This window comes from Rhea pennata, chromosome 5 (genome assembly GCF_028389875.1).
Source record: "Rhea pennata isolate bPtePen1 chromosome 5, bPtePen1.pri, whole genome shotgun sequence".
Lineage (NCBI taxonomy): Eukaryota > Metazoa > Chordata > Aves > Rheiformes > Rheidae > Rhea > Rhea pennata.
Window position 1 is genome coordinate 6,851,062 of NC_084667.1, and position 72,089 is coordinate 6,923,150.

Below are 72,089 nucleotides of genomic sequence, written 5' to 3' on the forward strand. Positions count from 1 at the left end.
GGCGTTTTTACTGAAATCAAAGTAATGAAATACTGACTAGTGACTATCCCTACTTATTACACTACCTTGTAATTGGAGTAGTAAATATACCCGTTTTTAGGCATTCTATAAATATAAAAATTAGTAATTCTACACTGCTAATGTGTGCATGTGCAGCTTATTCAAATCTAGCTGTTCTGCCACTGTTATTGGCAAAATTGTAGTTGATGTCACTTCAGATGTTTCACCCTTGCTCCATCGTACTTTTTCATTTGAGTTAGGAGTCTCAAATTTAGGAAAATAAATTTCCCTTAGAAAGGAAAACACAATCAATATGAATATTTACTTAGTAGCAGAAATTTTTAAAAATATCTTTCCTTAAAAAAGATCCTTGGAGGGGAAAGGATCTTTAAAATGTGTTAATCAACCTTCTTTTCATTTTTTTCTTAAATCTAGCTGTCCTCAGACATTTTTAACTGCTTCACATATGTCCATTTTGACTCTGTATTTAGCTTCCACATATGATCAGAGCAGAACAGAGACATCTTCTATAAAATGCCTTTAGAAGTTATCATCCTATACACAAATGCTAAATCAAAGCACTCATAACCTAGTAAAAATGACCACACTTACCATCTGTTACAATCATTTCAGATGCCAGCACCAACTGGCACTGACACTGTGCAAATGGCCTCATGCTTAACACAGAAATCTGAAAGTCAAGAGACCTGAGATTTTCCAGGCATCTTAGGCTTTCTTATGCATCAGAATGAAAAAATAATTCTTACACTCTTCAGAGGTACATTCTAAAGTGTTGCTCAGCTGATTAGGTTCTTAAAATTGTGTTCCGATCTCTGGATGAAATATTTGTCAAGTTAAAAATAGTACTATTTTTAAATAAATAAAAAGTACTTATTTTCATCTTTGAAACTAGCTTATTAGCCTCAGCTAGCTCTGTCTCTGTCTCTATCTCTGTGATATTTTTTGAGTGAGTTAGTTCTATTAGTTGGTATGCAGCTCTCTTCTATCTGATTCTCCGTGACTAAAGTCCTGATAGTGCATACTTTGACTTGTCTTTACATGTTCTTATCTTATTTTCAAATCCATATCTTAAGCCGAGAAGTGAAACTTACATTTTCACTAAAACCTCATCTGATATTATTTATTTTTAAAGTATTTTATCCAGGATGAATAATATCCTCTCCATATCTGGAAACTCTTACGTGGCCTGCATGAACTTCTGTGCAGGTTGTACATAATTTACAGTGAAAAGATCGGATCTTAGTTGTGTTAAATTGTAAACCGGAACCATACAAGAATATAGCGTGGAGAGAGTGTCTACACTGCAGTCAGTCTGCTGCAGAGATACCTAAGCCAGCTTTAAACTAGTTAGATCAGCTGCCAGCCATAATCTAGCTGGAGCAACAGATAGCACCTTATACTCTTCCTCTCTGTGACTGTTACCACCGCATAGACCTGTCCAGACATCTCAATGCCAATTTAGTGCAATACTGAAGATGCGTCTTGCATGCCCTTTCTTCTATGTTGGTGAAACAACTTTTGATCTTTAATTGGCTGCAGTAGCTCCTTAGTAGTTTACTAATTTGAATTTGTTTGAATAAATGGTCACTTTTCCTTGAGAATACTCTCTTGCAGGAAATAGCGGTACTGTTTCAGTCTTATTGCACGGGAGGCTTCATGCCAGCTTAAGTGCAAGAAAAGTTGGATACAACTAATGTATTACTCTAGAATAATTCAGAGCATCTTCTCTAGCTTTCTAATGATAGCTAATCTGAAACATATATGATAAAATTAATTATTTTCTATAAATTGTTATTTCAAAATGACAAGCTCAAATCTTCAGGTTATTTATTACTAAATATGATTTGAAAGAGCATCTATTTGACTGTTATCTTTTCATATTTTAAGACATCATATTATATCCCTTTTTATTCAATGACATACGATCCTTCTTTTGTCATCCTTGCAAATACGAGGAATTTCCATATCTTTTATTCTCCCTCTACTCCCTCTTTCCAATGCCTTTCTTTGTATTCTTGACCCTCGTTCTTTTATATCTTGTTAGACATGGTGGTAGTCAAATCTCTTCAGTATTCTTCCTGAGGTACACTCAGAATTTTCCTAGTAAGACTGAAATATTATTAGTGTTATTTTTAATTCCTCTACATAGTGCTTTAATATGTTTGCTTGTTTGTTTTCACCTGGCTCTATATGCATGGTTGAAATTTTACTCACGCTGTTCACAACACCTAAGCCTTGCTTTAGAGAGCCCATCCACATCTTTCTACATCCAAATAGGATGTAGATATGTGTAGGCAGGACGTGACTCCAACTGCAAAAAGCAAAAATCTTTATAGTTTAGTTATTAATTAGTGTAGATCTTGCGCTCCTCTTGTCAAAGTAATTTCCAGTGATTCAATGCTGTTTGTCTCAGTTTGACGCTTGGGCAAAAGAAAATCTTTGGTTGGATATTGGAAACAACAGTATGCTGTTGTAATTCTACTTCCACATCAAAAACTAGATTCTTATATGATGCAAACCAGTGTTAATTCCTTTAACAATAGTAGGAAAGATGGATTTGCATTACAGAAATATTTGAAATACAGTATTCACTGATGCAGCAGTAACTTAGATTCAGTTCTTTCACCTCAATTCGTTACTGATGACATCATTTAGCTGATCCTAAATGTAATACTAATCTAAATACTATTATTCCTCACATATTATTTGGCCTTGCTGATCATGACTATCCTGGAAAACAGCCTGATATAATCTGGTATCTATTTTAGGAATACAAAATCTTGTATTACAGTCTCTGTACATCTGCCAGCAGCTGTTTGGGAATGCATGCTGAGAAGAATATTGGTACAGGAAAAGTATGAAGGGAAGCAGTATCTGTTAACAAACCACCATTACGTACAGGGAGGATTCCTGGTTAGAAAACAAAAAAAAAAAAAAAAAAAGAGAAAAAGAAAAAAGGCTTACAACCTCCTGAAAGGAGTCAGCCTAAGTAAGAGACAATGTAAGAACATCAAGCTTTCTTGCTTAGAGAAAAAATATTAATCGCATCAATCTATGCTAGAGGTGATTGTTTTGGGGATTTGTCTACTACTTTGGTACCTCACTGCTGGCTTAGTAAAAGGTTATGAGTTGACTTGATATTGCAGTGTAGACAGAGGGTTCATTTTGTATTTATGGCATACTAATAATATTATGCAGATTGCATTGTGTTATTGTAGGATATAGATTCAAGTTTGTACTCTGCACATTAGGTTTAGAAGCACTTAATTTTGATTCTAGCCTGCAGGAGAATATGCAAGTCCTATTCCAACCTCCAAAGAAACTGATTTTAGATCACAACATAACATAAACCTGCAGCTGGGTGGTCTAACTAATGTTAAACGTAGTCTATACGTTTTTCTAATTTCTAAATCCTTGCACGTATCTTTTGTGCAGACTCAGGCTAAGGATAGGTCCTCTGGCCCTGTGCTCTTCCCTGCACATCTTCCCATCTGTAATATCCATTCTTTGTGATAGATAACTAGGATCTCACAGAACCACATTTAATCTGGTAGTATCTTTTTTTTTTTCTTTTCTATATGGCTCTTTACAGTAAGAAATTATATATATTTATATGATTGATTTTGGTTTTAAGTGGCATACCATTCAAACACATTCTGGAGTAGAAAGAGAGTACCTCTCTTCTTACATTTGATTTTAAATTAACTAGGTTCAATCAGTTACTGCAGCATAAAGTGTTCACCATTTCTTACATTATAATTGTATTTAGTAATGGCAATCAATTGGAAATAAAGTGTATTTATTCGTGATTTAAAAGGGTTATATGTGTTAAATTACTAACATTTATAGCAGTTGTGATGTACTCAGGTTAAACATTACACCCCTTTTATTAAGGAGTAAATAAAAGATAAGTTTTTTTTGTGTCGACCAGTTTTGAAAAAGTAGTTGGATATTCCTGACTAAGCTATTTTGCTAACTTTTTTGTGGGTCAATTTATGCTCTGCAATATTCTTTTCGAGGGAAGATAATCTAAAGAAGGAACAATTCCTCTCACCAGTTTTGTCTATAAATTAAAGATCGATCTTTAATAAAACACCATGTAATTGAAACGTATCCAGGATGGAGCAAATTACGAAGAAGGGAGAAAGGTCTCTGTGTCATTCTGAAAGGCTCCTAGCACAAACAGACTCTACCACTGCAAAATACTGAAGTTGAAGGCTTGTGTTTTAGGGAAAGATTACATTACAAATGTAGAACATGTTGTGTAATCTGCTAGCAAATATGGACATTCTCAGTCGTATATTATGCACAGTTACACTGATCCTTGTGAACAGGAAGATGGCTTTAAGGCTACGCGTAAGATGTAGGATCAGGAAAAGGAGTTGCAGAATTTGCTGTCCGAGGCTTGATTTAGCTTATTCTTAGTAAAACATTCATTTCTAAAAGATTGCCTCTTTAGATCAGCATGAGTTGAATGATAATACGGATGAAAACTGCTTGCCCTCCCATAAATCTATCTAAAGACTTAAGACATCTTTATCACAACAACATGACAAGGGACACCTTGGCCTCTACTTTGAGATTTTCTTTCGTTCTGAAAGCCTGTGGGGATTTACTGGTTTGTCTGTTGTAATGTGGTGTTACTTAAGAGCTATATATCAATGTTTCTTAGATGGCTTCTCCAGCCTATTGATATTTCAGGAGAGACTTAGTCATCCTTTCCTGATAATCAGATATTTAATCAGGAATATTTCAGGCTTAGATCCAGGAGCTGTATTTCACTTATTCCTGTACAAACTCTGTCATCTTAAAATGGGATTTTTCAAGGATGGTTTTCCAAGGAGAACATCAGTGTTCTCCCTGCGATTGCCTATCCCTTACAGTCATCTTGCATCTCTATAGGAGGCACCACAGGACCGTTCTATATAATGACTGTTGTTGGCAAATGGAGGTAATGGAACAGATGCCAACTCTTCCATAGCCAATGCCTGTCAAGGCCTGCTCCCTGGCTGGCAGAGAGCACCCCGCTCAAATGCTAAGAGGTTTGTTGGCTTCTTTGTCTGCTATAACTCACCCTGTTATGGAAGAAAACAGCTGTCCTGCGATCATGACCTGGAAACATGCCATCATAACACACTGAGTTAAAATCCCAACTGGATTGCTAGTACTCCGATTCAGTCTCTTGACTATTGGTGAATGAATTGCAGAGTAGTCTTAAGGGGATAGGGTATAATTGATTAATTTTTAATGCTATGTCTGGAAAATGGCCTGCACTTGAAAATCTTTATTACATGCACAATTAACAGAGCTCTGACATTTTATGTGTTCAGAAGGCAGAGAAATCGAACAAGAAGTTCTAAGTGCAGCCGAACCTCATATCCCACCCATGTATATACTAGATGCCATAAGCGCTGGTAGGATTTGATATTCTGTTGTCAAATAAAAATACAGACGATGATATAGCCATGAAACTCTGAAAGACATCGATATATAGCTCTGAAATAAACTCACTTTTCTTCCTACAACGTAGCTTTCTGCTTTCTTATCCAATCTTCACATTAATTCACTACTACAAGATTGTGTTGGAACTCTGCTAAAGAATTTTACACGGGTGTTGGATAGCCAAATGGATTCACATTTTAAATATACATATTTTAGTTAAGGAATATACAATATAAGATGAGATTTGGGTCTCCCAATGTCTGATATCCTTTATTTACTTCAATTAACAATAAAATTTCATTTAAAGAAAAAAAATCTAGCCTATGTGTGCCATAGAAAGTGACTTAGGAACAACACCTGTTGCTGCAGTCTTTGTAAGTCTGAGGATAGTCTGCAGCTTTTGGAATTCCCTGTAAGGTATTCTTAAACTTGTTCCAAAGCACACTTTCACTGATTTAGTGTGCTGAATAGCTGATACAGTTTTCATAGTCAAATAAACCTGGCAAAAAAGAAAACAGAAGAATATATAAAAGAAAGATGACTGACAAAACTATGGCATGTCAGAAAAAGACTGTCAGTTTATATAGTAGTTCACTATATAGTAGGGGAATCTAAGTATACCTGCATTCATGAAGATATTCATTTGTCTATTTTGACAAATTATTTAAATATAGCAATTCTGAAATTAAAAAAAGAGTGTGCTTTTACAAGTATCTTTCAGTTTTGTGGGCATCTACTTCATCTCTGATAGTAAATACAAGCGATTTGGTGACTTTTTCATTTTTTTAAAACAAATGTATATCTGGAGTGAAAATGAAATGAAATTGAGTGTTGTTGTTGCTGTCTGCTACCTATTAACTGCTGTATTCAGTGGAATCTATGGTAAGTTCTAACTTAGACTCCGAACTCTTCAGACAAGAAATCTCATTTAAATCATTTATAATAAACCAATCACTCATAGCACCATAGAAGAAAAAATGATGATGATGATAATATCACCTACATATAAATATTTACAACCTGATAAAGCCCCCACCTGGAAGTCACTTGCAGAAATGCATGGGAGGCTTGGAAAGCCAGTTTCTAGGGCTGTACTTGCTTAACTCTACTCATTCAGATGAACAGCTGGGGATTCCCCCCAACACAGGGAAAAAAAAAGCAAAGCTGGAGCAAAACCAAAATAGCCCGGTGTTATTGTCATGCCTGAGGGTGTAGGACACAGTGTTTATTTATGTTTTAATGTTTGTCTCTATTGTGCAAGGAGAATTAAGTGCCAATAACAGAAATCAGATTTATTATAGAAGCATCCTAAATATCCACATGGTTTACTTAAGATCTAAACATGTTTTTGTCTCTCTTTCTTCTCAGTATCATTCTCTGTAGCCTCTTGGCATAAAAAACCCATGAACTGATTTTTATTTTCTCAAAAGGTATGGAAAATTTGAACTAAGCAAGAAGCAAAAACAAGAGTTATTCTGATTTTGTCAGTAAAAGCCATGGAAACAACTCATATAGTACTGTACCATTAACCATGATTAAAAATAATGGAATTAGATCTCTAGCACAAATATTTTAATTTCTTACTCCTCATATTGTATTTATGTATTTACTCAAAAGACACATTTGTATGATGCCATAAAGGATTATATGGAACCAGAAACTTTGATCTAAAATTCTATGCTACTCCTCAGAAGAATATGCAGACCACTAGACTCTCCCATTCTACTGGCATGAAAGCAAACAAGGCACTTGGCTCATAATTTGTGATTAGAAACCTCTCTTGTCAGGTAGTGACTCTACCACGATATCCAGCAGCCTGACATCTGAGAACGCAGGGCAAATGGTCACCATATGTGACAGAAAAATTCTACTATCGTGCATAGATATGTAGGACACGCTGTGCCTATGATGTCCATCTGTTTATGCAGAGTCGAAAGGGTTTGGAACATGTTGGATGCACAGCACATCAATATGAACCTGACAGGAGTCACAAGCAGAAGGCATTGAGCTGCTTGCCTTTGAAGCTTCCAACAGTGTTCAGGTTAAGTATTTGTTCTGGCAACTTACCACAGTAAATATTCTTTTGAGTACTTGAGAAAACACAAAAACCTAGCTATTAGAATGAGTTTTGAGTATGATAGCTTAATTGCTAACATATACATTTATTATTAATGAGCAAAAACAGCACTGATAGTTCTCACCAAATAGATAGCTAAAGAATGTTAAAAATGAATAAAGCTGATTTTTTATAATATCTTTTATATTCTCACAAAGTACTTTACAAAGGCATTGGTTAGGACTGGGTAATGCACAGTGTGTGAACAAACAAGGCACTACTAAGCTCAGCTGTAGTTCAAGCACTGCTCAAGGACCAGATGCAGCAGATGAGATAAGAATCTCTTCTGAAATACTGAGCTCCTTCAGCCGTCCACTGCAGTGCTGAGAGGCAGGAAGGGTTGGTACCCATGGGCATTAGAGCCTGCTTTATTGAACTAAGGGAATTGGGTCGATTACAGTGAAATCGGGTTCCGTGAGGGGCTGATGTATGTTACCAGCAGGTGATTTTACCGACCAAAAAACTTAACACAGCTCCATGAAAAATAACCGCATCAGCAAAATTTTGCTGGAATTCCCATTAATGTTTAATACTCTTCCTTAAAAAACTATGACAAAACTATGAAATAAACCCCTTGAAAATTTTGAATAATAAGATAACTGTATTAAAAATAGTCATATAAAATAAATAAAGAAATTTCAAATTATAAGTTGTCTTCATAGAAGAAGGAAGCGTAATATTTACCGGGACATTTTCTATTAGGTATTTAAGTGCATTTCCAGAGTGAAAGCATACAGTTTCCTTTTATCAATAAGAATCATTCATGTTCGCATGTCAAAGTGATCACGCACACTTTTTCTGAACAATTGCATCTTTTAAACAATATGATGCATAAAATATGATGAATCAGCTTCTGAAGACTAGACATTTCCAAGTAAATAGTGAATAGATGGAGAAAAGACAGCATTTACTTACCAAATTAAGATCTGGAAATGTAAACTCTGATCATCCCTTTAATTCCCCACTAAATAGGAGTTTCTACTGCCATTTATGAAGCAAGCAAAGCACATATCTGCCATAGAAGAGTTAATATCAAGGAAGAGTCACAAATGATTTATTTTGCAATTTCCTCCCAGCAGTGCTGGCAGGTATCAAATCACTAGATCAATTGACAAAAAGCTTGAACTTTTTGCCTCGTACATTCCTAAATTTGAAGAGAAAATTATAGTCATTGAAAAGTCTTATCAGTCTATTAATAACAAATGTGCAAATTTAATTATGGCCATAGATAACCTAAAACATCTAACTTTGCTTCTAAGTAATATCACTTTACATAATATATGAGAACTAGCTCAGAAATAGATACCAAGCCTACTGAGTATGAAGTAGGAAATCCTCATGAATGAAAGATTGAACTTTATTTGAAAACTGGAAAGTTATGCTTCTTTCCTGTGCTCAAAAATCTCAGATAAGACTTGTAGACCTTTCTCTACCAATGCTCTCAACACATATCTTGTGGCTGAGAGAGGGAGATAGTTATGTGTTCCAGAGACTACAGGGTGTCTCTACTCGGTCTCTACTATATAAATACCTTCTGATAATCCTCTGATACTGAAGCCCATATTTCAGGCCATCCTCTCCCCTTCTTCTGCATGGAAACAACTTTGTCGTGACCACAACAGTAAATTTTGCCACTCCAAGGATGTCCTTAAAATTTGTTTCCACTGTTGAGAAGCTTGAGCGGGCTTGGAGTCCTTGGAGCTTTTGTTCCATGTCTGTTACTTGCCCGGCACAGGCCACCCTCACTAGGGAGACCTGCACAGCCACAAAACTCAGAGCTGTCTGCAGGAGCTAACGTTACCTGTAGAGCAACTTTGGAGACTTCAACTGTGCATGTAAGTCTGAACTGGACAGCATAGTCACACCAGTAGGTGATATTGCGTTATCGTGAAACATTTCAGTACATGAAGTGCTTTCTTCACTGTGAATATGAGATTCATAACCCTGTGCGAAAGCTCATTCAGGCTGTTGTACAGTAAAGTACAAATTCTGTGCATCTCCACTGGTACGGTGCCTTGTCTTCTATTTCTTTTATCAATTTTTCCCCATTCCATTTTTTTTTTCAGTGTGAGAAAGAAGGCATATTTAATTTCCAATTTCAAAAGATCTGCATTTCAATGGAATTTCAACTGCAACTTCAACTGCAATTTTATTTGTGCAATTCCAGGCAGATCTCATGTGTTTATTTTGGAATACTTACAGCATATTAATAAAAATTCCTTTCCCTCATCCCTATTTGCTTTTAATTTATCTTAGAGTATGGTTTTCCTAGTGCTAAATGCAATCTCTCTGACAGGGATTTACGTTTTAGCTTTGCTTTAAAAATAGTGACCACAAGTAATGTTAAGTTGGAAAGCAGAAGTCGTATTTCAAATAATGACATCAGCTTGGCTTTTAACCTGTGTTCAAGAATATCTTCTGCATGTTCTGAATCTATGGAAGTATGTATTAAACCTCCTCCTATTTCCATGCCCGCTTGTTTCACATACTTGGATGTACTCAGTGTTCACTCGGAAGCAGTGATCACACAGCTTTTCCTCCGGATTCTTCCTCTGTTAATTTAATCTTGATTGAAAAGTTTTATCTGAGTGATGCAAAATAATGCTTTCTTCTTCACTTTTTTTTTTAACCTCCTGCTATGACCTTCTCTTTTAAAAATATTAACACTATGCTTTTTATTTATTTAGGTTCTTTGGGTTATTTACTAGTATTCTTTTTAATACTTCTTGAGCTGTTTTTAACATGAAATAAGAGCATTAAATATTCTTGGACAGATCTTTCATTGATAACCTGTGGCTTTGTTGGTTTCATACCTCAGCAGAAGTTTTAGAGCACAGTATTTTATTGTAAGGGCATGCTCAAGAAATAATAAGCACTTCATCAAAAGACCTCAAAGCATTTTAGAAACAGTAACTGAACAGACTTTATTTTGCCTGTACGGTAGACAAGTACTATTAGGTTTCTTGAGATTTTATTTGTATGCATTTAAAGCTGTTATACTTATAAAATGTTTCAAGGGTAGGATCTATTTTTTAGAGAAAAATAATATTAAATTAATATTAAAATATTGTGTCTTAAAATAGCACTTTTTGAAACAACGTTGAAATTAACAGGAAAAGTCACTCCAGTTCAACTTGTCCCAACCTGCACACGTCTACCAGAGCACCTGCCAAATTGCAAAGGTGAGATGAAAATGTTTTGATGAAGGAGACTTGGATAGACAATATAAAAATTCATAGTCTATAGCTCTCTCCATCCTCAGCCGGACTTGCCCTGGCTAGGAGGAGTGAAGATATGAGTCACTGACTCATTGAATGAGGAGTCTTGATTTCGTTTTACAAAGCTTTCAAAGTTTTTATAAAAATATTTCAAAAGAATGATGTAGAAGACACTTATTTTTAAAATGAATTAAATAATCCAGGGAAGCCTCTGATCCTTATGGCCCTTTCATAAACAAGGAGGGACGACAAAGAGACTTGTCTTGTGTCTAGAAATATGCTACCTTCACTGTTACCACAAGCCATCATCAGAGTAAGTCCTATCTCCAAGGGTGCAAGGCCACTTTTATCATCAGTTGTGCTTTTTAATCTACCTTTGTAGTTGCTTTGAATATCAGTTTTCTATCTCTCTCCCTATCTGTGTCTTCCTATCTAGCTATCATTTCTTCATGTTCAGTCTTTCTCCCTAAATAATCCCCATTTTGTTATCTCTACAGGTAGAATTTTATTTTATTCTCTCACAGTAACACTTTATCCTGCCTACATCACAAGCCAGCCATAAACCGATACAGTCCTCCTTAAAAAAATATTGTTAATTTAATAACCAGTAACCTCTTTGGCCCATTTTTTGCCTTTATTCCAGTATTAAAAAATGTACAGCTTTATTTTATTTGTGTCTTGCTTTCAAATAGAAAACAAGGTAATATTTTTTATTTCTCTATATGGTTTGCCTTCTTTTTGATGTATACTGATTTTCTGTGTCTCTCATATCTGCAGCATTTTCTAGTATCTTTTGTTTTAAATTTCTCTTTACTTTTTCTGAAAGAATTTTTCTTTTTTTCTATCCTGATCGCTATTTTTATCAATTATATAATATTGAATAATGATTATTCATATTCTTTCTTCCTCGGATATATCTCTTTTCTGGTTTATTCTAACTACCTTCCTGAAAAAAAAAGTGTAATGTCTTCCAATAGTCCATTGCTTTATAATGTATAACAGTAAAGCTGTAAAGCAGCCTGCTTGGTTTTCTGTCTTAATGGAGTAAAATGACTTTGGCCCCTGAAATGCTTATCCCTCACCAAACCCTGTTTATTGCATTATTTAACTTTGCATATTCAGCTTTGGACTCAAGAGTATCATTCTCAGTAAAGAAACATTACATTTCATTGTGAAATGGGCTGAATATATTTTTAGGCACTGCATGTTTATAACCTAATTTTCACTCATTACTTCATAGAGGTGACCTTGTTTTAATACCTTCAGCACCTGATGTTAAAAAGTGAAATTCCTTTCAAATCTACTCTGTTAATGTGTTCCTGCTCTGAAACAAATGTGAGATAACATTAACATTCTTACCACAAAATACCTGCTAATTTGCTTGCAGTGAAGATAGAAAGCTTTTCATTACATATCACAAACTTCATTTATGTGGAATGAGTCACCAGGCCTTCTGAAAAGTCAAATGAGTACCTAATCTCCAATGCTGCCTTCAGCTATAACATCAATCCTCCCTGGTTCAACTCATCTTTTATCAGCTATTCAGTTTTTAAAATTTTCCATCCTGTTACAAAATTGTGTTGTTCATCTGTCAAAACAGCTTTGATTTATTTTTTTTTAATATTGAAGCTTCAGACAAAAAGCCCACAGAAGTATACTATTTTGTTATTAGAGACAATCAAATCAGTGTAATGTAAAATGATTAATTCTGTTTTGAACAATTGCTGACATTATTAACTTAATAAAAGTCATACTACTGATAATAAACTGTGCGATATTCATATATATCCTTTTCTTAATTTTACTCTTCTGTGGAGATCGTCCTGGAAGATGTATATACTGTATACATATATATCTATATGATGATATACACAAAATTTAAGTGAGCTGTATGTTCTGATTTATTTTGCTTATAAATTAGTAGAAACTATTTTCTACAAGTTACTGTACAGCTGAAAACAGATGCATGAGTCTGAGAGACTGAAATCCCAGAACTCATGAGAAGATAGATTAACTGGTAAAGCTAACATTAACAACATTATTTTGGCGAATAGTTTACTGAGTGAGGAAAGCAATTTTCAGCAACTTGAAATTATTTGTATCTTGATACAATCCCACTGAATAGTCTCAACTGAAAAATACCACCTGGAAGGCAGGGACAACAAAGCTCAGTCCAAAAAGTGAGAGCCAGTTTATCTTTCATGCAACAAACCTAAGGCCAGGACTCTTACCCAAAAGGTAAAACATTCAGATTCTTTTCCCTCTTCTTCCTAAAAGGACTTTGACTTGTACTGCCAACTTTTCAAGAGATGGTCCTATTGGTTAATACTCTATGAATTTATTGGGAGAGGAGATAAAACCCACGTGCCCCAAACTTGCAAGCAAAACTGTCCTGAATGTGAGGCTATAAAATCTTGTGGTTACTTTTGGCTGCAGATTTTGTATGGAGTGACCATGAATATTTCAATCTACAATAAGTTAGAGGAAGGTAATGAGAAAGCTCTCATAGATCGAGTTTGGTTTCCCTTAGGCCAAAGGTTGCTTCTCACATCCAGTTCCTTCTAGCCAGTGAAAGAACCATATTAATGCACCTTTCCTTCTGATTTCAACGAGCTTTTAAAAAATGCAAGTGTATTTCATTAAAATGAAATTTTTTGATTAATTCCACAAATTTACTTCAATAAGATCAGTAACAGTAACAAAACAAGAAAATACTTGTTTCTGTTAGAAGCAAACTATTCCAGTTCCTTTCCATTTTGTCCATCAATTTTTTAGCTGGTTTTGATACAAAAAAGCTAGCACAGCTTTAGTGTTTGCTGGTCTAACTATCATCAGCTGTCCACTTGCTATAGTTATAATAAAAATATTTTAACATGTTACTGTGGATTGGGTGAAATAATAGTCAAAAAATTTGGGAGCCCTCTGTTTATCTGTTTGCTTCCATAGCCTTGTGCATACAATGTTATGCTTCATTTTATCCTAAGCAATGAGTGTCTAATGAGTTTTAGGATGTATGGTCAGATGACTGACTTTAGCTTCCTGGAGGGAGGAACAGGGAAATAGTATTTGCTCAAAAACAAGGTGGCAGAAAGGACAGCTCACCTTTTAGCTGAGTTTTGTCTAGCAGAGGGAGACCTCAGACGCTGTATACTTCGATCCTAGATTATCCCTTTAAAGCAAACTGCCTTCAGCATGTGAAAGGCATAAGGCAGATAAGGATAGGGATGGGCTGAGGAGCTTTTTCCCCTCTGTGCTGAGCACGTGAATAGCCTCCGGGAGTCAGCTGCTGCCTTCTAGTTACAGCACAAGTTACAGGCATTCCTGGGCTTTTAATTTATGCCAACCCCAGGCCTTAAAGGATGGGTGGACAGTCAAAGACTATAGCCGGCTTTCTTGTTGATCTTCTTGAGAAAGGCAAGGTACATACCTGCCTAGAGCAATAAGGAAGCAGCAGAAAACCGGCCAGGATCCAGCTGCCTACCTTGCCCGTGCTAGAATTTGTTGCTGGCTGGGATGGGGATTTGCGGAGATCACCGACCCAAGCCCGTTCACCACTCCAGAGCACCTCTTCTGCTGTGTTCCAGCTAACTCCTTTTTCTCTCCCTCCTGCAGCAGAACAGCAACTCAGCCTGACCCCAGACCTTTACCCCCTTTTTAGGTAGAATCCATGCCCTATTCAGTTGCCTGTGCTGCTTAGAAACATGCACTTTTCACCAAATACATTCTTGATAAATCACAGATTGTGATTTACTGTCTTTTAGAAGTCCTCAACCGTCTCTTGTCTTAGCACCGACGAGATGGGACTCAGCTGGAATGTGTGCAAGGCAATGCTTAGCCACGCTACCACACAAACACTAGGACCTGTAATTTCCTTGTCTGTCTGGCACGCGGAATGACTAATTTAACCTTAATGTTCATTACTTCTCCAAATCCTGGCTTGAACTACAGACTGTTTGTACGAACTGTTTACTGTGCAACAGGTTCAACAATTCTGTGATTTTCTTCATGGGGGTTAACACTGTGCTGAAAATTTGGATAGTAACTGCAGAATGTGGTTCTTTAATTCTGCAGCTAACTAAACCATTAGGCTAACCAAAATCAGGAAACTGTCCTGAATATTCTTACTATTTTTATAAATCAAAGCAAAGCTTAATCCACAGCTCAGAGAATAGCCTGTAGGGAGGAAGCTTCTATCTTTTCCCAAGAATCTCATCTCAGTAAACAATGTTTGTCAGTAAAGTGGCCCTAAACTGAAAAAAGCAGCAAAAATAAATATATATGTGTGTGTATATTTTTTTATATATATATATATTTATATATTTATATATGTATAAATACACACACATATATATAAATGTATACACACACTCACCTATATATAGCGCAGCTATAGAGCTATGAAGTATAATTTTATCCACACCTGTAATTTATCAAATCATTAGTAGAATCTGTCAGGATACAAATGAGTCAGAAATTAAAGCTCTCCACCATTAATAACAGTTAGGTTAATAGGATAGCGAAACTGAATAAAACTTGTGTTGAATGTGCTTAATAGTGTACCTGTAAGAATTTAATTCATGATCAGATCATAAATATTCAACAGGCCAGAAGATGTGAGAAATTTCACTTAGAATTTTCATACATACTCTTTCTATTGCCACATGTAATATTAAATGTGTAGTTACGTGTCTAAAGCTTGATCTATCACACTAAATTTGATCCCTAGAGGTCACTGTTATTCTGTATGAAAGCACAAACTAACAGAATTACTGGGCAGTAAAAGCCTGACCCTTAGAAATGGAACTTAAAAAGATCATTTCTAGATAATTTAGCACAGTGGTAGTTCTTCTATAACTTGGGATACTGCTTACAGTGCGTGCTGCTTCCAGATTACTTGAGTACTCTTCAGATTTAGATAAAGATTTATATTTCGGTTAGGTAATAATTAACATAGGAAACCATCATCCTTGGAAAAAACTGTGTTTCATCAGAAAGAATGCTTCTTATCTGTGCATCTCTGTTTAAATTTTAGAGATGAGATAGCAAAACATTTTCTTTTGGTGCTCACAATGCAAAAAGCTAAAGATTATCTCATTCTAATGAAATATTCCTTTCTATGCCATAACAAAATATGAACATGACAAAATATATTACATATCTTCTTTATATTTTTGTTTTTTAGGGGCATCCTATTCTTGATATTCTTGTTGCAGATTAATCTGGGTAATCTGCACTTCAAGCAACGTTTCTATTTTTCCCATCTTGATAAGTCACACATCTGACATCTCCCATCATCCTCGTGTTGGTGTCTTGCAATGTCTGCCTAGGTAAGCGGTTCAGGTATCATTCACATTTGCTAACTAGGCCTACTTTGGCCAATGCTTCAGTCAGCCTTTTTCAAGCACTAAATACTGAGTAATGCTCCAGTAAGGCTTAAGGTCATCCAACATTTAAGAAATATGATGCAACAGTTAAAAATATATATCATCAACTTGGCGCAGAAAATCAATGTTAATGAGAGCTTTAGCAGAAGTTACATGCTGCCTAAGCTGGTAAGAATTATTTACTTCTCCCCATGAAAAGTGTCAGGTTTCACTGAAAACAAAAAATGAACTATTTGACCTAATTTTCAAGATTTTACATCTGAAACCTGAATATTTTGATTCTGAAATGCACCGGAGCGACTGGATCCACAAGTCCCTCCTCTTTGGATCCTTGACCATCAGCCTTTCAGAGAGGACTCTTACTCTGGCTGAGCACGTTGTCCAGCTCTATGCCATTGCATTCACAGAATTAGCACTTGCACCGAGAGTTTTAGTACAGAGTAGGAGATAACACGGAGCGAAAGAATGGCTTCTGACAAATCATCTCTCTCCTATTCTGGTGTTTTTAAGCGAGCTTCTCCTCCTCTTGAAGAGAATGGTTTATGACTATACTATCACAGTCTATGATATTAAGTATTTCTACAATATTTGAACATTTAGATATGATGTTTTATCCACCTTGCAGCAATTTCATCAGGAGGCACAAGACAAAGTCTGCACTGTGTATATGTGGTGGTGGAGGGATGAGGAATGAGGGGCCACTCTATGCTTCATGTACTAATAACCGCGAAACTAGCACCGGCTACAAATGACACAAGTCAAAGAGTGAATTACCAAAGTTTAACTTTCTTAGCTTTCAAAGGAAATGCAGATGGTTCCTCTTATTTCTTATTGGTAATAGCCTGTAATAGCCTTGAATGAGAAAATGTTTTTTCGAGAGGATTAGCATTTAAAGAACCTTTATTGACAATCCAAGGCTAACAAAGAGGTGCAAGTGGAATATTACCCTCTAAACATCTTGCTGCTGGTTGTTATTTTTAAGCTAATGTTTTGATAACCAAGAAGATAAAGTATGTTCTGATTTAAAGACCACAGCCTTTCTATCGTGCCAGTCCATTGTATTAAGATCATTTTGTTTTCAATTATCGTCTTTTATTGAGTACCATTATCACCCATCAGCCCCTGAACAAATATCACATTGTCCATCTTCCCAGGCAAGTACTGTAATTACTCAATAAGTGCAATATTGATTCTGGAGAACTGAGTCTTACTGGCTGGCATACCAAGTTGCTTACTAACTCAGAACTGCAGTGTTCAGAGTGAGTTGTTTTTAATGTAGTTCCAAGCAAGAAGTCACTCAAACTAAATTTAAAGTTTTCTCTCTTTATTTGATGCCAGGAGTTGCTATGATTGTATTCTTTAATCAGATTTGAGATCACATGTGAAATGCAAGCCTCCAGCTTTGTAAAGCTTTGCCGGAGGCCTGCAGAGTTTAATGTGAGCAAAGGCATATCAGAGGCTGCACAGGGCCTTTAATAATGCATCTGCAATGTATTACCAAGATGTCATATTGTGAAACATCAAAATCCATGAAGAGGAATCCCAGAGTAAAACATCACACAGCCATGGTCAGTACATAGGCAATGCTTTCAGCTTCTCATTTACAAAGCTGTTTTATCTTCCTCTCTTGTCTCACAGAAGTCTCTCCTCTTTGCAACACTTCCAATGGCAAGCAAACAACACAAATCACATCATTAAAATGGAAATCAATCTATTCACCGCTTGCATGTGGTAGGACACGGAATCTATTTTTCAAAAGTCTCACTGAGTTCATAAAGCTTTGCCAAGTATTCTCAAGTAAACCAAAAGATCACCACCAAAGGATGTCTGTGAATCTGATGCTGATGATTTTTATGAGGAAACTGGAATGCACCCTAGATACAGTCTTGGACACTGCAACTATCTCCAACAAAGCCAAAAGCATTTCATGCTGTTTAGAAGCTGCGCTAACTAGATGGTTTCTTTTCTGATTTTTTGTTTCCCTGAATGGTCCATTGAGCAGCTGGTTGGCAACAGTAACACAATACAGGATTTGCATGCAGAAATGAGGTGTGTGATCAGAGCCATGTAGGTGGACCTACCTGAAATGATTCTTTTTTGAAACGTGTTGGCTGCTGTTATATCATCTATGTATATGGGGAGGCAGAATGATTCAGCTCTGTTCTGTAGGAAAGCTTCAGCAGTCACTGATCTACTGACCCCTGTTTCAAATGTCATGTTGACTCTATTTCAGATTCTTCACTATGTACCTTTTTTTCACCTTCCTCCTGTCTACCCTACCCATGGTCCTCCTCACAAATTGCAAGTTGCATTCGATACGTATTTAGAATAGCTAGCTGTCAGAATTATTAGGTCTAACGCTTGCTGCCATCATTTTTTTAAAGACAGTGGCAATGCATTTAGTATGACTGTAGCAGCTTTGAATCTGAGAGAGAGGGAGGTAAATGGACTGGCAAATGCACACTGACATGAGCAAGTCAGTATTCCAAGCTCAGTCATAATCTTTGTGCAGTATTTTTCTCTTCTATCATAAAGAGCAAATTCGGTATCACTGTGCCAGTACAAAACAGATGCAGAACTGAGAAATTCAACCTTGAGGCTTCCTCCTGCTTTGGGGGATTTTGCACTTGGGAACCATCACAGAAGCCCCATAACTCTGCTGCCTGCCACTGTGTTGCAGTGTTTCTGTGCCCTGTTGAGAGATGGGGACATTTTTGCTACAGCTGTACATGTTTTTAATGATGCCTGAGACATTTTCTGAATGACTATAGCTTTTTTGGAATCTAGTAGGTATAGTCATATTTTTTTGTCGTGATTTTCTTCCCAATGTTCATTCCATTATATTTACCAACCAGGCACCGCAATGCAATTGTACACTCAACTTGTTTGAATCCTACTGATATTTCTCAAAGATCTTTATGGGCTTGTAAGAGCTTTACATGCTCTGCAGATTTTGCTACTTCACTCTAGACTTCAGGCCTAATGCAGAGCCTTGAAAAATGTCAGTGTTCTTTTCTACCATGATGAAAATTGGCCATGATGAAATTTATTCCTTTTTATCATTCAGATCCTTTAACCCTTTTTAGGACCCAGGTAAAGATTTAGTTTTGCAGAGTAAGTCAAGGTTTGAGATAGTCACAATGTATCATACATAAAACTAAGCCTGATTCTCTAAATGCTAAAGCTCTTTACATACCTGTAATAGTATTAAAAAAAAAAAAAAAAAAAAAGCTTAAGAATCAGTGTAAATGTATCCATCTTTTATAGAAGCAAAGAAGGTCTTAAAAGTAGTTAATAATCAGGTTTGGGGTATTTTCAATGGCCTCTTGACCACTGGAAGCCCAGAGTATTCTAATGTTGCTTTTGCAATGTCATACTCAGTTACAGTCAGGAAAAAGCTGACTTCTGTGGTTAGAAACGGTTTATCCACGAACAATCAGCTTCACCTTCAGCTCTGCAGAACACTGAAATTGATTATGAAACATTGTAAGTAATCATAAGTAACAGTAACTAATATAATAGTAATAACTCATAATAGCTGAAAATAGAGTACAAAAGCCAAATTTCTTTTTCATTCAAAAAGAGGTGTTTTTGCATGGGAAAGCTGTCTTTATAGGACAGCTACCACCAAGGAATCTCTATGCTGCATAAAACTAGTGTAAGCAGACTGAAGTAAAACAGTTCAGCATAACAGCAGTATGCTGCTCAGGTAGGAAATGTCCTCTCAGCTCATATGTATGAGCTCCTCCCTCATTCTGTCACAACTAGTAGTTTAAGAGTTGTGTAAGTTATTTGAGTTCATGCACTGGTCTGAGCTATGACTGCCAGTAGTGTTGCTCAAGGCAAGCCTAGTGCTTGCGATTTTGCTGATGAGATTGGTGCCTAAACACACTCTAATTTGGACACTCACACGATGCTGTCCTAAGGCACTGTTGTACAACATAGGTGTAGGCAGAGAAGTAAACAGTAGCATTTAGGATCAAGCCCATTAAATCCTTTCTTATTTCTTCACTTCAATTATTTTTCACTTATTGCTTTTTTTACAGTCAGTAAAGGTGCCTATGGTGAGGCAGTATATGATGGTGTGCAATTTTTCAGAGAATAAACACAGTGCCACTTTTGGGGGTAAATTACTGAATTTGCATATCAGCAGCAAATCAGCGATAATATTGCTCTAGCTGAATCCTTGCTAGACCTCTGGCTTCCGACTCCCAAACTCAACAAGTCCTGAAAGACCTTGGCAGCCACCAGTCAGGTGTGAATCTACAGGCTCCAACTCACAAGCCCCACAGAGTGCAGAACTCATCAAGATGTAGGTGTCCTCATCGCTCGAAGATGAAAGATCTTAGCTGGCGTTCAACAGAAGCTTCAAACCCAGCAAGAGCTGGAATCCCTTTCCCTGCACAGACAACGGCTGCTAGCTCCCGCCGAGTCCTGGCTCAGCAGGAGCTGGGAGACAAGCAAAATACTTCCGATCAGCGTGAGAGTGAATGTCGCTCAGCTCCCGCTGGGCTGAGCACCGTACAAACACTTTCTTTCTCCCCTCAAGTACTGTTCAGAATTCTGTAGTGCACTGATAACTCATGCAAACTCCTGCTGAAATCAAAAGCCACCTTCTTCAAAATCAGTATGCCGGGCTATACATCTGGACTGAATCAAATCTTTCTTTAGAAACATCTCTAGAAGCTAAAGAAATAGTGGCTCTTGTTTTTTTTCTTTTTTTTTTTTTTGTTTTGTTTTGTTTTGTTTGTTTGTTTGTGTTTCATCTAAAAGTATCACTTTTACAGGAGGAAGTGACAATCTTGGAAGTTATGAACCTCAAAAGCTACTGCATAAACATTTCTTACAAGAAACAAATTGTCTTTTCAATGTTCCATCTGATGTCCAGAATGAAATTCAGAGTTAAAGGATTATTTTTCATTCAGTGCAATCTAAATTAGGACTAACAGCATCAGTGTAGGGCCAGCGTGGGGTGGGAATGGGACCATACCCCATCCAGTATATAATAACAGAAATAATGTGGTGTAGTGTAAAATGGTTCTGTTCCTTTCCAGCAGCCCTCCTCTGTGCTCCTTTCTTCCCTTTCAGCTTTATTTTGTACTACCTGCATATATTCTAACCCCATCTTTTACCCTTTATCACAGGATTTAATTGCTTTTCCAGAAATCGTTTCCAAAGTTTGGTTGTTGCTGTTTGTTTGTTTTAATGTCTGCATTCATTAGCTGGCTGTAAACGTTGGTTTTGGCTAGCTGCCTCTTTCCTGCCTTGAGGAGCACTTCTTACTGGCTAACAGGAGGTGCCGAGTCCTGAAGTGTTGATTCAGAGCAGCGGAGACAGGTGGGCCGTCAGCAGGAGCAGTAAAGTAATACGCCGCCGTGAATATGACACTGTCACAGCCCACCGAAACAATTTATTTCTCTTGTATAACTTTAGGCACGATAGCTCCTCGACTCTAGAAGCTAGATCCGCAGAGTAAAAATCTACATTAGGAATCGTTTTCTTTTTTTAAGAGCCTTTCCTCAATTGTGCTATGTAGATATGTATGTGGGAACAGTTTAAAAGAAAGGGAGTCTGGTAAGTCTAACACATGGGTATTCGAATGGCTGCCTTTGAATAACAGCCTCTTTTTATTTTTTTTTCTCCCACTTGGAGACAACTGCAAATGATGTAATGTTTCTCCCTGAATAAACAGAGAGAGATTTAACAGATTTTAGATCATACCCTAGACAGGAAACAAACAAACAAATTATTACTAGTATTATTACTAATATCATTTTTTTTTACTCAGTTTTGAAATCTCGAAATGATCTCTCTCCTTCCCCTCTCCCCTGACACTCACGTAAGCATGGATACATTACTTAATTATCACTAACGCTGAACGAAGTACCTGAGAGAAAAGAAACACCACAAGCAGCCTGCTGGAGAAGAGAGTTTTGTTTTGTTTTATTTTTTGTTTTTCTTTAACAGAGGAATTAAAGGCACCCTTAACATATTTGATATTTTGTGACTATCAGACTGACTGCTCATTTGAAATCTCGGAACATGTTCATACCTGAGGCTGTATGATTTTAATAAAATGAACAGAATTACTTGGCTTTCCAAATATAAATAAATAATTGGCATGCTGGTGAAAGGAATGTGGAGGGACCATTACAGCTTTTGTTACTAAAGGCAGGAAAAGAATGTTGTTTCACACTAAAAAAATGCACTCTCTTATAACACATTTTGGTTATATTTTGGTTAGGTTGCTAAGGGAGTACAATGCTGAATGCAATAGTTTTTGCAGTTCACCGAGAACGCCTCTTCAGTGTTCAAAGTGCCCCAAGGAGAAGAAAATGACTTGTCCTTCGTGTTTTATAGAGCAGCTAATGTCCTAGCCTTGGTTCAGGTATCCAAGCAATTACCAGTAACTGCAGACAGGTAGCACCATCTTCAGATGACAGGATAAGCAATAAGAGTCAAACACATGCGAGACCACGGGTGAGACATTCGCATTTTATCAGCCTTGTGGCCTTGGGCTTGTTACAGCCATTTCCACTTCTTAGGAGCGCTGGAAAGCAGCGGTGTGGTACACTGCCTTTGGTCACGGAAAGAACCGTGAAACTAGCTCTGGAAAAGACTTTCCTATCAAGAGAAATTAAGAGCAAAGGTTGCTGGTATCAGTAGTTTTTTTTTATTTCATAAGCACAATGTGAAAAATTTGGTCAAAAAAAAAAAAAAAAAAAAAAAAGGAGCAGTGAAATGTGACAATAAAAATCCACAGCCATTTTTCTTTATCCTTGAATATTTATGGTGTCTTATATCTGAAGATCTTTGTCAGTTAGGAAAATATATTCCCAAATAGTAAATCAGGAACTACTTCTTCCATATCTTACCTGCTTGAACCTATTTATCACATGAAGCCAAAATCTCCTGTTAGAAGGCAGCAATAATTCTCACAATGGCCCATTACACATCAAGTTACTTAACAGTACCCACAACAAAAAGGGGGTCATTGATAATATTGAAACCTCTCTTGTAAATTTAAGATTAGGAATACATATGAGAATAAGTAAAGGTGTTCAGCTAACCAGATTTCTTTGTTCTTTGCTTTTTCTTTTTCTTTTTCTTTTTCTTCTTTTTCTTTTTTTTTCTTTTTTTCTTTTTTTTTTGCATTTTTGTTCTTTTTAATTAAAGTTAATTCATTTCCCAGTTTAAATATTTAAAGAAAGACAGAAGACAAATTATTATGCCTGGAGCTTGGAATGTTAAAACCTTGGGATACTTAAATATAAGAGCTTAACACTATATCCTGCTCTGGCTGATGCTGAACTCAGCATTATTGCATCTGAGCGCTTAGCTCCATGATGTAATATTTCATCCATTTTTAGAAAATACTCCAAAATGCAAGAAGGACTGTTATAAAATATTGCTGTATGCTATTAAACCACTGTTCTCCCCCATTGCAGTGGCGGTATTTCTTTGATGTTAAGTGATCTGTAGTACTGATTGAGTAGATAGGGTTCTTAGTGTTTTTAGAACAACTTTGTAGTATCCTGTAAGGTACTACATATAACTATAAGAATGTACTTCTATTTTAGTCTCAGAGAAAATGCTAAGTACATAACCTCTGCAGTAGAAAATTTGGATTTGCAATTTTTAAGTTTCTTAAACAATTTTGCTTCAGAAAGCATAGAGAAAATTTGTAATGGTAAGCAAAGAACATCTAAAATGCAGCAAAATATATATTGAGGCTTGATCAGACTTGGCACATAGTCCAAAACTAATAAATATTTCCTTAAATTTTGCCAGGCTTTTAATTACAAGAAAAATAAGCCCAGTTTGAATACCAGAAGACTATGCCACATCGAAGTCATGGGGAGTTCTGTCATTTAAGATTTACTCAGCTGTTGAATTGGTTTAAATGTTTGTTATGAATCTGGCCTCACTTCTAATTTGATCTTTCTTTTTTTTTTTTCTTATTTGAATACATTGATTGTTGCAGCAGTTTTCCAAATATAAGCTATTTAGAAACTGATTAAAATTGATTGAGTTAATCAAATTTTTTTGAATTAATAAATATGATCTGATGAATGAATTCCAAATATGCTTAATGATTTGGCTCCTGGAAACTAATAGCTACCTTTTAAAAATTTATATTATTGAAAATCATTTTTAAGCTCACATCACTGCCACTTTAAATAAACCTCACTGGGCTACACACAAGGTTTATGCCAATTTACCCATGCTGCTTCCTTCCGAAAGAAGGAATAAGTGTAAGAAATAATCATAAATACATTTTCCCTTTACATTTATTAGAGCTGTTATGTATTTTAAATCAATTCCAAGGTAATTGCTTCTCTGCAATGCAAAAATGCTTAATAATGTAGGGGGGTTATGTGATTTGGGGTTTGGTGTTTTTTTACACAAAAGGATTTAATTTATACGGCGGCTAAAAGAATGAAGATCAATGGTTACTGATGCTGGTTAGCCATTTGTACTGTGCTTTGAAAGATCACTATGTGGATATATACTGTAAAGATTTTAAGAAAAAAAGACACTGGGTGTGCGCACACCGAGCAGTCGCTTCCGTTGACTCGTCCCAAGCAGCCTCGCCCGGGGCTCTAGAGGGGACTGGGTGAGTCTGCTCAGCTCTCTGTAAGCAATTTCCAAACATCAAAACTAGCAGCAAGAAGAAATTTCTCTTACAAATAAAAGTCGCTTGTAACAGATCATTTTATATTCACAGAAATATAACAATTAGATTGCTATAACTAGCAACTATAATGTGTGAGAATTTAATAATATCACGGTGAGTAGACAGACTGCATAGAAAAACACTAGTTTTTAATTGAGTGTAGTTCCTAGGACATGTCTTTATTTTACTGAAGTGAAAAATTCCTGGTTTTCTTCCTACCTATACGTCCTTTGAGGAAGCTTTCAACACAGGAAACATATTTGACATCTATTTTAATATCCATTCAAAATTTTAGTATGGCTTCTTTAAACATGGAAATCTACCAGAAGCTCAAGACCACCAGCTATCAAAGGAATGATCAAAGGACCTTAAATATCACAAATACACTTGTAGGTTATTTAGAAAATAAATCCCAAACAAATAAGTCTATTTTGACTGTTTCAGAGAATTACTGACTCCTGGAAGTATGAACAGTAAGGCAACAAAATAAGGCCTGAAATTGCTATCAGGTGCTCAGAGGACAGAAAACCTCCTGAGTTTTTTGATCTTCATATTCCCAAACGCTGGTAGCTCAATTCACTACAGCTTCGGTACAGAGACACTTACAGCAGTCAGAAGTACAATGGTAAAAGGAAAACACTGACTATTTTTTTTTTCTTATCGTACTGTTATGAACCTGAAAGAAGCCTGGGAACACAATCCTTAACCTTATGTGAAAAATAATGTGGAAAACCTAATATGGAAAATCCTATATGTTTTCCAAGGGAAAGTCATTCATTCTAAGAGGAAATTTCTCCACTATCAATTGTTGCTTGATTCAATATAGTTTTTTCTAAATATCTTTTACCTACTGATTTTTTTTTCTTTTAGCGAGCGAGAACTAAGCACTCTCTAGTAGACAATTTGCTGTTATTTCAATAGTTTCATGTCCCATTTGAGATAGTCTGGCTTATTCATGTGCCTGTACCATTTCGTAGCTGCAGGTGGTTCGCTAGAAAACACACAGTGCATCATGCATGCGCTATGTTGATTCAAGATACTTTGTGGGAGGTCTTAAACAGCTTGCCGTGAATCTGGCCCGTAAAAAAGAGTTAAGCAGGATATTCTAACCTCTGCTTCCTTGGAGGTCACATAATGACATTTCTGAATGTGCATAGTTTGGCTGAAAATTAATAGTTTTCATCAGAAAATATTTTGAGTTTTCAATTCTTGCCAAAAATTTACATCTCCTGGAGGACAGCAGAAAACAAATGGACCAGATTTGTTTTATTTTAAGATTAAAACGAGAATGAGAAGCTCTAGTTTTATGTCATTCAAGTATTTCCTTTCCCTGAAGACATACTTAATGAATCTGTGCACTTTATACCAAATTATGGCAAAACATTACACTTAAGGACTTAACAGAAAAGAATACTGTTTACAGTACCTAATAGAGAGTGATAACAGAAGAAGAATGAAAGGATGATATAAAGAGTATGATTTCTATTGCAGTACTGCTGTAGCTCTGTAAAGGCTGGTGATCAGTAAGGAGCTCTTTTGCCATAGGCGCTCCACAAATACACATTCCTTTCCCAAAGAGTGTATAATCAAGCTAGAAAACCATTTGTTGTGACCTCAGAGAGGAGCACTTGCTGTCACTCACATTTCCCAAATTTTGGCAACTGATGATAATATACTGGTCTATGAGATGAGAAGAAATAGAAGTCAACTAGGTCTGTCATAAAGAACAAGAATAAATATTGTCATGTAACATTAAAATATGCACATACTCTGTGCCAAATGCAAATCCCTGTTTACAGATAATAAAAGACACGTCTAACTGCTGGAGGTGGTGTTTGGCGACTAGCAACCATAAGAAAATGTGATGAGTTGTAAATGTTAAGATTTTGGGGGGATTTTTTCACTGAGTGCAATATTCTTAAATAGGTGTTGCAAAACAGTTCTTGACTTGTAGGAGAGAGACATCTGTAACACTTTATGACCTGTCCTTCTTTAATAGTTACAGGAAAAATCACCATCCCCTTTGTTCAGAATACACTGGTTTCTACCCAGTTTGAGTATAGCTTTAGAGTTCTTAAGTGTTAATTTTTAATATATTGAAGAAAAACTGGGTTTAAATATCTGACAAGATACAACAGTGTTTTGGTTTTTAATCTGGTGCTATTATTTACTAATAAAAAGGAGTATGCTCATTATTTTACTTTTTAAATATACTCTAATGTTTTTAGTTTGCAAGTGCTAATGGACTATTATGAAAACTTTCTAAAATAAATTTTACATATAGACCATAAAATTTGGCCTAAGGATATTGAAATTCCTTTGCTGGGCTGAAAATTTCCTTCAATGAAGTTGGAATCTATTGTGTAAGAAATTCTTCTTTCCCCTAAACAAGCAGAATTTACAAGTTCCAGGGAAGTATGTTAAATATCAGTCCCAGAAATTTACAGGTATACAGACATACCAGAAACATACAGTGACAGAAGGCTTTCTTGAAAGATGTTAAAATGCAAAAAATATAAGTTAGCAAAAGACCAAAATTATTATCATGTCTTAATAAGGTTTCCTTGAGTGCGTGGATGATGCTGTCATCTTTAGTTACATAACCACATGCAGTTTTATTCCTACTCGTCCCCATTTTTTAAAATAGTAGCAAAACTAATACTTCGTTCTTTTAACCTCATTTTCAAACTGGCTGTTTGAAAAATCCATTCAAGTATGCACTCCAAGGCAGAATCAGATGTTGATCAAAACAGTAAACACTTGGCAAAGTTATATGCCGTTGAAACTATGAGAAATATTGGACATCTTTCATTCAAACCTAACAACACAGGGCTGGACTTTGATATGTGGTCCAGGGAAGATAGGAAATGTCCTCACTTATCGGACTGTGGGTGCTGCGGGACTGTCCTCTCTTCTGGCACAGGTAAGTAGGGAGCCCAGCTTAGAGGACATACCCTTGCTCTGGCCCGGCCACGGTGTCCACAAGCACGGCTGGTGCAGGGTGGTGGAGCAACTCTCTGCTGATATGGGCCAGAGAGGATTAATCCTAGGAGGCAGCTCTACCTCTGGGGTGGTGTGGTTTACCTGTTCCCTCCTCCTCTGAACTACGGCCAAAAGCACAAATCAGTGCAGTGAGCAGTCAGTATAACTGAAGAAAAAGTTTGCCAAGAAGTCTGAAGTGATGGACAGTTTTATTGCATATTTCAGAACTATCTTGAGTTTCCAACTACAAAATTTTGATTTCGACTCTTAGGGAAAAAAAAAACCCAGCATATTTTACAATTTAATTTGCACAGCCTAGTAATACATGACACCTATATAAAACTGCCTCTGATCTGAGAAAAATCTGTTCCTTTCATGACAGAAGCATACTGCTGCACTCAATCACACTTGAACCTGAAGATCTGGGACAGCCTTAACAGGAAAAAGGAAAAGAGAAACATGACACACGAGGTCAATTTTGACAGCTTAAAACTGTGGTATCTGAAAAACCAGTAGGATCACATGATTTTTCAGAACATATAATATATCATAGGAGAATGCAGCCTGCAGCACCCTATTTGGACGTATGCCCAGGACAGACAACAGCATATGGTCAAGCACAGGGATATCAGGCTAATGGAACATGAAACAGTGCTACCATGTGCTACCATGAGAAGTGGGAAAGCAGCCAGGGGCCTGTTCCCAACAGGTATTTCTAGGGGGCTGATTTGATGCTCTTTCACATGAAGAGAAACCCAAAACACCAAATTTTGCTCTCAGTGTTTTACTAGGCCTCTGTATGCCCTTGCCATATGGAATATACCTTGCTAGACAGGTGCCAGATCACCTTCAAGCACCAAGCCCTCCTGTCACAATGAGAAATGCTAAGGACTAATAAATCTTCATGGTGGATCAGCACAAAATGACTAAGGACTCATGATCATGTAATTGTGATTCATTAGGGGAAATGCTCAATGCCTAATGGCCCAAACATCTCCATCCACCTGTGTGTGATGGTTGGTGTTGCTAGTTTAATTGTGTAGCATGGAAGCAACAATTATTGGAAGACATGCTGAAGGATCTTCCTTTTACTTTCTGTTTTATTTGTTTTCCTCTAGGTATATTTTTTTTCTTCTCAACAGAAATATGAGAAAATCCATACAAGATAAATATTAATGGATTGTTCTTTTCCTTTTTAGACTCTTAAGAAACAGTATTTTACCAAATGGTGTATCTGATGTCTTTCTCTTGTACTCAAGGACATAAAAGATGGGGTTGATATGTAAATACATGCAATACATGCATGTAAGGTCCCCAAACAACAGATTTACAAAAGGAGCCAGACAACACCTGCAGCAAAATCCAGAGCTAAAGTTCTTCATCTGGTATATGATTGAGCCTGTGTCTCTCAGAGTGGGTTTCTCAGCAGTCAGTGCCTGGAAAGAGAAATCACCTTCAGGACTCAGCCGTAAACTCTGATGCAAGGAGCGTTTCTTAGTTCTGTTTAAAGCTAAGTCTGTGGTATTGTATCCTGCACTACAAAGAAAAGCCTATCTCTGCCTGAGAATTGGAAAGAGCAACAACTTTGCATATATCTATTTTACTATACTCATCCTTAAATATCCAGCAAGATTTGTGGTTCAGAAAAGGGAGCAATCAGGTATGGATTTGAAGATTTCAGGCAGTCAAATAGGATGTAAACTTGGGATTGAATCTGCAGTTCTAAATAAAATTAAAATGCAGAATTAATGCACCTGCTGTCCAGAAACCGCTGGTTGTGCTAGGTGCCTTAAATCCTTCTCTCCTAACCCCATCAGAGGTTAAGCCTTTCTTTTAAACAAAGTCAAAGAAAGAAGTAAACATCTGTCTATCACCCTGTTTCTCATTTCCCTGCTTTGTAGCAGCCTAGGAACGACAACATTCCCATATGCTTTGAGTAACGGCAGTTCAATTCTTCTGTGGGGTGATTCAAATTCACATTTCCCATCTCACCTATAAAGATCTTTAGCTGCAGGATCTTCTAAGGAGCTCTGCAGGAAGTACTCTTAACCCAATCTGTAAAAGTTTTCAACTTGTGTGGCATAATAAAAGCCTTGTGAGCCTCCCTCTCAACCCTGCAAAAGCTTGGAGTGCTTATCTGGAATTCTCTTCACAGTCCAGAGCTGATGGTCTCCAAGCTTGGTGGGTATAAATATACATAGTCTGTGTTCTTCATAGTTTCCTTGAACATTTCCTATAAAAGGTTCTTCAGTACTTATACTTCTCTGAAAATGCTTGATCTTTTTTATTACTATTGTTGGTGAATACATTGTTCTCTGTGTGGATTCAGTGAATTCAGCGACACAGCAAGCCGAGCAGAATTCAGACTTATTTTGAATCACCTATTATGAAATTCAAGATGATGGAAGAGAAAGCAAGTATAAAAGTTATCAATTGTCAGGGTGAAAAGAATACCCTAACAAAAAGAGAATAGAAGTTTTGCTTCCTCTGGCACACTGCACCCCTTTCCTACTGCTTAGCAACGGATAAGATGCTACTTATTTTCAGACAGGAAACAGAAACAGCAAGAAGGCTGCACACAAAGCTGGTATCACTGCAAGTGTCCTGTACAGCTCATTGGTGCACAGAGACTTGGCCTATAATGAAGTCATTTGCATTCACAGGCAGTCCTGGCTGCGTGGACATCAGTCCAGGCTCTGGGAGCTGTTGTTTCATTGAATGAAAAGAAATTTGCACATGAAAGCCACATCCGCATTACTTAACTCTGCAGCTTACTCAGGATTGCCTTCCTTTTAGACCAAAGCAAATCTGAACCTATGATTAAATCTTCAGAGGATTTCTTTTATTTCTTTCAGATATCTGCTAGACTTGACAAGTGGTGAACATTCTCCAAGCAAATATCATTTGAGTCATTACTTATTCACTCTCCAGTTCTGAATCTCTTCTTTCTTAGTAAAGACCCACACCACTGCAGAAGTTTCTCAAACCTCCTCAGTCTGCCCCTCTGCCAGTTGGCAGTGTGAAGGCATTCATCTTTTCAGTATCCTCACGCCTTTCCAGTTTAATTGTAAACTTTATTCCCACGTGCAATCAGGAATAAAAGGAACAGATATATGCCTGGTGTTAAATATTGATCACATTAGGGTGAAAATAGACTGCAAATTGTGTCACTACTATATCGGTAATGTGAAATAAAAACTTAACCTAGAAGTTGACACTGAACCAGAACATACTTAATGTAATCATCTACGTGGTCCGCTCTGCCATCAATGTACATGCACAAAGTATTTTTTGTTGCTTCTCAAGTGAAAAAACAGATTAACAATTCTACACAGATGCTCACACTGGTACAGTAATTTGCACTTCATGTGGAGGTCAGCTCCTGACCTCCCGGGCTCCTGCCACCGTTGTATTTTTCATGGAAATTTATTCTCTCTCACATACTCTCTTGTAAATAAATAAAAAAATTCAGTGATTATAATGTCTGTGGAAGGCATCGTATTACTGAAGCCAAACAAGAACAAAGTCTAGGCTTATTCACTAGACTACTATAGCCCCAGCATTGATAGTGGAAATTCCTCCTTGGTATCCTGTTAATGTGCTTCAACCCTGACCTGAAAGAACCTTTATGGCTGACAGAATAGTTTAATTTTCATGCCCATTCAATCTTTGGCCTCTCTGCTAAGACTGCCAACAGGGGTGCAAATTAACACCAATTATTCTGGTATTTTATGTACTGGGTTGAGAGCACCAACTCATTTTACACAGGCCATCACCCAGCTGTCAGTAGTTAATGGCTCATAGTTATTTCTGACCTGCTTCAGATTCATCTGAGTAGCTCAGAGTTGAAGGGGTCACTATCTCATTAATAAGAGACTGACCCATATAGCCCCCCCAATCGTTCCCTTTCACAAATTCAAGTCTGAATGTTTATTTTCACATTAAATAATAACAAAGGGCCAAACCCCTGCCTGTTGCACACTCGGTGGATTTATGTCAGTATAAAATTTAGCTTATTAACGTCAGCTCCATTGGGCATGGACAGCAACAAATGTCCTTCCCACTTAAAGCTGATAAAATAAAGGAATATAAATATATACGTATTCATAAATAATTTATCTGATGATTTAGCATTTAAAAATCACAAGTAGCAAAACACATGAATATTATACCACCATCTCTAAGATCAGGGGAACAATAAAGACATTTGTTTGAAAATAATTTATTTGACAATTGATACAGAAATGATTTATTTACTATATTATTTGCTAGCACTACTCAATCAGCTCTTTGCTGTGTGGATATATCATTACCTTAGCTTAGAACATAGATAGCTTCAAGATTCTGCTTCCATGTAACTATTATTAGCAAGGATCTGCTGTTTCCATAACAGACTCTGAAGAAAATGATACAAGTGCAATTTTGAGGACTATCGTTTCCGAGTTTTGCTTCCTTCAGTCATGTGACAGAGGCTGACTTTTTCATTCTGCAAAATAATTCATCTGCAAAGTTTGTGACATATCTGCTGAGCAGAGACTCAAGGTGTGGGAATGGCCAGTGACATTACAGAAGAAGCACCGGATGGTGTTCGGCCACATAAGGATCAAGGCAGAAAGAGCAGAGGAATAGGGTTCCTGAATCCGCTCTACATCCACTTGGGACTTACTTACCTTCAATAAATAAAATATATTGTGAGCATTTTATGAGAGTATGATCTCAAGGTGACGTGCAGAGTGATAAATATGACTTAGCACCTAGCTGAAGAAAGTTGAGAAAAGATGCCCTACCGGACATGCTGACCTTGTACGTTCTAGAGAAGTCTGAAGGGAGACATGATAACAGTCTTTAAATATAAAAAGGATGCTGTAAAGAGATTAATCCGTTTGTCATATCTGTGATGGAGAAGATGAGAAATAAGAGCTTAATCTGAAGAGAGGGTTAGGATGAATTTAGGAAGATCCCTCATTAGACATTTTATAAAACACATTATAAGTAGAGTACACCAGGAATGTAAAGAAGCACCCAGGCTGATGCAGATATAGATAGAGCTGAACTTGTCTTGGAATATGGGAATTAACTAGCTAATCTATTGAGATCTCTGTATTTCGTGACTCTGTCAACTAACTACAGTAAACTAGGTAAGATCATGCTACTTACAGTGTTAGCTGTCTGCAGAAAATGTTTTACATCAGGTTAGATAGCACATCTCTTTAAACTCATAGTCTAACCTAATTTTAATCCTTAGAGAAGACAACTCCATAGAAAAAATAGGGTTTTGTGTCTAACTACAAAGTCGTACCTGTACCTTGCAGGGGTTCAGCAAGCTGGCTGTGTATCAGTTGGCACAAAAGGCATGAATACTGCATACTTCAAAACTCTCCAGAAAACTACAGATAGGAGCATCTCTGGGCCATAGAGGCACCTTTGTAATGAAAAGCTTTTAAACATTTTGACACTTCATCTTATGTACATCTTTGAGGAGAAAGCCTTAGAGTGAAGCTGTTAGTCACTAACCCTGATACCCCGTATCACGCCTCAAGAACTAATAGCTTTGGCCATATACCATTTCATGAGAAAGTTGCTCCAATACAAAGAATGTAGAAAAGTAGCAAGAAATGGATGAATATGCTTCAAATTCCATGTGGCAAAATGCTTAGCACTCATGCAGCATCTGCATTGACTATGGGACATGTTTGAAAGCAATCAAATACTTAAATGTTTTAACTGTCTCCTGCTAAATTTAGTTTTTTTATTAAATCAACTATTGTAGGCAAAATAATTACCATTGGATTATTGAAAGCTTATTTACTGAGGATTAACTGTGCAATAGGTGATAATTAAGGTTTTGTGAAAGCACAATAATAATAACAGAACAGGTTTTAGATATGCAATAACCCCCTCCACTGCATCAAAGCACTGCTATTGCTGTGCAAGCAGAGAGCACATAATTTGCAGTGTATGCAAATCACAAAAGGAAATTTGAAATAAAAATTAGCCGTTGTGTTTCAGCCATTAAACTGTTCTCCACTCTTTTCCCTCCTTCCTTTCCTGCTCTAAAGCTTTTTAAAATTTTGGGGGAAGTTTTGTACAAAAAACATAATGATTATCTTTACTGGTGCTGCCTGGTGAAGTACTAGAATATATTTGTGGGATTTATGGCATCACAGGTAGTACTCTTGCAACAACTCAAGAGCTGTGACACAAGTCCCCTGGCTTGCTTTCCAGCTATAGAGTAAGAAAAGGTGATAGAAGCCTCCTTTATGGTCTCCAGCATTCCAGACTCTTCAAAGCATAAGGTTTATTTATGGGGTAGCCTTAGTGGATACCTTCCAAAGATATGTTACATTAATATTGTGACACAAAGTAGTTGTTTACAAAAATGTAATTAATATTCTGCCCAATACTCTCCACTGTCTTCCAGAATTATGAGCCTTATAACCGCAAGCGTGTGTGGGTATAGTTATTTTTTATTTTGTTCCTCACAAGTATAATAATGCACATCACAGCAAAAAGTAACTCAGCTCTCCTTGAAATACTTACAAAGAACACTAGTAAATGTTAGTTTGTACTGTCCAAAATCTCAGGCTAAACTGGAGTGTCAGATGGTTGCTTATTTGATTTAGAAATACAGCAGGGGTGGCTGCATTTTCCCATGGGGACATATACATATTGCACACTCTTTTTGACATAAGAGATCAAGTATATGGTTACTAGCAGTTTGTTTATACCGCAAGACTTCTGAGAGTTTCCAAGTCAAAGTGCTAACGTCTCCCCAGTTAGGCATTTTAAGGGGTTTGTATATAAGATAGTTGTTGCTTAAAGGATAGGAAAATAAAATGCATTAAAATAGTACTTATTAAAGAAGTTAACCATCAAAATAGCAGAAGGTGCCTGTAAAAATTAATTTCAGTTTTTTTCTTTCTTACTTCTTCCCTTCAGTCACAACTACGGTTTCTGCCTCAACATATTATGCCTCTCTGTCCTAAATTCGTGCCAGCCCAGAAGTTTGCTTTTATGATTTTTTTAATACCTTTAATGATGCATGCTTTTGCATGCTTTTTACAGCCAAATATAAATATCATCTGGATTTTTCCATTTAGAAAATTTATTCTGAAGCCATAAGCATCCTGAGTGTTTTCTAGGCTTAGAGAGTCTCATCTGGATCTGTAAAGTTCAAAATGTGGATAAAAATGTTCTTTCATTTGTTTCTCCATTTTCAGTAAGAAATCATGAGACAATCTTCTGGGTCTTTCATTCCAGTGTTCTTTTAGTGAAATAAAAAAGAGTTTAGATCAAGGTTAACCAGCAAATTTCATATAGATGTATAGTTATGAAGCTCTTGTCAAAGGTTTACATGATGAATGATTGTCAGATTCTTTCTTTAGAGATTGGGTAGTTCCTTTTTAAGATCAGTAAGATATGTTTAGGCAGATGGCTGACAGCTGGAGTTAAAGCATCCATGTTGGAAAGTCACAGGACAATCTACTGGAATGAGGTCTCTTCAATATTTTTAATAATATAAGTAAAGCAACGATACTGAAAATCACCACCTTTTCAGAAAGTTAAGAGCCATTGGACTTGTCAAAGTTAGGAATAGTCAATAAAATAGTGAAAGAATTACTATTAGCTACCAGAAAGTGCTGAATACTGTTTTCCTCGTTATGTTTGGTATAATAAATAAACATGATGTACAAGACCCCACTGTATAGCAACAACTAGAAAATATTTATCCATCATAGCAACAACTGGAAAACAGTTAGAAAAGAGGTACATGGAAAAATTAGCAGAAATTTGTAAGAACTAGTAACACCTATTAGAGTTAATAGCCCATTCAGAACTTGCCCACAGATATTTCAGATTTTTCACTGATATTTAACTCCACTCAGTGAACTGTATGCATTAGGCAAGAGATTGTCTGCCATGGAGATAATGATACTGAACTCCGTTTGGTTTTAAGTCAGAGAAAATACATTATGCATATTACTGTGCATAGTGGAGAAAAAGTAAGACTTAGGGTACATTCTGTAACCCAGGTACTCTACTGAGGTCCATAAATAGATCTTGCCAAAAAAAAAAAAAAAAATACCTCAAATAAAAAACCGAGCCCTCTGCCTTTCATTTGTGATAGCTTTTGAAATGGTGACAACAAAATGATACGATTATGCATGCTAGTGAGCTCTATGTAGGTTATTTAAGTTACTCTATTTCATTTTAGGAACTGTAAATCTAAACTGTCAATATAAAATGTTCCTATGCAGAGGATGTTAGCACTGAAGAGACAGAAAATTGTTTTTTGTTTGGTGGGTTTTGGGGGGGGGTTGGATTTTTTTTTTTTTAATTTAATATATTACTTCCTCTTACTTTAGGGAAAAAGTTGGGTTTATTTTGTTTTTTTTACCTGAAAAAAAAAAAAAGACTGGGAAATTAAAAATGTCGGGGGAGTCGCTAGCTCAAAAACTAGGAGCATTGTGCCTCTTCTAGTGTCCTTAATTAAAGGATTCAAAGGGAAATGTGAAAAGATGTTTCCCTTTTACACAACTGTGAAGTGTTTGAATGAGTGTATGAATATGCTGTAGCACAGTGTCCAAAAATTGAGTAATGGCACCACCTGGACACTGAAGGCTGACTCATATGTATGGCATTTCTTGCTTCCATTGGAAGGAACTCCTCTCTCGCAAGTACAGAAAGTACTGTTTCTAGCTGAGGAAGGGAATGACATTGCCTTGACCTATTATCCAGCTGCCCAGAGAGTAGTTCACACACAGGTCTAAGATTGTTCTCCCGACCAAAAGGAAGCTCTGGATGAATTGCTCATTCATCATTCCAACATCATTAAATCAGGCTCTTCCTCTGTTGTTGCTTTGTTACTCCTCAGTACTAGCAAAGAAGCCAAGTTTTGCTAAGGCTAAGACAAACAAGATAACTTTGTACTCCAACCTGTTGCTCAGCTAGCTTTCAATACTGAGCTGTCTCTTTCTAACGTGGTAAGATCCTGAGTGTAGGAAAGATGAATAGAGTATGTGTTAAATTTTAATGCTTGTGTGTCTCTCTCAGAATGAAAGGGATCAGTACTATCTTTTTGCCTTCTGCTCTGTATTATCTAGTACCTTTTTTTCTCATGCACGAGAACTGAGGATATAGTCAGCCCACATACTGTAAGAAAAAGTATAGGGAAGGAAGAGAGGCTCAAAAAAGACATAGAAAATCAAGAGTGCTCTTCTAAATTGTATGTAGAAAAGTGATCAACAGGACCTATGTGTGAGAGGCAGCAGGCCTCAACCAACATTTACACTAAAGACATGATCCAGTCTTGTCACTTTTTTCCCCTGAATGTAAATAAGAGTCAGTTAATGAAAAAAAGGTTTTAGGAGCTGAGGTAATGATCTCATAGATAGTTCAGTTTAGTCGCAGTAAACAATCTCACAACTTTTCATGTACTTTCTTTTCAAACTTTTGGATATTCATTTAAATAATATATGTATATTTATTTAAAATAAAGTGGAAACATTATACATACATACATACATACATACATACATATATATATTTCCCATTCCAGTCGAATGTCAGAGTGAAGAGTCATAAGTAGCCAGAAATAATAATAATAATAACTTTTTGAAACTATAAAAATAGTTTAAGTACTGAAAAAAGGTTGAATCAGTTTTCTGTGTGAATTACTTCTTCCTTCCTTCTTTATTCTTATTTCTCATTCTCTTACTTAAATAAAGTATTGCTTGCTTCAACTGCTGTGTAAACATGCAAAATAACATATATATCCTTTCAGTAAAGGGACCCAATTTTCTTCTCTATTTTGACACAAAGAAAACTACAGATGTAGATTAACTGACTTTAATCATCACTTAGATTAGCACTAGAGGTTGGAAACTTCATCTGTGCAGTACAGCAGGTCTGAGTTTATTTCCACTGAAGCCAACAAAATCATTGTCCGTGACTTTAATGACGCAAATCTAGATGTTGTCAAAATTATTCCGTAGCTAGACAAACAAAAAATATGTCACCATGGAAAATATAAAGCAGTGGATTGCAAAATGCTTCACTAAATTTTTGAAGGATTAGATAATTTACTGAATTATGAAAACATTAGGCCACTTTCTAGCAGGGGAAATCCAAGCAAATAGGAAGCTGATCAAACAGTGTCAAGATAAAAGGGCAAATATGTGCCATGGGAAGAGATGTTGTATTTAAATGCTAGTCTACCCCCAAACTGTACTCCGAGTTCCAGGCCCAGTTATTAGATTATGATTTTGGACATCTTTCTCCAATATTAGAGCTCTAAAATCCCTTGTCTGCCTCCAAATTCACTGTTCAAAATTAATTTCTGTCTCTTGTTAATGACAAAATTACATATTTTTTATAATTGCCCTGATCATTGTTGCTGTTTGTGTTCTTTCTATTTCATAATAGAAGTTGAATTGTATCTTGGGTCTATCTTTCTTCTTCGACTGTTTTCCGCTAGTGTCCTAAAGTCATGTCTTCTCATGCTCTTAGACACTTGTAAGATAGCAATAAAACAGATATTTTTCCCCAATATAGGCACATGTTTTTCAGCAGATGCTGTAACAGATAAATAATAAAGGTTACTCCCTTTATAGACATTTAGCTATCTGTAATTCATATCAAGTCACAGTCATATGGTTCTATTAAAGCCTAGATTAGACTAAGAAGAAATTTTTCTGAAAGACTAATTGGCTGGAACAGCCGCTTGCACTTTGGAGTTTAGACCACCCACTAGAATCATCTTGATTTTTTTCCCCCCATAGAAATGATTTTACGTCAGTGAAAGCCCTTTAGAAGTTCATGGCATTTCCATCTTTCAGGTTCTACAGTTCTGAAACACAATAATCCAGGTGCTTGAGGATCTGAATTCTGTAGCTGCTTGTCTCAAAACAAAGCGAGCTGAATGAGATATGACAGTGCGTAATAGAACTCTAATGGCTTAAACTAGAAGAGCTAGTGGTCCCTTCTGATCTTAGAGTCTATGAAACTTTCATTAAAAAGTCTAAGTCTGCCAATCACTTTTTCTTGTGCTTTTTCTTCCTTTTTAAAAACCCTAAATATTTTTTCCTGCCTTCCACTACTCATTTTTCATGGTCGAAGTTTTCACTACCCTCCCCCCACCTTAATATTTCCTTTCCATACACCTCCATTCAATTTCTTGTCAAAATAGTCCTATGTTCTGCTCCTCTTTCCATATGAATATATCTATCTTAGCATGTTCTTCTATTTTCTTTTATTTCTAATAATTCCGTAAAATCCTTTTGTGACTGAATCATCCACTTCCAGCAGAAGTTTGGAAAGTGGACTGCTTCACTGAGTGTTTTTTTGTTGAGATCCTTCAGGCATTTCAAATGGAGCCCTTTCCTCCAAGTATGAGTATATACACACATACATATAACAATATAACTGTTATATACTGTTTATATTTTATATAATTTTATATAGAGTATAAAATATTAGAATATTTGTTAATATTTTTATATATGTGTGTAAACCTTTCTGTTGCTCACTACAAAATGAATTTCTTTATTTCTGGATATAACTTAGCTGAGATTATTAGTCCGCACTAACTTTATCTGACAAATATAAAACCTAAGGTCTTGCTATAAGGTCCACAGTCAGCAATCAACAAGTATTTAAGCAAGAAGCACAAACTATACTATTTTGACTGTGTTGCCTGTGGTTACAGTAATTGCAGTCAGCAGAAGAATGCCAATTTATGCCCCATATGAATTGTCACTGAGGAAATAGCATTTTGTAAAAGTGGAAAGCCTGTCAGCGAGCGGGAAGGCCTCCCGAAAGCTCTCGGCTGGCTGCCGTGCACCGCCTCCCCTGCAGCACCTCCGTGCGTGTCAAGTTGCTCGCTTCGCTGACAGCCAGCCCACGTGTCCAAAACCCTGCAGTCCTTCTCGTGTGGTAGTAGAAGCTATTTCCTCTCACTTTTATTCTCTGACACGTGCAATCTTAACCCTGTTAAAATGGAAGCTAATTCTTTGTGATCTGAAGTTGTAGAAACGTGCTGGAAATATTTTTAGACGGAGAATACAGCCCATGTATTCACTCTTGTAGGTGAAAAAACATTATGCATATGGATGAGTGCAACCCATTCATTGGTTAACAGACCCACAGGTCCCCAGAGACAAGCAGAAATCCACCCGGTGCTCTAGCTGCTGGAGCTCACATCCGAATCTTTGAGTTAGCTGACAGATGTGTGGGAGCTCACGTAGGGAGAGCGACAACTCCCCGGCGCACGAGCCGCGCCGCGGAGGAGGCTCTGCTGCGCTCGCCGCCGACCGACCGGCTTCGGACCGCGCTGGAGAGGGGCATGAACCTCCCCCAGTGGACCTGTTTTGGCACAGTCTTCGAGCAGGCTGACGTCGGCCTCTCGGAGAAGTAGGTTGGTCTGTTTTACTAGAGTAAATGCACTCTAGTAAACGCAGTAATTGCACGTATTAGAGCCCACTGAGGAATCCGTATAGAGGTGAAGTTGGACAGGCACACCTACAAACACTTCCCTCCACACAAACTATTGTGATAGGGAAGAGATTTTTCTCACATTTGCTGTCACAGGCATCCTAGTTTTGAGCGAACACCCCTGCTTCGCTTTCTCTTCTGCAAAAATAACGAAACAAACTCTCAGTTGAGGTTACCTGTCATAACGCCGAGCAGTTCAAAGCAATTCGGGGACTAAAGACCACCACTTCCCGTTCTGTTAAACATGCCGGGCTGCAGGCAGCTGGCATTAAGTGTCGTTTAGCCCATCTGGCAGTTTAAGCGGCAAATACAGCGTGCACACAGCGTAGAGCCACACCGTAAAGACAAATTCTTCAGACAAAGGAAACCTTCATCGTAAGAACAGAATCCGGCCTGTGAATGCGTTCATTTTTTCATACTCGTAGGACGAGGCAAGTGTCAAATAAATGATTGCATTCAGTAACACAAACTGTGATTTGTATTTCAATTGGAAGAAATGCCAAAGAGATATGAGGCAACATGTTCTAGACTGAAGATGTAGAGACTCAGATTTATGCAGTTCTGCTACTGCCATACCCTGCGACTTTATACCAGGCATTTCACCCGAGTATCTAACTGTAAAGTATGGATAATGGGATTTTCCTGCCTTCTGCAGATTAAAAGAATGGTATGATAATGAAGAGTTATCACACGTGTGTGTCCTTTTTCATGCATCTATAGTAAGTGATAACTGCATAAGCTCTGTTCAGTAACTGCAGATTGAAAATACCTTGATATTTCAGTGAAAAAACAGAAGGAAAATGTTTGGAAATACAGGCTCAGGAGGAAATACAATTCCAGGCAGAATAAACAAAATGGTAAGTTTTCTTTTAATTCTAAATTAAATCTAGTACAAAAGTTTCTACTTTTGATATATAGTATCTGCTTAGGGGAAGTTCTGATAAGTAAAGATAACATGAAAAAAAGATTTTTTTTTTTGAACAAAGACGTGTATTTTGAATAACATAGCTTTTGGTCCAGTGAGCAAGGTACACGTTTATTTTCACTCTCATGCTTCATTATTCCACAAATTCAGACACATACAGAGGCACATCCACGTACGCAGATTCAAGCCTTCATAATTTCTTATGCCCTCAGGAAAATATTCTTTTGTTCAGTCTTATTTTGTCAGGAGAACATTGATTAATATTGCCAGTGGAAAATCAACCAGATTTAGCCACTTGCAGAGAAAATGCTCTGACCAGTATCTTAGTCAACTTCTCTCTACTGCTGCTTCGGCTGTCAAAGTCAGTGGTGCACTGCAGCATTCAAGGTAATTTCCATTTAGTGGTAAAAGCTGTTTTCTTCAATTTCTTGGCTTCTTTGTCTTTCTACTTGCCCCCTATCCATCTAACACCACTCAGATGTCACTGGCACCCTTGCGTTTACCACACCCCAGCGATTCCCATCCACCTGCCTGACACGCCTGTAGCACAAGTGCTGATGGTGCATTACAGGTCGCCGCGACGCTCCTGCTCCTCCGCAAAGAGCTGCGTCGGGCGGCTGCTGCGTCCGGTCCGCGGCGCTCCCTCACCCAGCACTTACTCGCTGTGATTACATGCGGATGATAAGCTGTTAGAAAACACTCATGCAGGACTTTTTATTTACTTTCCCGCCCCCCTCCTCCCTTCTGCCACCTAAGAATCTATCTGGGCACTAAAAAGCAAGGGTATTTGACAGATTCTTAAAATGCGTGGAGTACCTTGGGTCAGCTAATGAATGTAAATGTAGCTGTATTAGCCACAGTGTTTCTACAGCAAAAGCTTAGAGAGAAAGAGGGGAAAAATAATTGTAGTTAAAAAGTCATGGTCTTTAAATAGCATTGTCCTTTGCATTTTCAAAGTACTTGCAAAATAGCAAAATGATAAAATTCATGCATAAATTTCAGTTTTTTTAGGTCTTATATTGATGAATTACCCAGAAACCACAGAACCTGAATAGAATTGAGATGGGTAGGATAAAGCTAAGGAAAGGCAGCTGTTTAGCTATTACCACTAAGTATGTGGCAGGGTCTGGGAAAACCTAACAGATTCTGTATGTTATGCATTCAAAACTAGCTTTTCCAATTTATTAATTGGAAATTAATAAATTTCCAATTCTATTCATGTGAACTAAAATAAATGCTGAACTTCAATTTCTGTGAAATTCCTATGTCATAAAAATGGGAGTGGAAGTTTCATATGACCAGGTTTTCTTTTGAGATTTTCAATATTACGCTATTTACTGAACATTTCTATTTTCCACTATATCTCACCTTTTCTTTGTGCTATAGTGGCATATTTCAACCCTTAGAGAGATGTGTATTAAAGACAATATATACTAACAACAACTAATAATCTTATTATCCATGGAGAATGTCTATATATGAAATGAATAGCTGAATTTGACTGAAAAGATATTTAATAGCAGGTAAGAAATCTAAGAAATCCATGCTATTTAATCTGCTTGTTCATTTCCTACACTGAAGGAAAGGAAAACCTTATTTCCCCTGAGAATTACTAAGAATTGTCAGACAGAACTCATACGTCTCACATAGCCAACCCAGATGCCAACCACTTAGGCATTCCTCCTCTCATTCAAACACACTAATCAGAACGTGGTCTTGAACAAAAAGTTTAATCTTGAAAATATAATCTATTTTTACAGTGAGTTGTGTTGCTTTCTCATCTATTCTCAAGAAATGCTGCGTGAAGGCCACAAGGGGCTATCCAGTCTGACCTCTTCATCCAGACCTCCTATATCTAAACCAAAACTCTACAAGCTAATAACTAGCTAATGACATTTCCCAGCTAGTATAAGCGGGTTTATGTAACATTTTCCTGTTTCGCATTGTTGTATTAAACCAGCTCAAGGAGTAGAATCATTTCTGAATTTCTTAAATTCAAACTCAAATGATGATCCATCTGGGAAAAATAAATGTATAATTAGCGCTAATTCATAAAACTGGCACACATGGACAAAAATCAAGTTTGTTTTTAAGTCACTTTTCTAGCATTCATGAATTTTGTCTTCATGCAACAGCTATACTACTTGTCCGTTTCATAAATCACTTTTAGATGCTCAATTTGTGTAACTCTATCCAGAGGGGAAAAAATTAAAGATGACATATTTATGTCTAATTGATATTGACCACTATATTTTAGCTTGAATTGAGAATGATGTGGCACAGAGCAGTTGGAAAGGGAAAAGAGACGGGAAAATGGTGAAGCTCTATAAAATGATGTGATGCTTAAAACTGCCTACATTAGAGACATAACTGAAGGGACTATAATATAAGTCAGTATCTTGGTTATATGACTAAAAAATAGTTTGTGTGTTAAAAATAAAAAAAAGAAAGAGCTAGTAGAGTCCATGAGTTGTTCAGAATGAATGCCTGCATAACTTACTTGAAGTTGCTAGACCTGGCAAAAAAAGACATAGAACTCATAAGTCTGTTTCAGAATTTCAGATCTTTCGTTCAACCGAAAAAAAAAAAAAAAAATTCTTAGTAATTGTTCAATAGCTGATCAAGCATGGAGTTAATGTGAAGAAATACTTGTTGTTAGGAGTCAAGTACATTAGTAAAACCTTAAAAGCAACTTCTTTACTGTAGTTCACTTCAAGCTAGAGTTGTCAATGAATAACTAGCATTTTAGATTACATTTTAGGACTTCAGATATTTAAAGCTTCTTCCAGAAATAGCAAAATGTCCTGCCTGTGTAACCTGTAATCTGTCCATTTGATCTAATTATGTGTACTAGATAAGATCTACAAGTCAAAGAACAGACAATCTTTCATAGTCACTACTTTATTATAAGAGGCAACACATATCAGCTTGTGCAGGGCTGACTCACCCCTGGGAAATGGGAAAGAAGAAAAGAAAGAAGGAAAGAAAGAAAGAAACAAGCAAACAAACAAAAAGAAGAGAGAAAGAGAGAAAGAAAGAAATTCACAGGAATGCCATTTGAATTAGCTGACAATCTGAGAAGTCCTTCTGCTTTGAGTTACACAGCTCAGTAAAAGTGCAAGTCAGTTCTTCTGTAATTTCAGTTTTGTGCATATAGCTCTCCTTGTACGATGGGTAAGACGGTAGCGTACCAAATTTGAGGATGAAGATTGCATAAAGCATAAAAGTTATATGCTACAAAGTTATTCCCAAGTGCTATTTGCAGGATAGTTTTTGAGTCCCTAATCTGCCTGAATCCAAACACACGCTTACACCACTCTTATGGACATTTATAGAAGGCATTCGTAAAACACTTAAGCAGCTTTCAGGTAAACGATTTCCCCATCAGAAAGCGCTTTGATTCCTCATATCTTTTTTTTTTCTTTCCTGATTACGAGAAACTCAAGTTGTTCTGCTAAGTGGAAGAAAGGGAATCCATTACCGAAATGTCACTCTGACCCCATTCCGAGGACTTTTCAGAGAATCAGGTCTTGAAGAAAACCCAAAGATGATCACTCCTGATTAATATAGTTTATTTCCTCCTCTTCAAGGAGCTGGAGCCCTCGTGGAGTTAATGAACTGCACTGGCTGCATCCAGTAGCTCTAAGCCAAATTCTGTCAGTAAAAAGGAATCCACAGGAAAGGTCTATCAGCCATTTCAGTGTTCTTATCTTTTAACATATATGACTGAGATAACGAAGAGAAACAAGGAAAAGGCAACCGAACCACAGAAAGTAATACAATGTCATAGTTAGTGTCATATGGAAGAAAATTCTCTGGAATTTTTGTAGACTGCAACATAAAACTACAAGGAGTGAGCACTGTGCCACGGAATTACAACCTGGTGGTCTTTGCAGATTCAGCTGTAGTTACATTTTTACCCAATTGGAGAAATAAGGATGGAATTATACTTAAATTCAAAATTATTTAGAAATTTTAACAAGACAGATCTATCCTGAAATGTTCTAGAAAGTGTGAAGAAATATATTTAGAGTAATCTAGTAAGCGTAGACTTATATTATCAAAATTTTCTTTGCTTTATACTGGAAAAAATGAAGAAAGATTTTCTCATCTGTCCACTCTCCTCCTGCAATTTACTATTTCATAAAGCACATAGTTAAATTAATTTCAATTTACAATTAAATTTTAAAATTCATTCTTCAATTTTATTTCTGTGTGGTGTTTACTTTAAAATTTGATTAAATTTCCATTTTAATACATCCCTAGCTTATTTGTTTCATATGACCATTTTCAGACTAAGGAGAGTGTAAAAAAATCTCTATTTACTGAGATTTACATAGTGGAGTGCATATTACTTAATTTCAAATATTCTTTTATTCTTTCCAAAATAACTGGTATATATTTTCATTAAAAACAAGAAAAAATAATAATCTTCAATTTCTCATGTTTATGTGAAAAAAAAGCTATCAAAAATATGAGAGGGTTTTAATTTGGTGCTGCTCCATAAAACTTAGCTTGTGCACAAAAATAAACTTTTTGGAATACTGCAGTCACAAGAATTTTTTTTTAATTGAGCTAAATAATAGATGCCAATTTTATGACGCACTTTTTGTTCAAGCTGTTATAAATTATTAAAAAGACTTTTGGAGTATCTACAGAAAATTCAGGAGTTAAATAATCAACAGAGTTTGCACCTTCCGGATGACTTCTTGGTCTAAAGATAGCCGTCGAGGTTCCCCGGTGCCGTCTGGGTCGCCCGCTCTGCGTGCAGCGACATCGCACCGTAGTTCGTAGAGATTTACACACTGCAGAAAGCCTGATACACCGCTGAGCTGTCAGACTTTGGAGAATCTGACAGTTCGTATGAGGGGGGAATAAGAGGGAAGAACTACAGTCAGACTGTTCAGGTGGATAAGGAGCGAAGACGAACAGTGTTTGCACAGACAGTTATGCACAATTCATTTAACTGTCACCCTGCACCTTAGGCGATACTACCCTTTTTTGAGAAACAGAGGAGTCTGGACAGGTAAACTTCGTATCATCACAACTATGCAGTAGTAAGATTTCACATTACAAAGATCTGCCAGTCTAGCCGAAATATTGCTGGCAAAAGAAAAAGTTACATTCTCTCAAGAATTTAATTTATTAATTGCTAATTAATTTATAAATAAATTTAATTTATAACATATGATATTTCAAGCTGTTCCTTGCCAGGAAAAAAAAAATTATGACTAACACTTGGGTAAAGGATAAGGTCATCATGCTTCATTGCAACAAAGACATTATCCACCTGACCAAACAGGGCATCAGAAGTTTTTAAAATAGAATTAATAAAATATAGATTTTTAAATAAAATAGTTGTTTATCCACACTTTAATTTGCACATTCAGCAGTTTAATGTCTGGCAGAATGTAATCTGAAATTTATAGAATAGCAACAAAGAAATTTCTGTATGTAGCTCCAGCGGCTAAACTCTTCCGTTAAAATTTAAATACATATCTTTATCTCTTGCTAGATTGACAGTGACTATCTGTCTTTAGGGTAATAAAAATGAAACCCAGCCTATCCTCAGGACTCTAGTCAGCTGTGTTGCTGCCAATAACTACAGCTTGTGGCAATAAACACTTACTTTACAATTCTTGTGTGCAATAACAAAAATATTTTGCATTTATTGCTCTAATATATTAGAAAAATACTTAGAGACATATAATTTGCATGCTATACAATATATCTCAAGTTTATTCACTGTACTCTGCAGTTCAACTTTCTTAAATACGTAATTTTTGTATGTTTTTTTTTTTTTAATAAACAGCTTTTTGGAAAGGAGGAACACTGTTGATATACAATTTTCAGTTAATATTGTATGATCCAGTTTGTTGACTTGGATAGAAAATATGAGTTTAAATGGCTGGCCATAACTTTACTTAAAACATGAAGAACATAAACAATCTTAACCCTTATCAGAAGTAAGTCACTTCCAATCACAGAAGGCAAACACACTATCTGTCCCATAGCTGGAGGATACAGAAAGAAACAAAACCAACCAAAGAATCAGTGAAGGGCATAGTTAGGCAAAGAGGTGCTGGACTTCTTAGGCTTTATGTTTCCAAGACTTTTCCCAGGCTCAAAGCAGTAGACTGCTACCCTGTTTTTCAGCTTTTTAGATAATCAAGTCATTTCACTTTATTTAAATAATTTAATACTCATCAGTTTAAGTCAATAAGCAGAGAATCTCCAGATGAATACACTAATTACTTCTCTGACTTACACTAATTACTTCTCTGACACTGCATTCAATTTGTACCCCAGTTCATATTTGGCTGAACTGCAAGTGGCCCGTGTGGTTGACTTTTCGTCTCTCACCTCATTCTGCATCACCTGGTCTACACACGGAGGTGCCAAAGGATGATGAGACACTTTTTGGTGAATGAAGATAGTGTCTAGAAGGTAGTTATATGATTGCGTGTGAGGGCTCGGTCAATTATTGCAGTCAGTGTAGATTATCAAGGGTATAGTTAAATATGAGCGTTCTGAGGAAACTCACAGTACGGGGCTACAGCTGCCTGTGACTCAGGTCGTAGATTTGCATTTCATGGCTGAGGGACCTTGTCTTAGCTCCTATAGAAAATGTGTTGACAGGCTGAGCACACATGAGCCAGATAATATTAGAAAAAAAAATAGAAGTGAAATATTTGACATGGTAATCCTTGAACAATTCCAGGAGCTGGCAGAAAAATACTCACAAGAAGAGATATATAACACTAAGAAAAAAGCCAAGAAGCAGAAGATGGCAATTCATCCAGACCAAGGATTAGCCCATTCCAAGGAGTAATAGAGCTTGTTCCCAGCTGTCCGGCCAGCAGATGCTCATCAGGTGTCTGCATCTGGAGTGGTAAGTATGTTAATGCTCACTCTAGTAGTCTCAAGTGTCTACTATGCATAGTATTTATTTCAGGAGAAGTAAGAGCTCTTAGTAAGATTATTTTCAACCCTTAGCAAGATACACAGAAAGACATATTGAGCTTGGGTTTGAAATAGATATCTGGTGTGTCAACCAGCTCAGGTCAAATGCCACCTATATGCTCACCTCTTCCCTGTACCCTCCCTTTAGCAAAGACCTACAAAAAAGTGAGTAGGGCTCATCCTTACGGCTCTGATGGCCTTGAATGTAAACAGAATAATCAAAAAAACCCTGATGAGTGAGTTGTAGTGGTAGCTGATCTAATTGGAGAACCAGGAAAGGCTGTGTCACGCTCTTCAGGCTCTGGAACAGTGGAACTGCTGTACAGTGGCTGGTGGGGATGGGTGGCTGGGATCCTAGAAACCCAGGCAGAGCAGTGGCTTTTATCGTGCTACCAGCCGGCTGTGATGTTCTTGGTTTAGACAGTGATGAAAATCCAGCTGCATAAAATAAAGGTCTGCTTACCAGTAGGTCCAGAAGGTACTGAAAACATTGTTGATTTGCCAAAGCTGGTTGTTTTTATTAGAGCAGAAGCCTCAGAGTGGGCATTATAGCACCTGTCTACTAACAAAAACTTTTACTAACCCAGTAATATAGAGTTTTTTTGGTTGTATGTGTTAAAAACAGTATTTCCCTTAGAGTAAAACGAAGGGTAAAGTAAAATACCTGTTAGTATAGTCGTAAATAATTTATCCAGTAGTGCAATGCAATATTAGATGCCCAAATACTGAGAATTTTTATACAAGCTGTCAAAAAAAGTTTAGTTAAATTTTTGCAATAAGAAAGACTTTACTGAGTAAAGATAGGCTGATTCCTATAGTTGCTGAATGGTATAGATGCCATAGATGACCACTAATGGTCAATACAAATCTAGGATCTGTTATATAGATAAGCTAGAAGATAATTACTACTGATAATTAATATGAAGGATTAGCTAAATTAAATTAGTCAGAATAAGAAATCTTCTACTTTACAAAAATGTACAGTTTACTCAATAGACAACTTCATCATGGAGAAGAGCATCAAACATTACCAGATGCTTTCTTGCACAATGATATGCTGAGGACATTAGCTAACAGCAGTAGCAGTTAGTGATAATGGCATAAAAATTATAATTAAAATAAAGTTACTCTTGTAGCAAATTGTCTAAAGACATCACTCTGCATTTAAGGGAACCGAAGAACAAAAGCCTGTAATGAGTTCTGTAGTCCAATACACATGCCCGAATAAAAGTCATAACTATTTACATAACACTTGAGGAAATAATAGCACATGTTATTAGTCCATTATTAGCTCTTTAGTCCTAGTGAATAAAACTGTATTAGTGCCATATCTCATCCATCAATGAGACATCATCTGCTAAGTCTAGCCATCAGCAGGCAGCAGATGCATGCCAACCTTGATGGTCAGTTCCTATGCCATCTGTTGTCATCACAAACTGCTGATGTTTTTATAGATTGTAACAGTGATGCCTGTGCAAAGTGTATTTTACATAGATGGCTGCAATGAGCCTGTAATTACTCATGTGTGTGTGTTAAAACATCACACATAAATTCAAATTTTGCTATTAGTGAAGAGCACAGATCCAACATTAATGAACCCTACTTGTTTATATTTAAAGTTATGAATATAATTCAATGGCAATAAAGCAAAACTTTGTACCAGGATTTATGCAAAATCAATTTGCATAACCTTAAGATAGAGTTAGCTCCTGGCTACTTTTAAATAGTACTTCACTACTCACATTGAACATCTCAATTTGACAATTGTAAAACAAGTAAAAGACAAATAAAGATAATTAAAGCCTTAAATGAAATTCAATTCTTCGCCACTAACAAATTATTTTGTTAAAAGAACAAATGTGATTTCCAGTCCAATTCTCTTTATTTTAAATGTGTCTAAGTCAACATTGGGCTGGAACATACATGAGGTACTTTGCTGTCACAAGTCCAAAAAAATTTTATGAACCAAGGCATACCTTCAAACATGTTTTGTCTGTCAAGAATTACAGATATCTTGAGAGCTGAGTCACTCAGTTCACACTTCTTTATCAAAGCCAGTATGGAGCCTTAGCATACTAATAACCACATTTAGAGACTCATTGCATTCATGCGAAAGTTCATTTTGGTATTTATGTCAATTTTTTGGATTACATGCTTAATTAAAAATTACAGCTAACCAGTCTGAAAGAGTAGACTTCTAGAGTGGAATCTATGTCCTTCAAGTAAGTGTATAAGATTTCAGTATAATGTCTGGGAGGTGATATGTACATTGGAAAACTCTAAATCTGAACAATTTAAAAACATCTGCCAGCAGAAGCTATCTAGTAAGAAATGATGCACGTCTCTTCCCAAGATTTACATATCTTAAAAAGGAACACTTCTATATACTTTTATGTATGCAATACTTTATACAGTTCAAGAATTCAAGATTCATAGTCTCTGGGACTGGAAATGAAGGTAGAAGGAAGATCAATGTTCTGGTTTCTCCAAAGAAAATTAATGTTTAGCAGAGACTGATAGCAGTCAAACAGTTCCTACTTCTCTACCACCTTCAGCAGTGCTTCTGTTTGTAAGATAGTTTGTACAAAACCAGCCTGTGTGTTTTTGCATCAGGCAAACCTTCTGCTCTGAAACATGGCCAGTGCACTAATTTTGGAGAACTTTGCATATTTGGTTCAGAGCTATGGTATTCTTTCAAGCAGCATGAATTACGTTGTCACAAACCCTTGTATATGTGAATTTCTCTTACAGGGGTGACTTCCATATTTTTAACAGTATAACTAGGATGAAGGGAAAGGGTTATACTAAATTAATGTTGTTATGCTGGTATAACTTTAGTGCATAATGAAAGATATCATGACTGTTTCAAAAATGTTTTATTTTTCTTTTTCTGTTCAGAAGTCCTGGGAGATGCTTTTCAAATATTACTGAATACTTTCTTCACATTTTCATGCTAATTTTCTCAGATCTATGCAATTCTGCTTCATCTTATTTTTTAGCCTTTTATTCCCACTATGATTCCCTCTTGAATTGCTCTGGAGTCTCGCACCTGGTATGTCTCCGAGTGATTCAGTCCAGCCTACCCAGAGAGAGTCTTTGCTTTCACGACTGTTTCAGTGTCAGCGTTTACAGCTGTGCCCTCATTGTCTGCCCTTAGACAAGCTGAAATTCTCTCTCATCAAGCAAACCTTTGGTCTATTTATCAGTTCTACCCTAATTTCTATTCAGCTTGGTATTCCACATATTTTAGCAAAACAGAACAACAAACCTCTAAAATTTACCCTAACAAATGCCCAGCAGTATACGCTGTGAAATTACACATATGAGAAACTATGATTAAGGTGATCTTCAGGACAAGAATCAAATTAAATTCTCTAATTACTCTCTGATAGAAAGAACAGAGGCTTTCCATTCTTTCTTAAGCCCAAGGAAGCCATGAAAGGTTATGGATCTTTGTTTCACACCCATATAAGAAACTCAGCTAGCAGATGAAAGATTGCTCTGCTTTTCAAATTCCTCAGAAGCCTGTCGCAAAAATATTGAATGAAGTTGAATGCTACTGACTTTATATATCAGATTTTATATAAACTGAATTAATAGCACTTCAGAAAACAACAGCAGCAACATCCAAATATTTAATTTGCCCTGCCTTACGATATGTAGCTCATGATTTTTTATACCATGTGGTAACAAAACTAATCCAAAATGATGTTTTGGGGGACTAAATCTGTAACTAGTTATGAATGTGAATGAGCTCCGCACATATCAGATCTAATGCCCATAAAACCAGTACTGTATTTTATTATTTGTAGCTATCCTTGGATTTACATTGTGGCTCAAATTAACCCTATCATTCCTTGGTTAATTTGACTTAGCCCTGCATCAAAATGTTAATTTGTTTTTTCAGAGGCCAATTATTATTAGGTAGTTTAAAATAGCAATGTAACACTACAACAGTGAACTCCATAGGACCCTACCGGAGAGCAACTCTGAAGAGAAGGACCTGGGAGTGCTGGTAGATGACAAGTTGACCATAAGCCAGCAATGTGCCCTCATGGCAAGAAGGCCAATGGTCTCCTGGTGTACATTAGGAAGAGTGTTGCCAGCAGGTCGAGGGAGGTGATCCTGCCCCTCTGCTCAGCCCTGGGGAGGCCTCATCTCAAGTCCTGTATCCAGTTCTGGGCTCCCCACTACAAGAGAGACATGGAGCTACTGGAAAGAGTCCAGCGTAGGGCTACGAAGATGATCAGAGGGCTGGAGCACCTGCCCTACGAGGAACGGCTGCGAGAGCTGGGCCTCTTCAGCCTGGGGAAGAGAAGACTGAGGGGGGATCTGATCAATGTGCACAAGTACCTGAAGGGAGGGTGTCGAGGGGACAGGGACAAACTCTTTTCAGTTGTCCCGTGTGACAGGACAAGAGGCAACGGGCAGAAATTGAAGCACAGGAAGTTCTGCCTGACCGTGAGGGGGAATTTCTTCCCTGTGAGAGTGACGGAGCCCTGGACCAGGTTGCCCAGAGAGGTTGTGGAGGCTCCTTCTCTGGAGATCTTCAAGGCCCGCCTGGACGCAACCCTGTCTAACATGCTGTAGGTGACCCTGCTGAGCAGGGAGGTTGGACTAGAGGTCCCTTCCATCCTTACTGATTCTGTGATATGGTCATGATAATAAAAAATTATAAAATAAAAAGAAAGTATTTTTAACATGTAGCTTTTTCTCTTCAATCTTTTAATTCAGTAATTTCCTCCCACCCACAATTTACAATATGTTAAATCTCATTAGAAAGTCATAAATATAATGTTAACTACGGCATTCTTATCTCCTGTAGAAGGTTGTGGAGGGGAAAAGCTGAAGATTAAACTAAAGGCTTTTCAGCTGCTACAATAGGAAAATATGCCAAGTTCTGCACTGAGCTCCCAAATGATGAATCTTTTGGAAATATTTCCGATATGTTACTTTTCCCTAAAAATGTAAGTGTTAGTGTTTTGGGATTCTTTTTTTGTTTATATTCTTAATACAAAGTTTTAAAAGAGAGTATAATTTTTATCGGTATTTTCTGTCAGCAGTGGTGTTCAAATAGTTATTGAAGACTGTTGGGACTGTGCATCATAGACAGAAATACGTCAAAAAGTAAGGTAAGTATCACAAAATGCAGATAAACAGGCTGTGTAGAAGCAGAAAGTGGGGGCTGAGATGTTATTTATACTGCATATATTTAGGAAAGTATACATACTGTAAGAAATCTATCAAGAGTACCACCAATCTTTGCAATTGTATCTTTAATTCTAATGTCACAATCAGAATCTGCTGCATAACCCAATTTGTAAATCTATAGCTTCATTTGCAAGGATTAAGACATTGACTGGCCTTCAAAACAACACCCTCAATCAATATCGCCCTTGGCTAGAAACTTCTTTTTCATGCCATGGCAAAGTGTTTATGATATATTATATAATTTTGTATTTGCATATCTGAGCAACAGTTTCACTATTCCTCAAAAAACTAAAGAAAGTGAAACACATTGATAACTGTGGACTTTATCAATGCTGAGGACTACAGAAAGAAAAAAATGACATCTTTATTATTATTAAACTGTATGCTATGATAACTCCTAGACAATAACTGAAAAAGACCTTGGTTGGGATTTAAGATCAAGGACTATATTTGCTCTATAATTTGTCAAGAGGAATAGGAATTTGGGGGATATGATCCATCCTACCCTAAAATATCAGGTACTTGCAAAAGTATTTATCTCTCTCCATTGACTGTAAATGGGAGGGAACTCTGGAGAACAGGTTACATGTAGACAGTTATTAGAAGTCTAAAGTTAGGTGAATTAATCCCAAACCTCCTGCCTAGATTCATTATAAAGCGTATAGAAAACAGAATTAATAAAGCCTGTGTTTAGTGTAGGGAGAGTATACTCTATGCCTCAGAAGGTAAGAGATGCCTTGCTAGGTGGCTGTAGGAACTATACTCATTAATTGTTAACTAGTTTCTGGTTCATCCATTTTGTAAGAGGCAATGAGTTTACAAAAAATTAGACTAACTATACATATAGAAATATATGTGCATATATGTTTCCCCTTCCCCAAAGTCGTGAATCAATGAGATGATTGTGATAGGTTTCAGATTAAGAATATGAAGTGCGATGACTGGTTGTATATGTCAGCAGGAAAAAGATGTTCAGACTTCAGATATGGGTCAGTGAAGAGAGGTGGATCTTTTCTTTTCTGCTCGTGTCTTCTGTGAGGACAACACAAAATCGTCAAATCCCTGATAGAATCCATCCCTCCTCGATGATGTTGCGGGAAAACTAACTTCTCTAAAGGAAAACTAACTTCACTGAGCTAATGGTAGCCTTCCTGACCAACTGCCACCTGTCTGATAAAGTATGCTGATAACCAGCATTTGTATCTGTTAAATTGCTTTTTAAACTTTCCAAATATTACAAATGCAATTATAGCCTAGGGATCTGCAGGGACCCACGTAAGGGAAAGAGATTGTTTTCTACATCTTATTATATTGTGTTCTGTTAGAAACATAGCTTTAAGTTGAGAAAGTAAATTCACCTAGAAACAAATTGCTCATTTTAGTTAGGGTGATTAACTATAGAAAATTGAATCAATGCGTTTTATCTTTAGAAAACTTAAATCAGAAATTGATATTTTTTTCTAATGCATGTACTTTTATTGAAACAAAAAGTATGAGGCTGAGGCAAGTTTTACTGGGTAACGTTCCATGACCTGTGTTATGGGTGGGAGAAGATTGGGTCACTCTGCTCTGACATCACTTGATTTAAAATCCTATCAGCAAACCTTTTAAAATGGCTGGAAAATACGGTGTAAGCTTTGCTTTATTAGTACACTTAGCATCTTCTCCTGATAAAGTTCATTAATGTTTACACTGTCTTTTTAATTTTAGATGTACTCTCCCTTCCTTTGTGGACATGAATACATACAGGAAGTATCATAGAAAACTTTGTTGACACCAGTAGCATGAAGATTTAACTGATTATGGTTTATACATTTTGATTACACATCATAGCAGGGTGGTTATATTATCATAACTGCATCAGCTGTACTACTGTATGCCCATTCATACAGAAAAACATGTCATTTTATGACAAATACCTAAAAAAAAGAGTAAACACCAGAAAGCATAGCTTTGGATAGCTTTTTGAAGAAATAGGATTAATATGTCTATTTTCAAACTACGGTAGAACTTTACTGTAAATGTGTTACTGTATATTTATTTCTGGTTTTGTTCAGAGCATATGAACAAAAGACAACCAGATTTCAATTTCTAGTATCTAGTATCGCTAGCCTATAGCAAACAAGCTGCAACTCTACATACTGTGTGAGCCGTATACTAACGCCGAGATGCAGCAGCCCTGTGACTTCAGGCAGGACGTGCGTGATAGGATGCAGGCTGCGTTCTTCAGAATGAAATGGCACATTACCCGCGATTTGCTACAGCAAAATCATCAAATATTTTTTTTTCTCTCTCTTTTCTAGGTTGTCAGCTCTCAGAATCATACGTATGGTTTATATAACATAGGGTGGAAATAAATGCACATTCAAATCCTTGCAGTTTCTTTATTCGGTAGCCAGTGAGGGAATCAAAGGGGAAGAATTTTGTTTACAGTATGCTACTTAGTCAGCTTAGCTGGTACTTTACAGTTCATTGCCTTCATGAATGTACCTGTTGCAGCTCAGAAAGAAGTGGAACACTGTTGTAGTAAATGAATGGGAGTCTCCATGCCAGTCCAGAATGTTAATAATTTTGGCTGGAATAGTAGTCACTTGGAATCTATCATATCATTAAGACTTTGGCTGCGTGAGAGATGAGCTAGTTATGTTGCTAAGACATAGAGTGTCCTTCTCACTTGGTCTCCGCGAAGAATAGTACTGTGATTGTAAGAGTTCTTCAGTCACAATTTGAAATGCTTTCCGCTTTTGTAGGAAAGAGGTTTTCGAGTGTTATTTATTATGAATTAGCTGATTTGTACTCCTACTCAAAGCAATGGTAAAACTCCATGTCAAATATGGGCGGTGGTGAAACCTGACCCTGCACTGTGCAATTTTTTAGCATATTGAAGAAAACTGAACTGGATATAAGTAAATAACTTTACAATATTTTTCTACCCTAAATCAGGTTGTTTTCCCAAAGTTTAAGCAAGCATAACCATATCTTTAAAATTTTATACTGATTTTTAACATATAAATGTTATAACATATAAATAATAAAGAAATAGTCCTGTCTAATAGACTTTTAAGAACCTCACAGAAATAAATTCAGGAAAAAATAAGAAAAGTATCTCTACAAAGGAAGAAAATCTTCCAGTAAATGTATAACTATCTAAAAACTATATGTCACAGTAAAGTAGCACATTCTTCTAGATAATCTCAAATGTTTCTTGAGATGTTTTACCTGTACTGACTGACGGTAGCTGAAAGAGTATTACAATATAAAATATCTTCAAGCTTGTGTAAGAACTAAAAATAAATAGGTAATTGCATATAAACTTTTATATCAGTGTGCATTATGTCGGAAAGCATAAATACAATTCTCATTTCTTCCTATACAATTCCAAATTCCAAAACTGCTTTTTTTCTAATTTTCTTTTTCTTTCTTTTTTTATTTTTTTTTTTTTTTTTTTTTTTTTTTTGCTCTCTGGCAACCTTTACGGCAAAATAAAAAAGATGTTAATCTCTGATTTCTCATTTTGTTACAGTACAATGTCAGGTCATAACAGTTTTCGGACAAAGTAGACTATTTTATCAACGTTAACATTTTAGAGGCCTTGACACTTTGAACTATGCTTTGCATTTTCAATTAGAGGCTGACTAGCTCTGAAAGTAATATCAATGTGAGAAATCAAGTTACAAAAGAGTACTTTAAGATTTTTCAGATACTATTAGTATTTAAGAAGCTATGCCCTACTTTTAAAAGTACATTACAGCCATATTTTTCAAGATATATATGCAATTTAAGAGGTAAATATACCTGCCTCTTGAGTGGACTTTGACACCCAAACTGTCATTTTCAATGAACTTTTAGTTGCTGTTGCAAATTCTGCTTTACATCTGTCGATATCTTGGAATGTCTAAAAATCATTAAAAAATCAAGTCAGATAATGTAGAAAATGTTATCTATGCTCCAAAATTTTCAAATCCTTTTCTTATATGGAAGATAAGTACAGTCTGATATATTCCACTGGGCTACTCAGAGTGCATTCTCATGTCTTTTTGTAGATCAAAAAGACAAGCCCCAGCAAGGCTCTTGCCTGTTAAGATTAAGCTTATTCATGGAGGGGAGCAGAAAAAAATGATGTCTTCAATGAAAACACACAATTCATTTAAATCATGCTTTGATTATTTGCTATGAAATATTAATTTAAATGCATAGTTCCATAAACATTGTTTCTCAGACAGTTTATAGACTGTGAAAAGTGTAGCAAATCATGAAATGCTTAGGGACAATTTGCAAGCCAAAAATTGGCCTGATAGGCATCGGCACAGTACTTAACAGCGAGAAACTTTAGAGAGACAATTACTATAAGCTCTTGTGACCTACCAGGTATTATGGAATTTCTTTCACTGGATGCCTAAAGATCAGGCCAAAGACATCTGAAATGTCATAAGCACAGCTGACATTAAGGCAGGAGGATGAGCTAAGTGTCCTCTGGAAGCACTTAAGAAAGTTTCAGTAAGTCCTCCAAGGAACTGAACATATTCTATATAGATTCCCTCAGGGTCCATCTTCACACTTGTGGTATGACTTTAACTACTCATATTTTGTTCATTTATTTACAGATAACTAAGTGTATTAACATGTTATATACATAGAGTATCTGGCCACAATAATAAAGCACCATAATATTTTAAACATCATAAACATATGTTTTTATATTCTTCACTATTAACATATGTTGGAAGTACCTTGAATGTGTGTGTATAAAATGTAATTATTTTTATGCAAAGCAAACACATTCCAGTACAGAAAACTTATACCTTATACAAACTATCTATCTGTGCTGAGACGGTTCTATATTTTTTTTCCAGGGACTTTTCTTTAAACTTTTCCTAGATATTTAAAGGCCCTGCTGTCATTACAAAAAAACTTTAAAAAAGTCTTTAATCACTCTGTTCTTCTGTTTTACCTTGTAAACAGATCTATACTGTAAAGTTTGTCATTTATGTACCCTGTACCACAAGTATCATATCCTTAGCCATTACCTGGGTCTGAAAAACTTAGGTATCAATGACCTTGTAGGTAGAAAAAAGAAAATAAAAAGAGGAAATCTTCCTCTTATGTTGCTTTTATATGCAAAGAGTACTATATTCTACTAAAAATTGTTTTTTTTTTCTGGATATTATTATAGTCTCCTCCTTTTCCAAATAAATTCGATATGTAATGTCACCTATACCTTATAAGTATCATCTCTCTGCTGTTGTCCAAACCACACAGCTGGTAAAATACTAGGAAAGATAAGAATCACAGTTTAGTGGAAAAACTACAGAGAGATGAGGGCCAGCTACAACTTGATTCAATTGCAAAGTACTGCATTCCTTCTCCTAGTCATCTCTTGACTGTGCCACTACTTTATATTATTAATTATTTCAATGAATAATAGAGTATCTGAGAATTAATAGCTTATTAAAATAGAAAATACAGAATGATAAAAGACATTGCAGTATAGGAAATATGGATTTTTAATAAGATATTGTTTTTTATTCTCTTAGGCCTGAGTCCAAAACTGATGTTGACTTTAATGGGTTTTGAATCAGGTCCCTGCTGTTCAGATGTCATTTTATCTCTGCATTCCCCAAAGCCTCTTACATGGTGTTTTGCTTTCTGCATCTATCTCACACTTGCTCAGCTTTGAATTTCTAATAATCATTTTCTGCATAATCTTCCACTGTAAGATTTGTGCACTTAGCTTTATAGATAATTGTTTAAATAATAATAAAAAACAGCTTCGGACACTTCACAGTTTTTGGATGAAGTTTACTCAAGAGCAAAGCTAGCCAAATACAGCTTCGTTAATAATGCAACGATTGGAATCCATTTAATAATAATAATAATTTCCTTCAGAAAATGTTTTCTTGTGTCGGCTTTCTTAGATCATTCCAGAAGTCTAGTCTCACCTGCACTAATGCTCATAGAAAACATATTTAAGGTTGCACACACAGATACTTCTAGAGGGTAAGTTTTACACACACATGGGAAGTTCTTTAAGCTGTATGTGGCAGAGAGCCTTAATTATTAAGACAGGAGACAGAGGGTATTCCCAGCGCCCCTCGCTGGAACTTTGGCACAGAAGCAATTAAATGAGCCAGGCAAGGCGCTGGCTCTACCTTTTGCAGCTTGGCTCAATCATGCGCATACTTTTTTCTTTTTTTTTTCCCTGTGACTGAAAGAAAAACCTTATAAAGCCTTTACTCTGTCCCTAAATCCTAGATCTGTCTCATTTTTTTTCTCAGTCTGAGCTACAAAGTCTTGCAACCTAAAAAAGTTTCAAATTCTTATACAGTGCTTACCTGATGCTTTGTCATAAGCCTTTATTGCCTCCTGAGACATTTAAATCGTGGTAGGATCACCAGCTCCAGCTAACTGTAGTGGTTCCTCCCATTAAGCTCTCCTGGAATAGTGCCAGATGATTAGTGTAAACAATAATAACTATCTAGCTCAAATATCACAAACAAACCCTAAACATAATTATTAATTTAAAATATTGACCCTATAAGTGTACACCTTTTCCTGGGTGAACAAAATGTGGTGGAAAAGATGAGCCTGGTAGGTTCTTCAGAGCCCAGGTCACTAGATTCCACCAACTTATATGAAAATTAGATACTTACTTGCTCCTTCAGATACATTTTTAGAATTCTTACTTGAGTGACTTAATTTCCTTTGATCTGTTATATTTTTTTAATTTTAATATCCATTCGGTATACTTTTCATTTACAAAGGTGTTCAAATAGTGTGTACATATGCTTAAAATAAGTGTATCATATTTGTTCAACTTCACAACATTTTTAAAACATCATCTCATTTTTTTCTTATTAAACCAGTTCAGTTATGTTCTTTACAAACAGTTTTATTACCAGTTTTGTTAGGTTTTCATTTTTCATATTTTTTGTTATAGTTCAGGAAGAATTTGTTTTTCCTGTGAATAGAAAAAGAAAAGCTGGTTTTCTCTACAAAAGTGTGAGCAAGTTAGCACATGCCTAACATCCAAGAAAGGCTAATGGAATAGAAACTGTCTGTCAAGGATATTAACAGGAATGAAAACCGATATAAACACGAAGTTCCCATTAGGAATATCATTTTACTCTACTATGTATATACAGTATTCTAGGGGTTTTTTCATCATTTAAATAATAGCCTGAAAAACAGAACTTGAAAATGTGCTTGACATTCGTTATTTAAATTCTCACTTTTTAGTGATTGTGGGCCAAGTAATGTTCCCAGAAGGAAATATAACCCTTGCTTTAATATAACTGTAATTATTTCACTAAATCCCCTTTAGGGCTGCAATAGTTGGAACTGCTGTAAAGTACAAGGGGGAATTTGTTGTGGAGGTTGGGATTAGAATTTTATTTCAGCAGTATTTTGAGGCAATTGAAGATTACTCACATAAAATTAGCATGGCCAAATTCAGAGGGAAATATCTTTAAAAAAACCCCCACCTTTAAGCATGCAGTGCATTTATTAAGCCATTAATTACATGTAATGTTTGATATTATGCCTTTTATAGCAATGCTGTGATGTTTAGCACTGTGGAAGAGTTAATGACCTGTGGAAAGGGTTATTTGCTTAAAGTGCTATCCTATCCCTGTTGAAGTTATTAGCTTTTACTTGTGCAGGATTAGGCTCCTTCAGCTGAAAGGAAGATCATGAAGTCAGGCCAATAACCCCAAGGATAATTGAATTATATTAATAGCAAGATCTTTTGTACCAATCCAGCTGGTAGGGCAACAAGGTGCTGACATTCAGGAAATGTAGCAGTGAGTTTCAAAATAAAATTGTTTGGATGATATACACCCTGGAGGAGCTGTGGTTTGCTGTATTATAAATAAGGCAGTTCATATTCTCCCTCCTGTGTTTCTGCAGCATAGCAGAGCTAATAATGTGTAACTGATGGAATTTCAAATAAAGCGTTATTAAAAATATTTGTTCGGTGACCTTTTTGCCCTTTAGTTTTTGCCTTCTTGTGGCTGTTGGTGTTGCACTACAGTTTCCGTCCATCTTATGTCTTCCCTCTTCTATGTTTTGTGGCATGCTTTTAATTAGTTCTCTGCTCCTATTTGTTAGCAATTTGTCTTAATGAATTCAATGAAAAGGGTGTGATATTATCTGCTGAATGTTTTGTATCCTAATCTGAAACATCAAAAAGTACAAAATGAAAATCCTGTAGCAAAGGGTACCAAAATCCACTTCTCTAGTTCTCTTGTTCTGTTAATTCACTTGAACCAGAAGCCATCATAGGCTGAAGTGATTTTCTGCTCATGGACACGATGGTCAATAAGTTGGACTTTTGCTCAGATTCAGAAACAGCTCCCAGAAAACTTGCAAAGCTCTATTTTAGTGCTTGGCATAGTGGAGTTTGCTTTAGTAAGACACAGCTTCTTTTATCGAAGCGAATACGCCACCAGAATGCAGGACAGGGGAAGACAGGGCCATTGCATTAAATGCATTACCTTGAGAAAACTGCGTAGCAATCCCAACCCAAAGCCCTGAGAATTCAGCATGAGACCTTTTGCCCATATCTTTCCTACAATCTCACTGACATTCAGCTCAAGTTGAAAGCAAACACAGTTGTGAGAAAAATTATTATGATAATATTAAAGAAATGTCAGTGGACTTTCAAGTCCCTCTTTCTGAATCAGAAAACAGATATGTGCAAGTAGTGTAAGTTTTTACTCTCTTATGAATGAGCTCAGCAGCAGCACTGTTGAAACTTGCTTAAAGATATTTGAAATATATATCACCAAAACATATAACGATATTACAACATAATTGTGATGCTGACTGAAATGGTTTGTGCAGCTGCTTTGCTAAGCTTGGATAAAGGTGGAAATGTGAAGTGAAGGCTTCACTTGAATATATTTTGCTAGCGACATACGTGGGAATAAGTTACTGTTCTCATAACAGGGCCCTCCAGAAGAACCCAGTCAATCCCTATCTTATATTAAAGCTCCAGAAACAAAACCAAAGAAGTGGCTTCTGAAAAGCAGGTTCCTCAAAATATTGATACTGTCAATAAAAAAGTGCATTGTAATGAGAGAAGTTCATAAGAAGTTGAAAAATTATGGGCAGGAATCCAGGCCATCAGCAAGGAAGAATGGGAGATGCAGACAGCGGGTGTTTCAAGTATCCACATCCTACCTACATATGCTTCAGTAACAACCCAACAACACCATCTTCGAGAAAAAAACATTCGCAGTCACCTTCTGCTTGTCTCTCATCAGCTGTGTTCAGTCACGACAACACATGTTCCAAACCCCCAACCAGATCAAGGACGATGTCAGTTGTGCCATGCTGGTCTCTGACACAGAAACGTAACCACAAGGAACAGAGCTATATCTTCCGCATTTTCCTCCGTTCCTCGTTTGGCAGGACACTGAAACGTGATATACTACCTGTGGTTGATAATTTAGCTGCCAGCTTAGGATGTGACAACCAAAAATGTGGATAGAGCAGTGGGCAAGCATGGGAAGAAATCATCATTTTAGTGAACAGCCTAGATTTTTCAGACTTTCTGTTACTTAACAAACACAAACTCACAAGCTGGTGAAAATCAAATAGGTCATATTTAAATAATACTGAACAGTCATATTAAGAACATCTCACCTTTGCCAAACTTTGTCAAAGATTTTGGCAATCTTCCTTATTCTGAAAACAACTGGCTGAGCTGACTCCATGGAATTTTATAGCTAAGCTTTTAAAGAGACGAGTAAAAAGACAATAAAGTAACAACAAATAAAATAAATATCATGAAAAATTAGAAGAAAACTCAGGACAATCTAAAGATAGATAAGTTGTTTTAAAAGTAGGCATAATTTATTGCGGGAGAACTTTTCTCCGTCTTCAGAATATTTACATTCTCATGATACTGTAACACGAATGATATTGGACTGTATCTTTGGATATTGATTATTAGGGACTGCTTGTTAAAGATCATGAAAATATTTGGTTCACTATCTTATAATTAAAAATAATTGTAATTAATAACTAAATGTGAACATGCATGCAGTTACCTAAATACCTAGCAACACTGTTGCTGTGGTTAATACTGGGATTTCCCTTTCCATCAATAACTTAGCATAATAGTGATAATAATCTAAGAATTATGATGTACTGAACATGAATACTCTTAATCAAGTAAAAAATTGTAATCTACATGTCCCCATTTTCCTTTCTTTGTACTGTCCAGACAATATAGCTAAAACAGACACAGATGCCATCTTAGGACATCGTAATGTCCCTTTTTTCACAGGATTCTTACTCTGGTGAAATTCATGCCTTAAACTACAGTTTTCTTTTATGTCATTCTGCTATACCTGCATTCCAAACAAGACACTGAAAGTGTATCAGATTTCACAGAAAAATTGTTCCCTACGCTGTTTGCAAAATAGAGATAGTCCAAGTGAGAGGAGAATAAAATAAATGTGGCAAAAACACTTGTTCAAATTGGGGCACAGAAAACTGAAGAGCTCATTTGAACCATATGTCTGACTTGTACTATACTATACCTCCTTCTTGTTTGATAATGTGTCCTATTATTTCACAGATCAGAAAACTTATTCTCCCACCAAACCTCATGCTGAGTTTTCCTCTTATCCTTTCCTGATTGTTAGTATTGTTGCAACCTGTTCCCAGTAAATGCATCAGATTATCTTTCACAGTTTGCTCAAGCTCTACCACCTCCACAAAGCTGTCAAAGCAAAATTTGAAACAAAATCACATATACAAGCAGAAAATACCACCTTGACAGAGTCTTCCTTCTTCACTTGCACATAAAATTAAATAATAATAACTTTGCTTGTTACAAACAGCACGTTCTTCTTATGAATCAGATCTTTAAGATAATTTCAAATGAATTAGTGTTTGATGTCCAGGCAATCTGTACTCCCCAGAAGATGAGCTAGGGTTGAAACACAGGCAGGAGATGAATAACATACAGTCTATATGTGTTAATGCCTAGGCACAAAACTGAACTCAGGCTTTTTCAAAAAATTTAGACTTTTTTTCAGAGAGAAAGTCTGGTTAATTTATTATACATGTTGAATCTAGTAACCAGTGGTAGAAAATATCTAGATAAACTTGAAGAGGAGAAAGAAGATGGGAGTTCTGAAGGGCAATTAGCGTGACAGCTTAAGTCACTGTGGATGAAGCTTGATGACTAAGAGGAAAGGAAAAATGAAAGAAAAATTGATACAAAATCTACACTTTCGTCATATGTCAACTCAGCTAATGCACATTCTTCAAGACTGTGTCAGTTACTTCTCAGATAGTGGTGAAAAAGGTTTAGACTTTGGGTCTAGTTTTTCTTCTCCAGGTGAGGACAGAATATGTAAATAGATAGTCTGGAAGATTATCTTTGGGAAATTAAGCTCTTAATGTATACTTAAAACTTCAGATTTGGAAACTTTCCAGTTATTCCTTATTTGCTTACGCTGCTGTTATTTTCTTTCTAGTTCTAACCATCTTGCTGATGATTATTGTGTTCTGCTACTGCTGAGCTGATACCCAGGCTTACATGGGTACTAGTCCTAGTCTCATACGCAACTCATTCTCTTTGGCTAAATTCCCCTGTAATTCCAGCTGGCTAAACCGTTTCTGGCCCTAGCTGTGCCTTGTGCAACGTTACTGGGCTTCACTGCAGCAATGGCTGCGTTTCAGTGGTTGGTAAATTGATTGCTCTTCATATAATATAAAAAGCACTCTGGGGGGCTCTTTATTAATAAATATTCTCCAACGTTTTGTTAATAATTCTACCTGTGTAGAGCACAGAGCAGCCATCATTTCACATAACCAGCAGACAGTAGTGCACTTGGGCAGTGTTTAGCAGTTCAACTGATGTGCTTGCTATCTAATCAGCTAGATTTTAAAGGGCTCATAAACAGTTGCTACAAAGAGAAAACTTTATCTTCCAGCTGGCTTATCCTCCTTATATTTATCCTCTAGTTAGCCCCTGCTCTTTTCTCAGTCTCCATCCCTTTGAAAAATTTAGAGAAAACACTTCAAAGTGTTGTCTTTCAAAGACGTGGTACTTAAGATAAACTTCCCTCCGATCTGACCCTCTCCTCATATTTCCCATCTTATGCATGCTCACATTAAGCTTTCTCTTCTCCACTTTGCTGCTATCAGATACAGCAGTCAAATCTCGGACTCAGTTACCATACATAGCCAAAATCAGAAAAAAAGGAAACAAAGGCATACAACAATCTTGTTTCAACATTGACTTTTATGAGAGTAGTGTTCTCATTATCTTTGCTTTGGGTGCAAAGGCCAAAGTTTAAAATTCTACTAGGCTCAGTGACTTGCTTTTTAACATTTCCTTTGCAACTGAGTCTCCCAAAGGTCTTGTATACCTACTTATGCCACCTCACAGTTCTACAAATCCAGCAGAGGAATAGCAAATGCATTAAGCCAAATTAATTTCTTTCTGAAATTTTGCTAAGTTCCCGTCTATCTGCTTTCCAATACTTCAGTTTTACCTTTCTGTAGAATAAGCAGCTCGACCAAGAAGATTCATCATTTGAAATACAGCGGGGGTGGATTTAATCCCTAGAAGGGACTACCAACATTTTCAAAAGGGTCTAAAATAATTAGACATTCAATTCAAAGTGAGTTTCAGAGGGAACTAAAGGAAGGGAAATCCCATAAAAGATTCTAGTTCTAGGAAATGTTATTTCTCTTTGCATCTATCCCTGTCTGTCATCTGTATGACATACAGTTCTTCATTTTGGGAATGAAGCAACATAAATTGTCTTTCCCTTTCGCCAGGGTGAAAGGGTTCTTTGTGATAACTATGTGAGGTGGTCCATCTCCGTGTATAAGTAGCCCACTACCAGTGCACATAGTATAGCTCTAGAGAAGTACATATGGGAAGTCCTGTACCAAGTGAGAGCTCCATCAGTATGGGTTAATTGCCTTACAGCTCTATATTCTACATTATTTTCAAAGTTCATGTCTTTGTGTTATTAAAAAGAAAAAAAGATCCTCACAAACACAGTTACCAAGCATCCCGGTCAGCAAATGATGCAATGACAAAACTGTTCTTCACCCTTGGCCTTTTCTGTTTCCCCTTTCTTTGTGAACCAGCTCAGATGCACTGCCATCACATGATACTTGACGCAGGATTTGTGTCAGCCAGGGCTGATAATCTGGGCTGAAAAGCAGTTCTGGAAGTGCCTGGTGAGGTGTGTTAGCTTCTGTAATGACTGTATGTTCTGCAATACCAATAGGTCGAGTTGCCCCCAGCCTGCTTGTTAGCCAGCTTTCTAAATTGGCATAGTGTCACCCCCACCACCTGCTTATTCACCAGCAGGACAGAACAAGATGATGTGTTCTGGCAAACAGAAGTCCAGCAGCTCAGTCACTCACACAGTAACTAAGGCAAAGGAGAATGAACACCCATGAGAAACTGTCCCGGAGGGAACATCCCATGCAGCTGCCAGCGCCGCCAGCCAGTCGTTCCAGCTCGCATCGTCCCTCTAGCTCATCTACCGAGTCGGGATACTCAGTACCTCCCGTCAGCTTTGCGTTCTTCTGTGGATGGTATATTTGAGAACTTGGCTAGAATGGTGAGTGCTGGAGGGTGTTAATTTTAACTGTTCACTGGCTGACTTCCAGGTCACACTTTCCAAAACTGTAACACCTTGGCTTAGTAGTGGCACGGAACATTTAGAGAAGGATATGCAGCAATGGCAGCAAAAACACTGCCATTTTAATAGAATTTACAACTTAATATCATTTACATAGTGTGACTACTCTTCCTCATGCCAGGATTTAAAAAAGGACATGAGCAAGTTCTACTATAAAGAACAGATTCTAAGAAACAAATGCTTGCCTTTTTTAATCCCATTCCTTCTGGGATTTGCTTTCCTTTAAGAAAGCACAAGGTGATCTAAATAAATTGCTGCAATTATGGCTCTGATTCAGAAAAGCACTTCAGCACATACTCAACTTAAGCACGAACTTGGCATGCATATTCCTAAGTGCTGGCTTGTAAGGGTATTGGTGCAACTAAGACAGAAACCCTACCCTTTTATTCAGCACAGCAAAAGGAAAACTATCAGAAGACAGCTCAACAAAATAAGTCACCTTTTAGAGAGTGCTCGGTGTCATAAAATCTACTGTGCAACTGAGTTCACATCACTGTTTTCCTCAGTTTCTCTTTCGCTTATCTTGAAACTTATAACCAACTTATATTGACAACTACTAGCTAATTTTATCAAATGAACACTCATCATTTCAAGTGTCCTTGAAGGAAGAAAAAAAATCCTGTTATTTCATGAGATAAGACAATTCCACTTTAAATCACTGACCCCACTGGCAATACTTTTGGGAAGGAAATTAATAAGGAACAATATAATATGTCCAGGATAAAAAAACATGTGAAAGATTGAAATTATAATCATATATGAACTCTAAAACATTTAGATCCTTGGTCCAGCTAAGCAATTAGCAGATGAAAATTCATTTAAAGACTAGCAGACATATTAATACTTTTAGGAAAAGATTCCCTACAGTAAAACTGCAAATCAGGAAACTTTCTGTATTTTCCATCTTTGTTCTTAAGGCCAACTTGACCACTTGATAAGATGCCCAACAATATCCAGCTTGACCACTACCCGTACTAAGCAGCTATTATCTGAAAGAACAGAGTGTCTTTGCCCTCTTCCCAGTGCTAATGTGCACTTCAGCAAGCAGTGATATACAAAGAAGGAACTAGAGGAAGCTCAAGGATTTCTCCCTCCTTTTTTTCTTTTTCCTTTCCGTTCCCTTTCACTCTTAAGTAATCTTTTTTTCCTTGCACCAAAGAACCAGCTGCAGAACCAAGATTCACTGAGCTCTGCTGAAGCCTTATTCGAAGTGAAAATAATCTCAATATTGCTTTCCTTGCCTTTGGCTTTTCCCTTTAGAGGGAATCTTGAAGGAGGTGAAGACTTTTCATTACAACATCAACAGATTAAACATCTATAAACTTTTCTCTGCAGGTCTAACTACTTTTCTTGTAAACTTGAATAAGCAACAACGAACAAACCGCTATTTCTTAGTGGGGCATGGGTCTGTAAAATATCAGAGAGAGGGATGGAAGCAGAGATTCTGATGGCATGGTTAATGTTCATAAAGGAAAAGTTGCAAAAATATTCAGAGATGAGTATCCAGTCTCTGGGTGAGGGCTTTACACTGACGCCCTTACAGTACTTCATAGCGTTGGCTTTGTTCTTGTTGCAGAATGTTGTTTCTCCAACATGACTTTTAAACTTTTGGATTTTGACAGTATTATGAGGTAAAGGTCTTCTCTGACTCATTAACTTCCCATGTTCCACTCTCTGCTCTAGTGTTTAAAGTTTAAGAATTAATGTGGCAGCAAAGCCCTAATAACAACACAATGATTTATGGCTAAAGGCTAGTGAATAGATTCACATTTGAGTACTCACTGGGATTTGAGACAATCCTTATAAATAATATTAAAAAACAGTGAGAGTCCATAAATAAGAAACACAGAAGCCAAGAACATAAATACCACCATGCGATGCGTGTACACGAGGTTGTACAAGAAGCAATGTCCCTTATGCAGAATTCTAGACCAGAGTCTGATCCTAGCCATGATGATATAATCCCACGTTAATTCCATTATTTTTTAAAACTACAATCGATTTCTGTTTTCTTTTGAATAAGAAATAAATTTGACGCAAGTGACATATTGTCTGGTATTATATCACTTCCTGTTCCTGTGCCAAAAATACAAATTGCTGTAACTAACGTACCACGAATAGTGTAACTGCTTGCTGTAAGGGTCTAACTGGGGCAGTCATCTGTCACTTCTTTACCCTCTTTACGAGATAATCAATAAAACCTGTCATGTTGTTCCTTCTTATGCCTCATTGAGCTCTTATCAAATACTCAGTGAACTACTGATTAATGGACAAATTGGGGAGTATTAGCTTTTACTCACCTTGAAACATTGATTCTGTGAACGATACGACTTTTTAAAATGCAACTTTGCAAAAGCTTAGTTCTGGATTGTGAATCATACATGGGATTTCAGAGGCTTCTCAGTACCATCGGTTACTCATCTCGGAGTGTTCTGGTGCATGAAATCTGCAATTAAAATCAAATGCAAAACAGAATTCTAGTCCTTTTATATGTTAAGTCAGGATTTTGCATTCCTCTTAGATCAGTGCAGAAATACAACTGGGATTCATCAAAGTATAAATTTTGTTTGGCTAAAAAGATTACATGTTGCCAATTAAGTGATAAAATGTTAATTTTTTTGCATCTGGTAGCAAGTGAAATGAAGTTACTTTGGTCTGCCCTGAGCCAAGACAACCTGGAAGTCTTGCTTATAATCATAATTTTCTTTTATTACTTGTGCTTTTCTACTCTCAGTTCTTCAAGATTCCTGCAGTCTTCGTTAACCTCTACATTTAAATTCCCAGCAAAGGCTGCAACATTATCTTTGTGAGATTTTAATAATTTCATGTAGATGCTGATGAAGATAAATTCCAGCAGTTGTTAAACAGGTTATATATTCATATATATGGAAGTAAGACAAGTTATTGATCTTCCCAAGATATATAAAAACTTAAATTCTAGTTTTTTACCATTGCTTGTTCAATGCATCATTTTAACATCTTTTTTGTTAGAATCAATAGTTAATAAAGCCATTTTGATTGTGTATACATGTGTGTATGACTGTACCTAAAAACTCATAAGACAAGATGCTCTTTATATATCTTTTTATGTATATATTGTGTAGTGCTATAGGAAGGTTTAATTCTCCTATTTTTTCTTTGTATTTTTTTAATTTATTTTTATATTTTTATGCAATTAGTCTGCTTCATCATTCTTTTTCAGTAAAGCTGCGGTATAGAGACACCTGCTGGGAAATGAATGTACAGAAACAAATGCAATTATGTGTCTTCCTAATAATAATAACAATAACAATAATAATAAATTATTCTTTTCAAGCTTGGAAAAGGTTGGCTAGCCTTATCTTTATTTGGCATTTCTCATCTCTGTAGAAACACCATTAACTGGCTCCAAAAAGATTGAAAATAGGGGTGTTCAATTTGAATATTCAATCTGACCAGTGGGGACAGAACTAATCCTGTCCCTAATTTAACATCTTTCCAAAGATTTTGCCCATTCCATAAGCAGAGAGAATCCTTGTGACTGGGCCCAGGAGTAAGATATGCCTTGTGCCAAATCTTGTGCATTACTTTTAGAAGTTTAATTATTCAGGAAAGTCAAGATGCTAGATCTAATGTTTCTATATAGTGGGAAAAAAGAAGATAATAAAATAAAAGCTATGGAGCATAATATTGGAACTCATACTGTGCCCAATATATTCACACAAATGGGCAGTTAAAAAAAAGTTAATGCTTTAATTTTAACCTTACCAATGAAATTTTTCTCTGATATTGAGTTATAAACGATCTATTAGATATATTTTCCAATAATATCTTCTTTAGTCACAAAAGCCAAGCTGATATATTGGGCTAATAATTATTTTATTGTTTTATAATTATTTTGCTTTTAAAAACATGTATAAAATATTGAATATCTCATGTATTTAGGCATCTAAAGTTAAACAACTTGTTTTTTGTTCTTTATTTCTTTCTGTAGCTTCTGCCGTAATTCAGAAGAAAATAGCTTCCTAGTCTACTTCCGAACTCTCCTGAGAGTACGTGTCGCAGCACACACTCCAAAACATTTGCAATGATAGCTCCATGTGCCTATTAGTTAATAACTTCCTGGAAAAAAATCATTCTAGCGGTTAATGTTTTATGAATAGTTTCCTAAAAAAATAAATCTTAATAACAAACTAATATAGAAACTATTCAACATATTATTTTTTAATTTTACCACCTGTGGAAGCAAATAACATTTTTTAAATACTCACGGTCAGGAATAAATTCACAAAAGCACTTTAATGCTGCGACATTCAGTATTAAATTTCTTGGCTTTGGGGCACCTTGCTACCAGTGGAAACCACAGCACTGAATTAGCATTTTCTTAAGAATGATGGTGGATGGTGATTCACCATTTACCCGAAAGGATTCAATCCAGTTTTATCCTACTTGTTAGCTAAAAATGCCGATCCCCAGCCTGCAGGATGTTCTGAGCTCTTCCTCGGCTTCCTGGGGAAGCCTCGGGCTGGGGAGGCTGGTGCAGGAGGCTGGCTCCGTGGCTGGCGAAGGAGGGTGCTGTGATGGGCTTGACTCCCGCCAAACCTCGCTCCAGTTAACGCCCTGGGTTTAGGTCTGTGGGAATCGACCGGGATCTGTGGAGCGACTCCAACGGGAAAGACTGGAAAAGCCGTAGTCTCGAATTGTTAACCTGGCAACTGGAAAGTTAAAAAGGGAGCGATTCTCCCCGTTCTCAGAGAATTACCGCCGTTTATTGGAGCGCCTGCTGCCGCAAGTGTTCTCTGGGATTGTTCGGTGTTTAAAGTCCAAAGGCAAAAAAGGCCAAAATATACTTGATTTGTGGATTGTGGTGGGACTCAAGGATAAGATAGATAAGACTGGAGACTCAACATCACCAAAAGTGAGCAAATTTAGGATATGTTCACTACAAGGCTTTTAGGTACAAAGGAACCTTCTGCTTCAAGTAGCAGCCAAGA